This window comes from Melospiza melodia, unplaced genomic scaffold (assembly GCF_035770615.1).
Source record: "Melospiza melodia melodia isolate bMelMel2 unplaced genomic scaffold, bMelMel2.pri scaffold_37, whole genome shotgun sequence".
Lineage (NCBI taxonomy): Eukaryota > Metazoa > Chordata > Aves > Passeriformes > Passerellidae > Melospiza > Melospiza melodia.
Window position 1 is genome coordinate 1664725 of NW_026948690.1, and position 70078 is coordinate 1734802.

At 52.5% G+C, this 70078-nt stretch overlaps 2 protein-coding genes across 2 annotated transcripts; one reads left to right on the forward strand and one right to left on the reverse strand.

Annotated features, from left to right (window-relative positions):
• Positions 1 to 14003: 14003 nt before the first annotated feature.
• Positions 14004 to 44697, reverse strand: LOC134434449 (serine/threonine-protein kinase pim-1-like). Its single transcript, XM_063183105.1, has 7 exons — positions 44693 to 44697; positions 34490 to 34643; positions 16212 to 16769; positions 16038 to 16088; positions 15467 to 15833; positions 14677 to 14853; positions 14004 to 14442 (listed from the first exon to the last, which is right to left on the reverse strand). The coding sequence occupies exons 1-7, from the start codon at positions 44695 to 44697 to the stop codon at positions 14336 to 14338; spliced, it is 1419 nt and encodes a 472-aa protein (XP_063039175.1). The 3' UTR covers positions 14004 to 14335.
• Positions 44698 to 50583: 5886 nt separating this feature from the next.
• LOC134434450 (olfactory receptor 14J1-like) lies at positions 50584 to 60673 on the forward strand (the record flags this gene model as incomplete). The annotated part of the gene is made up of 2 exons (XM_063183106.1): positions 50584 to 51045; positions 60632 to 60673. Coding segments are annotated over 2 exons (504 nt in total), but the record flags the coding sequence as incomplete, so codon positions are not given.
• Between the last annotated feature and the right edge of the window lie 9405 nt (positions 60674 to 70078).

Here is a 70078-nt window from a genome sequence, read left to right on the forward strand (position 1 = left end):
ACTTCATGGCTGACAATCAATCAGACTCTGTCCCTACCCCCACCCCACCATTTCCCCCATCCCAGCCCTGGCACTCAGAGCAGCCTTGTGCCAATCTGAGCTCCCTCCAGCCCAGGCTGCACCTGCAGCTTTCAGCTCCTTGGCTCCAACTCCCACCTGCTTTCCTTGGAGAAGGAGCTGCCCGAGACACAGAGGGATGTTCATTTCTTGTCAGCCAACAAAGCCAAGGGAAGGCACAGCTCCATCACATGCCAAAATCATTCCTCTGCAAGGTATTAAATCCACTTTGCACAGCAGACATCTCAGAGCAATGGAAAACACCTTCTGTGCCCAGCACAGATCCCAACAGATCCTCCCGTGCAAATCCTCCCTGCCCCAATTCTGCCCAGATTCGCTGTTTGCACACACGGAGTCACACACTGAAGTCAGGAGCTCCCTCAATACCCAGAGGGTGGAAAAGTGAGAAAAGAGATGAAGAGCTCTCCTGCACAGAGCCAAGGTCCAAGTGCCCCTGCACTGGGAGCCACAGCTCATCAGGTTCATGTCCTTTGGGCTCAGGGACTGGTGACTCTCAGAGGCACAGAAAGGTTTCGTGCCAACAAACACAAATTGAATATTTGAACAGTTTAATAACCATCACAGCTCTTACCTCAGCTCTCTGGAATGTCCCAGCAGCATCTGACATGTCCACCATCCCCATCAGATTTTAATGAGGAACAGTTTTAGACATAGATATAAGAAAAGGTAATTCTGTGATAGATATAAAGACAATTACGATGTCGCCTTACGTGATATTTATTTAAATTTCAGAAAGTTAGGGCAACTCCCTGAAGCTCAAAGCATGAAACCAGTCAGTTATGAGGCACTTGAATGACCACAGAGCATCAGGTGGAGGAAATCTGGGACCAGTGGCAAGAAGAAATATCCAGTTGGTCTGGTGAAGAGATGTCCTTAGACATGGCCATTTAACCAAGAGAGATGGAAGCACTTGATGAAAAAGAGATGGATTAAATAATAGACTAATTATTGGTGACACAAGTAGATGGGAAGATCAGTATTTCTTCTCCTGCCATCAGTACACTTCCAGGAAATCCCCGTTTCTGGTGGGAAAAGGTTGCCATTCCTTAAGAGTATTCAAATTGCACAGATAATCAATATTTGTTTGTATATTATGGAACTAACAGGTATTAAAACCTGAGCCCCTTTCCAGGCAGACATCAGTTGTGTGCCCGTGAAAAGGCAGGGCCACTTGTGCCCTGAGGTGCCCAGCTTCGATAGGATCACTCCGAGAGCACCTGAGGGAGAGCAGAGCACCTTGCAAGCTACAGGTCCCTGACAGCCCCGCAGGGCTCCTATCCCATCAACATCTGCTCTGCTCCAGTCTGAAACAGGGCCCAGCATGGTGCCGGGATCATCAGAGAGCTGAGGTGTGTGCTGGAAATCAATGTCCTCTCCATCCCGCAGCAGCCCTGCATTTCCCTCCTGCAGCCTTGGTCTCCAGCACAGCCATGGAGACTCTTTGGGCTCTGGACGGTTGCTGCAGCCCCCAGGGCAGCTGAGCTCTGCCTTTGGCACAGTCAGGCCTGGCCAGCACAGGCCATGCTCAGCAATTGCTTGTGTGTGCCTGGCCTTGCTGTCAGCCCCGGCAGCGGCTGCGTGGCCCCTTTGTGGCCCTGTGCTGGCCCAGCCATGGTGGCCCAGCCCCTGTGCAGGCCCAGCCCAAGCCAGGAGCATTGCGGCTGGGAACAGCCCCTGTGCCGTGGTGCCCACAGCAGCCTTGGGGCTCTGTGCCCCATGGCCTCCCTGCTGGGCAGCCTCTGCCAGCTCCTGCAGAGCCCGTGGCACCTGTGGGGCTGCACAGACAGCCCTGCCCCAGGCTCTGCTGGCCTCTGGGCCAGCAGAGAGGCAGCCAGGGCTGGCCATGGCTGGGAACAGGCCCTGAGCCCCGCAGAAGGATGGAGCTGGGCCACAGCCAAACTCAGCCCAGGCCAAAGCTGGGCTCAGCAGCCAAGGCTGCCAATGCATGGGCACAGAGGCTGGTGCTGGCAAATGTCCTGCGCCCCCTCCCTGCTCTGTTCATGCCACCAAGAGCACAGAGCAGCCTCCTCTCTGGGCCACTTGCCTGTTTGCAATGCCTTGCACAGGTGCTGGCCCTGCCGCACAAGGCCTGGCCTGAGTCCTGCCCCTGCACGCTCAGCCAGGCTGAGATGGACACTGATGGTTTCTGGGCCAGGCTCTCTGAGCCCAGCCCAGCTCCCTGCAAGCTCTGCCAGCTGCCCTGAGCTCTGGGCAGCACCAAGGGCCTCTCCCCAGCCCAGCCCTGCCGGCTCTGGTCCCACAGCTCTGCTCAGGCCAGGCTGCTCTGGGCACTGCCCCATGGCCTCAGCCCCTGGCAAGGGCACAGCAGCAGCTGCAGCTGCCACAGGACTCAGCCCCAGCCATGGGGAAGGTGCTTGGCCAAGGCCAAAGGAGGCTCCCTGGCTGCCCTGCTCCCCTTGGGCTGAGGTGCTGAGGGCTCTGCAGCCCCTGCTGCCATCCCATCTGCCCAGGGCAGAACACGAGCCACTGCCTTGGGGCCCTCAAGAGCTGCTCCTGCCGCAGGCCCAGGGCCCATGCCAAAGCTGGGCCTGCCAAAAAGCTGTTCCCATTTCTGTTCATTTCTGCCCTGATGGGGATGGATTCTCAGCCACTTGGAGGTTGATGATGAATTTTATTTCTCCAGAGGCCTCTTTTTTCTTGAGGTCTTCCGTTCAGAAATTCAATGTAAAAGGCTAATAAATATTTGTTCCTAACACACCTGAACAAGAAAAGCCCTTGGGAATAATCTAAGTTTTCATGTGTTCTTTGGTTAATTAGACAGATTTCAGAAGTCTATTTAATGTGAATATACTGTATTTAAAGCAATGCAGAGAGAATTGTTTTTTCCTGTTTTCTTATTTTGTTCATAGATTGATATCAGCAATGTCCAATTGATATTAATCCCCAGCACCTCTTCATGCAGTCTGAACAGATATGAAAATCCAGACCCTTCATGGCTGACAATCCGTCACACTTTGTCTCTATCTCCTCCTCACCATTTCCCTCATCCAACCCCTGGCACTCAGAGCAGCTGAGGAATGGAGTCACATCCAGGGGTGTCCCCAGGGCTCAGAACTGGGGCTAGGTCAGTTCAATCTCTTTATTGCTGATCTGGATGAGGCCATCAAGGGCACCCTCAGTCAGTTCCAAGGTGAGCCCAAGCTGGGTGGGAGTGTGGCTGCGCTGGAGGGCAGGAAGCTCTGCAGAGGGATCTGGACAGGATGGAGCCATGGGCCCAGGACAATGGGATGAGGTTCACCACAGCCAAGGGCCGGGTCCTACCCTGGGCTTACAACCGCCCCAAATCCCTGGCCCTACCCTGCCCCTGATCCCCACAGCCTGTCCTGTTTCCTTCATCCCTGCATTGCCAGGGACTTTGTGGGATAAGGGAGCTCTGCTCTGGCTATGGAGGGAGGTCCAAGTGCTACCACTAGAGTGGGAACCACAACTCATCATGTTTGTGTCTTTTGGGGGCTGTGGAACTGGTGACACTCAGAGGCACAGAAAATTTCTCTTCATGGCAAACAGGCCCCAGTTGAACAGGACACCATTTCAAACCAATCACAATCCTCCCTGAGATATGTGCAACGTCCCAGCAGCATCTGATGAGTCCACCATTCGCAGGTGATTTCCATACTAAAATTAATTTCTGACAAAAGAACAATTAAGTTTTTGTATCAGCATGCTCATCCTGGAGTGGGTGCAAAACAGCTCCAAAAATTCCTGATTTGCCAAGCTGTCAGTGGTGGATGGAGATGGGAGGTAAGGCTGCTTTTGGTGTTGAGGAAATGCTGAAAAAAGCTGACTCATTTCATCTCCTCATGCCCTGGCTCATCTCTCCTCTTTCCCCTTCCACCCATTGGCTTTTGTCTCCCACCAGGCTCCCCAGTGAAGAGCCTGGCTCTGTGTTCTCCATCCCCTCCTCGCTGGCACTGCCAGGCTGGGATGAGGAGCCCCTCAGCCTTCCCTGCTCTGGGCTGGACAAGCCCATCTCCCACAGCCTCTGCTCACAGCCCAAGGGCTCCAGCCCCACCTTGGAGGCCCTTCCCAGACCCTGCTCCAGCTGCCAGACATCTTTCCTAGCTTGGGGAACCCAACCCAGGCCACAGTGACCTGGATAATCCCTGTCCTTGATGTCCTGGTCACACAGCCCTGGTCCCTTGTCCCCTGTCAGGCTCTGGGGTGGATCCTGTGGAACATCCTTTGGTGGAGGCTGTGGCTCCAGGTGGGCCGGGGGGATCCCGGGGGACAGGGACCCTGCTGGGCATGGACAGAATTGGACTTGTTGGGAGAAATTGTGAGGGGGAGCTGGGGTGGAGTGACCAACCCAGTGACCTGACACAGCCCTGCTGGGATGTCACACAGCCCCTCTGGGATGTCACAGCCTGCTCTGTGATGTCACAGCCCATTCTCCAATGTCACACAGCTGATCTCTGATGGCTGGTCAAAGCTGGTCACAGCCAACTCTGTGATGTCACAGTCTGCTCTGTGATGTCAGACCTCTGCCCTCTGATGTGACAGATGGCTCTGTGATGTCACAGAGGCAGTATATGATGTCATAGCTGCTCAAACACCTCAAATAACCCGCTCTGTGATGTCAAAGCCCACTCTGTGACCTCATGTTACCAGATGATAAATTGTCTCCACCAGGTGAGCTGACACCTGGAACTTGTTCTCCAAAACCCCAGGCCTGTGGAAACCACACAATGCCCATTGTGTGAGAAGGGGAACTGGAAGTTCAGCAGCCTCAGTGTCCTGCCAGCTCAGCCAGGCCCGCTGGAACATTGGGGTCCATGACCACCAGGGACCACCAGAGAGCCCCAGGACAGAAGAACACATGGGGAAGGGGAGGGGAAATATGTGAATGAATTTGGGGAAACCATTATCATATTTATGTTTAGTCAGGGAAAATCAATGAATATGTGTGCAATATAAAGACTGTAAACAGAAACTTTCCTTTACTCAGCCTGAAGGGCTTTGGGAGGAGCTGTCCCCCGTGCATCCCCCTGAATAAATAATGCTGCTTTTTAATGCTGCATTGGTGTTAAGGAGTTTTCTATTTTACTAAGTTTTTGGTAACACTCCCACTGCCAAGGAAAGTTCTGTCTGCTACTGTTCATAAACAGAGAAGGGCTGGTGGCAGATGTGGTGCTCAGAGGTTGCCTGGGGCACAGTGACCATGAAATAATTAAGTTTTCAATGTCTTGGGAAAGAAGGAGGGGCAGCAACAAAATTTCTACAGGGGAATTAGGAAGGGAAGACTTTGGCCTGTTTAGGATGCTGATTTTGGGAGTACCAAATTAGGTCCTGATTTTTTGAAGGAAAATATCCCTTAAAAACAAAGGGGTCCAGGAAGGATGGACACATTTCAAGGAAGTAATCTTAAGGGGAAGGAGCAGCCTGTCCCAGTGTGGCAAAAGATGAGCTAGTGAGGAAAATGACTGGCCTGGCTGGCCATGGAGATTTTGTGGGAGCTCAAGGGTAAGAAGAGGTGCATCAACTTTGGACAGAAGGTCAAGCAGCTTAGGAAATGTTTAAGGATGTTGTGAAGTCGTGCAGAAAAAAAGTCAAGAGGTGAAAGCTCAAATAGAGTTTAACCTGACCACTTCTGTGAAAAAAAAATAGACAATGTTTCCACAATTAAATTAATAGCAAAACATGGGGTAAGGAAAACCTCTACTCTTTATTGGATTCAGTAGGGTATATAGACACTAAAGATAAGGAGAAGGCAGAGCTACTTAACATCTTGTTTCTCTCAATTTTCGATATTAGGGCAGGCTGTCCTCAGGACAAGTGCTCTGATGAGCTGGTAGATGGGCACAGGGAGCAGAACAGCCCCTGTAATCCAGGAGGAAGCAGTTGATGACCTGCTGAGCCACTCAGATGCTCACAGGTGTCTCTGGGTGCAGATGGGATCCATCCCAGGGAGATGAGGGAGCTGTGGATGAGCTCCCCAAGCTGCTCTCCATCATTTACCATCAGTGCTGGCTCAGCAGGGAGGGCCCAGGGGACTGGAGGTGCCAGTGTGAGCCCATCGCCAAGAAGGGCTGGAAGGAGGATCTGGGGAACTCCAGGCCTGTCAGCCTGACCTGGGTGCCTGGCAAGGTTATGGAACAGATCACCCTGAGTGCCTTCACAGGGCACTCACAGGATGGCCGAGGGGTCAGAGCCAGCCAGCGTGGATTTCAATGTCTGCACTGATGATCTGCATGAGGGGACTGAGTCCAGCATCAGCAAATTTGCAGATGACACCAAGCTGGGTGTGAGTGTGGATCTGCTGGAGGGTAGGAGGGCTCTGCACAGGGCCCTGGGCAGGCTGGATCCAGGAACCAAATCCAACAAGGTGAGGTTTAACAAGTCCAAGTGCTTGGTCCTGCACTTTGGCCACAACAACCCCTGCAGTGCTACAGGCTGGGGACAGAGTGGCTGGACAGCAGCCAGGCAGAAAGGGACCTGCAGGGACTGATGGACAGCAGGCTGGACATGAGGCAGCAGTGTGCCCAGGGGGCCAAGAAGGCCAAAGGCTCCTGGCCTGGATCAGGAATGGTGTGGCCAGCAGGAGCAGGGCAGTGATTGTTCCCCTGTGCTCAGCACTGCTTGGGCAGCATCTCGAGTGCTGTGTCCAGTCGTGGGCCACCCAATTTAGGAAGGACATGGAGGGGCTGGAGCGTGTCCAGAGAAGGGCAAAAAGGCTGGGGAGGGGTCTGGAACACAAGCTACCAACCCCTGTGAAGAGCAGCTGAGGGACCTGCAGTTGTTTATCCTGGAGAAGAGGAGGCTCAGGGGAGACAAGGCGGTGTCAGGGCACAGGTTGGACTTGATGATCTCCAAGGTGTTTCCCAACCTTTGCTGATTCTGGGATTCTCTGAAACCACCCTTGGAGCAGTTGCAGGAGGAGCCCTGGGCCTCCTCTTCAGAAGCTCCAGCAGCCCAGGTCCCTCAGCTTCTCCTGCCAGCCCCAAAGCCCATCCTGTCTGTCCTGCAGAGCCTCTGCAGCTCCTCCTCACTGCCCAGAACAGGGAGCCCCAGAGCCAGACACAGCAGCCCAGATGTGCCCCCCTGGCTTGGGGTGCTGCTGGCAAGGGAGCAGCACCAGACACTGCAGGAGCCTGCAGACAATTCCTGCAGCACTTGCAGGATGATCCTGCTGCCCAAGGGACGTTCCCATGGTGCCAAGTCAGGCACTTCAATAGGGAGTGGGGCCAGAGAGGAAAGGGCAAACAGGGATGGGCTGTTTGCAGGGCAGGGAACAGGGTGGAAAATAAGAAGAAATGTGTAGCAGGAAGCGTAAAGAAAGCAAAGAGTAAAGAAAGTAAAGGAAAGTGAAGCCAAGGAAATGCTCAGGGCAGTTTGGAGGTGGCTGCCAGGCAGCCCTGGCTCTGAGCAACAGCGTCTGCAGTGGGACAGGAAACTCCCAGCTGATGGGAACAAACTTTCTGGCTGACTGCAGAGGCCAGGACAAAGCTGAGTGGTTTCCCTAGTGTCCCCCAGCCCTTGCTGGCCCCAGGGGCTGATGGCATTTGTGCTCCCTCAGCTTCATGTCCCAACAGCAACAGCATGGGGGTGCTCCCCCTGCTCTGTGCAATGCAAACAGGGGCTGCTGAGGCAGTGCTGCCGTGTCTGCGCCTGCAAGGATGGGGCACCTGTGTGAGCTGGGGGAGAGGCCAGGGCTGCAGAGGGGGGATGTTGTTGGCAGCTCCATCAGGATGCTCTGGGACACTGCCCTGGGCTGTGCAGCACACTGGGGATGGATCAGCCCCTCTCTGCTGCTCCTTCCTGACTGCCCCAGGGCCCTTGCAGAGCACCAGCTGTTGCTGTCCTCAGCTGCCACGGCAACCCTCAGGAAAATGCGGTGCCAGGGCTGTTCCAGGTACAGTTGCAGTGACACTCGTTGGTGCCACCAGGTGCCATGGCAACGTCCACGGGGACCCATTCCTTGGTTTGGTGCCCTGGCAACCAATGCCCGGAGCCGTTGTGATGGTTGGTGGCCATGGAAAGCTGCCCTGGCCCCGTGCTCAGGGCTGGTGTCAGTGCCCAGAGCCAGAGGGGATCCCTTGCTGGGGGCTGTGCCATTGCCACCTGCCCTGTGCCGCGCTGGCCGCTCTGGCACCAGGAACCAGCAGCCACCGGCACTGCCAGGGCCAAAGGCCAGGTCAGCCAGACAGAAAGGGGCAGGGCTGGGCACTGTTTCCATGGCAACCGGCACTGGGGGGACACCTGGGTCACCTGGCCTGGCAGTTGCCATGGAAACCCCTGGCAGGGACTGAGGGCACAGCCCCTGGCACTGAGACACTGCTGGGCCGGGTGCTGAGCACAGGGCTGGGCACGCAGAGATGGTTTTGTTCTTGCTGAGCTGCAGCACAGCCAAGGCCTGTCCTGCCCCTCGTCCAGCCACGCTGGGGAGGGGCTGGGGCTGCGGGGGAGCTGGGCAGGGGACACAGCCAGGACAGGGGACCCCAACTGAGCCCGGGCATAGCCCAGACCACAGCACATCATGCTCAGGGTGTGAAGGGGGGAACAAGGAGGAAGGGGGGAATTTTGGAGGGAGGGCTTTTGCCTTCCCAGGGAACACTTAGGCAAGAGGGGGCCCTGTTTCACCAGTGGGCAGGGTCACTACCAAAGACACAGACACCAACTTAAGGAATTGTGTCATTTATATCATGCATAGCTGCAGAGATTTACAAAAGGATAAGCTCAGCAAAGCACATCATCATTAGCAAAGAATTACAAAAGAAGCTCAGCAATCCATCATAATCATCATTACATTTTCATGACCAATTCCTTGGTGAAACACTAGAGGTGTTTGTGGAGACAAAGATTGTGGCTGACAATCAAGGTACACCTTACAGATACCAGTAGTACTTTAGTGACACTGTTCTTCATTCTTTTTTTTCAATCTCATTCCAGTTAGGAACAAGAATTCTGTTGTCCATGGAGCTGGCACCTTTTTAATTCCAGAATAATGCCCCCAGGCCCTTTGCTGTTCAGCTTTCCCATGCTGTCTGTGGCTAACAAGGCTTGGGGGGCCCTTTCCCCTGTGGCTGGAAGGGGCTGGGTCCCAGTCCCTGAGGGGCACCCAGGCTCCTGGATGGAATTCCTGTGCAAGTCCCTCAGTGTCACAGCAGCCTTCACATGGAGCCCCGTGGATCAGAGCATGTTCCAAAGGGGCCCTTGGGGCAAACAGGGAGATCTTGTCTGGCAGGATGTGTAAAACCATATCCTGGCAGATCTACTTGTTCTCACACAGAATCCTTGGCTGCAGGGACACATTCCCATTGTTCCTGCCCAGGGTTAAGGACTCAGTGTTGTCTTTCCCAGGAGCTGCTCCTTCAGCTGCCTCGGGAGGGCAATTTGGCCTCCGGACCCACACTCTGGCTCCATTATTGGGACTGCTGCATCCAAACCCTTTATCTCCACAAACGGTGGTGACTGGAGGTGGATCTCCTGTTTTCACAATTGTTCTTAAAATTGCAAAATCAATAATTGTGCTACCCTGTCATGGGGTTGAACAATCCAATCTTGTTTATTATTGTTTACAGAATTACTGTAATTTCTCCTGCATATTCTGCATCATTTTCTCCTGCCAAGTCAGGAACACTTTGCAAGGCCAAGCTCCAAGGGAGCAGTTATCAAAGCAAAGTGTCCTGGAGGAATCTGAATTCCTGTTTCAGTACTGATAGCTCTCATTTGCTTTGAATTTCTCCTCATTAATTCCAATGCATGAAGGCCCAGCCCTGCAGCCTCTGGGCTGGCCCTGTCAGGGGCCATCACAGCCAGAACAATTTCCCAGGCAGCCCAAGTCTCACTGCCCATGGCTGGATTTGCAAACTGGGGGCAGCCGTGCACAGCCAGGGGGTTCCATTTCCCCAGTGGGCCATTGTGAAGGACATGGAGCACATCTGGGAGATGAGTTCTCCATGGACAAAGGTTCTCATCTCCTCATTTTTCCAACTGCTCTTTTAACAACCCCTTCACCCTTTCAACCAATCCTGCAGCTTGTGCATAATCTGGTACATTAAAAACCCTGCAGGCTTAATCACTGTATTTTTCACAGGAACAGACAAAGCACTCTGCATCACAGTATCAGCACACCCTGTAAAAATAGCCAATTTCATCTCTTTCTCCTTTTTCCGTTGTATACAATCTCAGAAAGTTGACCACTGACATTAGGTTCCTGGCCAATTCTGTTCTGTAGGGTATTTAGTGTTACATCCCTCAACAGCCAAAGATACCAAATTAGTATTGTCAGCATTTCACATTATTATTGTCAATATTTCACATTATTCTTATTTTACATGTACATATTGATATAGAAATGTAGATATAGATATCTAGATATAGAAATATATATCTATAAAAATCTATAAATATAAACATGAAGGTCTTATTATCCTATAAATACGTATATACTTATTTATTATATTGATATTTCACTTGCACAAGAGCATCTCAGCTCAAGATTAAAACTTTCTTCTGTTGCTCCATGTGGGAGCATTCCAACAATAATTGCTCCTCCTGAAGGTGCTGTTTCCTATGTGCTCTCAGCAAATTCAGCTTTGTCTGCCCAAACCCACAAGGTCTTTTCCTTTTCCATGTGCAATTTTTGGATGCATTTGAAGCCATCCAGGGGTGCAGCTTCTTTTACCCAACTGCCCCACTGCTCCCACAGGGCTCCGACCTCAGCCCACTCCTGAGCCAGGGAACTCCAGGGAAGGGCTTCCCAGCTGGGAATTTCTGATGGCACTGATTCCTCACATTGACACTGAACAAGTGACATTTTGTTGGGATCTGGCCAGACTGTGCCAGTTTTGTTTTACCAGTGGGCAGGGTCAGCACCAAAGACACAGACTCCAACTGAAGGAATCAGTGTCATTTCCTGCAGCTCAGAGCAGCAAAGAATCACAAAAGGAGCAGCTCTGCAATGCACCCAACCATCCCCACCACAGATTGCAGCAGTGATTAAGAAAGATCCAGCAGCATTTACCCTCAGCCTTTACCATTCCCCAGACCCACACAGCAGCTGGGGAAGCTGTCACAGCCAAGGGCTGCAGAGCCACTCCTGGGCACTGGGAATTCCTGCAGGTGCCTCCAGCCCCAGGTGAGGCTCCAACCCGGCTGGGAGAGGGCCCAGCTCTGACAGTGCTGAATGAACAAACTGACAGCACTGCTAGGGTGGCAGCATCTGCTTTCATCCTCCTCTTGGGTCCCTCCCAAAGCCTGGCCAGGGCTCAAGGAGGAACCAAGGGAGCTGACTTAGACCATACAGCCTCAAATAAGGCCAGATGTCAGATTTCATGGCCTTGACTGGCTTATAAATACACAAAGGTCAAGACATGTTTCACTAATGAGTGGCTACATCTATCACAGTGCTAATAACCATGCATATTTCATCAGGGAGCAGATACAAAGATAACCTTGGTTGGAAGGTTCATCCAGAGGCCACCTTTGGCTCAGGGCCTGCTGTCCAGGCCTCACTCAGGGCTGGTGTCCAGGCCTTGGCACTTCAGGGACGCGGTTTAGTGCTGGGCTTGGCACTGCTGGGTGAGTGTTTGCACTGGCTGAGCTCAGAGGGCTTTTCCAACAGAAAGGATTCTGTGATTCCATGATTCTATCTACTGCATTCAGCAGGGGCTATTTTAGCAACATTACTTTGCTCCAAAAGTTCCCTCTTGCCCAGCTCCTGTGGCCTGAGGCTTCAGCTCCTTCAGCTCCTGGTGCTGAGCTGCTCATTCTGAACGAGTTGACTCGGAGAGAAGAACACAGTCCATGCAATTCCTTCTGGAACATGAAGAGGGGAGGCTGTGGAAACAGGAGCATTGTTTGCTGTGGCCTCCTCTCTGCCCTTCACGCCTTTCACTGCTTTGAACCAGCCAATAGCTTTCTCCAAGAGTGCAATGGAGCAGCTGTTCCTGCTCCCAGGCCTGGCTCTCTCCAGTCTCTGCCCTTGCCTGGTTCTGTCCCTCGTGCTGTGCCCTCTGTTCCCCCAGGGCTCGCTGGCTGCTGCCCAGGACTGTGGCACTGGCACAGATCCAGTGCTCCAGAGCCTCCTTTCTGTGCCCTTGCAGCTGCCTGGGCACAGCAGCCTTTTCCATCTGGAAGCTCCCCATGGACAGGGAGTGCCCAGCTCCGTTCCTTGCACAGCCTCCAGGAGCCCAGGGCTGCCATCTCCAGTCCCTGCTGGCACTGGGGGCTCCCAGGTGCCTCAGGCTGCTGTGACACCGCTGCACACGGGAGGCAAGAGGGGCAGGGGCTGTGCTCAAAGTCAGCTCCATCTGCTGCTGCTGCTGCTGCTCCTGCGGGGTCATTTGTGCAGCCCTGGCCCAGAGTCAGGGATCAGATCCTGCCAGTCTCTTCCAGCCCTGGCTGCTCAGAGTTTTGGCCTTGGAGCCTCAGGTGGCCAAAGGCAGCTGCTGCTGGTGCCTCTGTGTGCCCGTGTTCAGCAGTGCTGCTCCATCAGTCTGTGCCCAGCAACGGGGAAAAGCCTCAGCCCTGCAGGGCCAGGAGCTGCCGGGCTCTGCCTGAGCAGCTCAGCCAGCAGGAAGGGAGCTGCTGCTCCACACGGGAACCAGGAGCAAAGGACATTCCTTTGATAGGACATGTTTTCTATTGAAAGGAAGAAAAGGAAAAAGTAAGAAAAAACTGTATAAAATGTGAAAGATAAAAACAAAACCCAAGTGTGCAGTGAAAAATCTTCTCTAACTCTGAATTAAGAGGCAACTGATCTTTTGAAAGAGAACTCAGTTATTTACTTTGTAAATGTGCTGATGGCATGGATCCATCTTACTGACTTCAGCAGTCTTTTCAAAAAGTTTTTGGGGATTGTTTCCAATATTGTTACTTTAAATTGTGGTCGAGGCAACAGGAAATTGCTTTGTGCCCTTCCAGCTCCAAGCAGGACTGGGAATGGAAACTCTGTCAAAGCCCAAATCCTTTAGAAGATGACCTTCCTTCTCACCCTGAGAATGAGCTGCACATTCCTTTTGAAACTGTCAGGGATTTCTTAGAGTCACTAAGTCCCACTGACAGCTTTTTGCTCTGGTGTGGAAGTGCAGAAGGGCAATTCTCCATCCACCAGCTCCAGACTGCACTGCCTCAGGAGCACGGCCCACTCGCCAGCCTTGGCCCACTCGTGGCACTTCTAGAGGAGGAAGAAAGTGCAGTTGCACAATTCCAACCAAAAAGGAATGAAGAGTGGGACAGACAAAACATCCTGTACAGATCCAGGCATTCAGCTGGGACTGTGGAGAGTTTGGGTCCTTGCCAATTGGATGTGTGTCCCCAGCTGCAATCTCTGGGCCTGCAGCAGAGTCTCACTCACTGGCCAAAGCAGAAAGCTCAGGCGCTGTGCTCACAATGGGCTCGTCTGATGCAGAGCTGTGAGAGCAATGTGAGAGCAGAGCCAGCCCAGCTGGGCCCAGGGCTGAGCCCAGCAGAGCCCTGGCAGAGCCCAGAGCAGCCTCAGCACCCGCAGAGCCCAGCTGCAAGGAGAGAAAGCAGAAACCGCCCGTCAGCTGAGGGCTCCTGTGCCCTTGTGCCAAGGCCTGCGGTGCCCAGGCCATGCTGGCCGTGCCCAGAGCTGTGCCCAGAGCTGCCCATCCCTGCTGCCTTTGGCAGCAGAGCAGGAGGGCAGCACATGTGCCCAGCCTGCAGCCAGCCACGGCACATCCAGCCCTCAGCAGCTGCCCAGAGCCAAAAAGCACCTGGTCAGCTGACTGAAGAATTCATTGCGTCTGCCCCAGCAAAGGGGGAACCTTTGGTGCCCAGCTGTGCCATGCCCAGATCTGGGAGCAAGCCCCTGCCTGTAGACTCACCTGCAAATTGGACCTGGAGCCTGGCTTTGAAGAAGGTGCCAGAATCCAAGACCATCATCTTCAGCTGGCCAGGCCAAGAAGAGATTGTCATCCTTGAGGTTTTCCTTGGTGTCTCCAGCAGCAGCCCTGCTTGGAACAGCTTCTCCAGGGGCTCCTTTCCCTTCCCTGGGGTCAGACCAGGCTGTCAGGGCTCTGCCCAGGGCCCCAGCCATCCATGAACCATACAAACAAAACCAGGGGATGGTGGCCACCAGTGCTTGTCACACCGGGTCTCCAGCTCAGCTCCAGCCCAAGCGCTGCATGTTCCCTTCTGCTGACCCCTGCTCGGAGCTACAGGCAGGACAAAACCAGCCTGGTTTGCTTTGCCACTGATTGCCAAGAGATGCATGGAGCTGGTACCTGCTAGGCCCCTGGATCCAACTGTGCACGTGGATTTCTTCAGTCTTCTAGGGCAGGGAAACACCCTTCACCCAAGGATGACAGAAAAGTTCTTCTAAGGATGGCCTGTCCGAGGGTTGCATGGACAAACACCTCTTAATAACATCTTGGCACACTGGGGAGAGAAACCAGAAATCGCCAGTCAGTTGGAGAAGTTGCCCCCCTGTTTCCATGCCCAGGTCATGCTGGTTGTGCCCAGAGCTGGGCCTAAACTTCCCCATGGATGCTCTGTTTGGAGGAGAGCAGGACATGTGCCACCTCCTCAGCAGCTGCCAGAGTGGGATGCCCATGAGCCCACTGCTGTCTCCCAGCACTGGTATTTCCCCCGTGCCCAGAGATGAGGATCCACCTTGAGAGAGCCGTTGTGGGAACAAGATTCGCCCCCGGATGATCTCCTGGCCCCTCCTGAACGGGTGCTTCCCCATGACCAGGTGGCACAGCAGGAGGCCCAGGGACCAGATCGTGGCTGCCTCGCCGTGGTAGCGTTGGTGCTGGATCCACTCTGGTGGGCTGTAGGACAGGGTTCCTGTGGAACACAGACACAGCTCAGCAGGGGGATGCTGCTGCTCCCAGAGCCCGGCCCCAGCATCCCTGGGCATGTGGGAGCTGCCCCAGAGGCACACGGGGTGAGCGCTGCCCTCTCGCCAGCACCTGGGACTTGTGCACAAACTCGCGGCTGGAAAAGAAGCCACTGGACTGAAAGAGGGCAGCAGAATCCCTGGGAAAGCCCAACCATGACACACAAACGAAAAACCCACCCAGTAGTGGAGAAAACCCACTCTCCTCCCCACCTGCATGGCCCCCAAAAATGTTAATAAGCCAAGGCGAACAAGGAGAGCGGAGCAGTCCAGCCCTTCCTTGCCTGCACACCAAACCATCCGGGGAATGGGGTCAGACCCCCCTCTCTGCTGCCCCCATGGGGGTTTGTGTTGGGCTGGCTGCCCCAGCTCCAGCCCCAGCCCAGGGCACAGTGGGTGCTGAAGGCTGTCAGCAGGGCTGGGAGCTGGCCGCCCTCACACCCCACCCAAATCAACTCGGCTCCAGCATCAATCCCATCCCGGCTGCAATAGGGGGAAGCCCCAGTGCTGCACCCAGGCTGGGCCACGAGATGCCCAGGAGCACCCCCTGCGAGGGCTCACCTGCAAATTGGGTGTAGGCTGTGTCTTGGAGGAAGGCGCCACAGCCAAAGTCAATCAGTTTCAGCTGCCCGCTGGCCAGGTCGAGCAGGACATTCTCGGGCTTAATGTCCCGGTGCAGGACCCCGCAGCTGGTGCAGTGCCGCACGGCCTCCAGCACTTGGCGGAACAGCCCCCGCGCCTCCTCCTCCGGCAGGAACCCCCGCTCTGCCAGGAAACCCGAGAGCTCCTGGCACCGCTCCGGACGCTCCAGCACCAGCAGGAAGCTGTCGGGGAGCTCAAGCCACTCCAGGAGCTGAATGACACCGCCACAGCCACAGGACACCTTGGCCAGCAGCACGATCTCCAGGGGTGCGCTGGTGCCGTCGGGCTGCAGGAGGAGCACGACGCCGTCAGTGGGGCCGAGGCCGTGCCGGGGCTCTGGGAGCCCTCAGACAGCTCGGGATGCTCTGCATGCCCCGCTCAACCCACGCCCGCTCTCCCCGCAGGGCTCACGGCGTCTCCCACCCTGCCGGGCCCCGGCTCCTCGCCGCCCGGCACGGCCCGGCTGCTGCCGCTGGCTCCGCTCACTCACCAGCTCGCCCCAGTGCCGGATGCGATCCCTCGGCACGCGTTTGATGGCCACCTGCGAGCGAGGGAGAGCAGCGGGCTGAGCTCGCCGCCCGTCCCGCCGCGCCCCGACCTTCTCCTCCTCCTCCCTCCTCCTCCGCCCCCTCCGCCTGCGCCCGCCGCCGGCCCCGCCGCTCACCGGGGCGCCGTCCGAGAGCCGCGTGGCTGCGAAGACGCTGCCGAAGCCGCCGCGCCCCAGCAGCGATCCCAGCCGGTACCGCTCCTGCAGGGCCTCCTGCGCCGTCCCTGCGGGCGGGACGCGGCTGTCAGCGCTCGGCCCGGGGCCAGCAACGGCCCCCGAGCGCCCCTCACCCGCCCCGGGCCCGGCATCCCCACCCGCCCCGGGCCCCGGCGGCTCGGGGCCGGAGGCCGCGCTGCCGAGCGCCGGAGCTCGGGCCGGGGAAGCCGCAGCGGAAGCGGCGGGAGCGGCCGCGCCGCGTGTGTGCTCCGCGGACCCCGGGAGAAGCCGGGGCCGGGGCCGGGACTGGACCCTGCGTCGGGTCCGGGGCCGGGCTCGGGCCAGGCGGAGCCGAAGGGCGGCGATGCCGCCCCCGCACCAGGCACTGATGCCTGCCCAGCAGCGCCACCGCCAGTACGGCCAGAGCCGGGCGGAGGCGAGACCGCGGCGGGACGGCCGGGGCCGGGCACGGGGCAGCCCCGCCCGGGGCCGGGGGCGGGCCGGGGGCATGGCCCGGCCCTGCAGGGGAGAGGGAGGCGGGGAGAGGAGAGGGACGCCGGGCAAGGGACCCCGAGAGAATGGTGCCCGACAGCGGGAAAGGGAGAGAAAGAGAAATAATAGGACAAAGAGAAAGAGAAAGAAAAATAGGGGAAAGCGTGTTTTAAATTATCTGTTTTGCTGCTCTCGCCGCTGCTGCTGCCGCTGCTGCTGCCGCTGCTGCAACTGAAGCACCGGGGCCGTTCGTCCCCGTGTCCGTTCCCCGCTCGCCCCACGAGCCCCACGTTCGAGCCCCGCGCGCCCGGGGACAGCCCCTCCGTCTGCCCAAACACGGGAACTTTGCAGTGCTGAGCCCAGATGCAGAGCCCTGACTCCTGCACTCCTCGATCCCCTCGCTCGCTGCTGTGCATTGTCCTTGCTGAGGGTCAAACACTGTCGGGACACTTCCCTTGGGGTAGGATTCCTACCCGACCCGAGCACTGCACTTACATCTCCAGTGTTGCTTTCCAGTAAAAACAGGGGAAGGAAAATTGTGTGTGGCTCATGGTATTTTAGTGTGTCTAAAAATCACTAAGTCATCGATCCTAGAGGTGAGGTGCATCTGGAATTACTGGGATGCAACATAGAAAAGGGGAGCATAGAAATAAATAGAGGAAAACACCTTGGATTGTTTCTTTTATTTCACATCTGGAAAGCTTTTTCAGTTTTCCAGGAGTCTTCTCCTGTCTGCTCTTCCCAAAAATCTCTCATGGAGAACAAGGTCAAGCTTCTGTCACAAGATTTGCCACCAGGAAATTATGCCACTGGTGAAATTTTCATTGTGACTGTTTGTGCTGGCTTAGGGCAAATTTGGGGAGGAAACCTCCTGAAGGGGTCTGTCTAGAAAGCAAGTTCAAGCGGCCCCTCCCCCTACTAGTTTAGGAAAAGACTTCCCTTGAGAAAAGTGAAAAAAAACCCAGTTTTTTTAACGAGTAAAGTATTCACAAGCATGAAAAATGAATAATATTAAATAAAACCTTGGACAGTGCTGAAGAGATGGCAAATTCAGAAAGTCCTTTTTGTGGGTTCCAGTTGGCTCACTCGGTCTCTTCTAAGTCCCTCTGGTTCTGGAATGCAGCGTCCCAGAGCTCGGGGGGCCACAGGTGTGAGCTGCTGCCAGTGTTTGTCTGGGTTTTCAGTCCAGAGCAGGTTTAAACAGTTCCAAGAAAAAGGAAAGTCACAATCCGAGGAACTTCTCTTCCTAAGCTACCTAAAATCAAATTGCTGGACCTTGGCTGTGAAGGCATCGGGAAATTTCCAAATCTGGGCACTGGCGGTCCCAGCAAACACCAGAGCTGGATGGTGCTGGAGCCAGAACCTGAAGATTTCCAAACTTTGGCTTTCTGTGCCAGCAAATCACTGGGCTTGGGCTGTGCCAGCACCCGGAAGTTTTCAGATCTGGGCGCTGGCAATGCCAGCAAACACCTGTTCTGTGTGGTGTCGTTGCCAGTGACAGAAATCTGCCGGATTTGGGCTCTGCTGGCATCGGGAAATTTCCAAATCTGGGTTCCTGTGCAGGAAACACAACATGTGGGCAGTGCCAGGCCCAGTAGCAGAAAGGTGAAAGGTTTTAGATTTCTGTGCCAGCAAATTGCTGCACTTGGGCTGTGTCAGAATAGGGAAATTTCCAGATCTGGGCACTGGCAGTGCCAGCAAACACCAGTGAAACCTTCTGGTCCCCTCGTCTGCACTGTTGACCAGTGGTTTCCCTGAGAACCAGCTCTGGCAACTTTACAGACAGAGACTGCTTTCATGTCGTTGTCTGGAAACAGAACTTTACTGAAGGCAAACACGACAAACAGGACGGCGTACACAGTACAGAGAGAGAAGCAGAAAAAGGCCTGGGTCCAGGGTCTAGCAGGAATATTTATACATTTTTTTATGGGGAGGGGTTAAGGTGGGATCTGAGGGAAGGATCCAAGAGGAAGGAAGGATTAAGAATATTACAGTTTTTGCAGTATAAAGTAACAAATGGTAGCAAAGAGAACTCAGAACTTTCTAGTAACAATTGCATATGAGTAAGAGGATCATGGGCGGGTGCTCCTGCTGACCCCAACTAAAGAGGGTTTTCCCAGGGCCTTAAGCCGAGGTCTCCCTCTTCTTTTAAACCAACCCCAACACACCAGATCTGGGCAGTGCCGGGTTTTGGCTTTCTTTGCCAGACAATTGCTGCATTTGGGTTGTGCCAGCACCAGGAAATTGCCAGATCTGGACACTGGCGGTGCCAGCAAACCGCAGGTCTGGGTGCTTCCAGTGCTATCACCAGAAAATTGCAAGGTTTTGTCTTTCTGTGCCAGCAAACTGCTGGACTTGGGCTGTGCTGCCACTGGGAAACTGCTGGATCTGAGCACTGGCAGTGCCAGCAAACACCAGATCTGGGTGGGGCCAGCACCAGGTATTTGCAAGGTTTTGGCTTTCTTTGCCAAAAAATTGCTGGACTTGGCTCTGCCAGAACAGGGAAATATCCAGATCTGAGCACTGGCAGTGGCAGCTAACACCAGGTCTGGGCACCTGTATTGGCATCAGGAAATTGCCAGATTCTGGCTTTCTGTGCCAGCAAATTGCTGGACTTGGGCTGTGCCAGCCCTGGGAAAGTTCCAGATCTGGGCGCTTGGGCAGCAAACACCAGATCTGGGTGGTGTCTCGTAGTGTGTTTTTATACTTTGTAATACTTTGCAATAGTTTTGTTTTTGAATCCCCGTCTTTTTCCCAAATGGTTCATCCCAGATGGTACCCCCCTCCCTTTACCTGTGTAATCCCTTTCCCTTGCTGAGGGAATCCCCAAATCCCCACCCTGGCTCTCTGTCAATCACTCAGCATCCCATCCTCTCCATCTAGAAGCTTTGCTCCAGGATGTCGAGTGATTAGCCAGCAGCCGGGGGTCAGCACCCCAAGCCTTGCCCCATATGCTGTCCTAAATGTCTGTCCCCCAGTCCCCATGCCTTAGGGTGACTTATTGGTTAGTATTGGCAGGGACAGTGTGTGTGCCAGGGACCAGCAGGGAGTGGAGCTCACTGGGCACAGGCCTGGCCAGGGTGGGGTCACCCTGACATCAGGGACTGAATGTCTGCTGTGAGCCAGGAGAGCTCTGCAGCCCAGGGACACAGCAGGCACAGGGAAAGGGGTCTGGGCACTGACTCCTCTGACCCTCAGGGAGCTCCCCCAGGAGGATCCAGGGCAGCCCCGAGCCCCTCTGGCAGCCCTGGAACAAGGCAGGCACCTCTGAGCCCCTCCATGGCCGCGCAGAGCCTGTCTGGGAGAGGGTCAGTGCAGGGAGCACCATCAGCTGCCTCTGTGTGCCAGGCTGAGCAGCAGAGCCCAGCAGAGGCACCCAGGGCCCCAGGCAGCACAGCCCCCGTGCTCTGCGGAGCAGCAGCCCCAGCTCAGGCTCTGGGGAGCAGGGCAGGGGCTGCAGCAGTGGCTGCTCGGGCCAGCGCAGACGTGTTCCCCTGGGAAGGGCTCTGGGGGCAGCTGGCATGGGCCAGGAGCAGAGCAGGATCCCGTGGGGGTGCAGAGGAGCCCTGGCAAGAGGCTGCCCTGTCCCTGGGCCAGCAGGAGCTGCCTGAGGAGCCCTGGGGCCAACTCTGCGCTGTGCTGGGCAGCAGGGCTGGCCCTGGAGCTGCAGGAGCTGCCCGAGCTGAGCATCTGCTGAGCACTCCAGACACAGAGTGGCTGTCCCTGACCTCCAGGGCCTCCAGTTCCTGCTGCCAGGCCAGACCTGACTCTGCTGCTCTGTTGGGCTGGGGCTGGGGCAGGGAAAGGCTGAACTGGGCAGTGCCAGGGAGAGGAAAACAATGGAGCCTGTCCCCACAAGTCCCCACAGTGTCAGAATGGTCTCCATGGATCCATGAGGGCTCACAGTGTCACAATGGCCCCTTGGTTCTATGGAGCCCCACAGGGTCACCATGGTCCCCTGGTTACACAAGGCACAGCAGTGTCACAAGGGCCCCTTGGTTCTGTGGAGCCCCACAGGGTCAGTTTTGCCAGTGGGCAGAGTCAGAACCAAAGACACAGACTCCAGCTGAAGAAATTGTGTAATTTATATGATGTATGTCTGCAAAAAATTACAAAAGCAGAAGCTCAGCAATGCACCCAACCATCCCCACCAAAGACTGCCTGCAGTGATTAAGAAAGATCCAGCAGCATTTACCCTCAGCCTTTACCATCCCCCAGACCCACACAGCAGGAAGCTGGGGAAGCTGTCACAGCCTAGGGCTGCAGAGCCACTCCTGGGCACTGGGAATTCCTGCAGGTGCCTCCAGCCCCAGGTGAGGCTCCAACCCCACTGGGAGAGGGCCCAGCTCTGACAGTGCTGAAGGAACAAACTGACAGCACTGCTAGTGTGGCAACATCTGCTTTCATCCTCCTCTTGGGTCCCTCCCAAAGCCTGGCCAGAGCCCAGGAGGAACCAAGGGAGGTGACTTTGATCCTTCAGCCCCAAACAAAGCCAGATGGGGCCTTGTCTGATTTTTAAATACAGAAAGATAAATCCACATTTCACCCATGAACACATACTGAGATCACATTGCTAATAATATTAGCAATATAAATATAAATTCATTAAGATAAATTCATTAATGAGCAGATACAAATATAACCTTTGCATGGAAGGTTCATCTGGAGCTCAGCTTTGCCTCAGGGCCCGTTGTTCAGGCCTCAGTCAGGGCCTGGTGAGGCCTCAGTGCTTCAATCAGTGCTTTGACCTACAGATGAAGTGCAACCTTCAGAACAATTTCAATAACACACTTTAGATTTAGGTATTAGGTATAAAGGCATTGCCTCTTGTTCTTCAATTAAGTGCTGTTCAAGTTCATTACTCAGAGCTATAATTTGCATTCCTTTTAAAACATGCCTAATTCGTTGCTATTCTCTGTTGTTTATCAAATGCCTCTGTTTTTTCTTGAGACTGTATCTCTCTTTAGACAAGTCTCAGTACTCCATTTCCAGCACAAGGTGTCACAACAACTCTAACATTAAATCATAACACACCAAGTGCTCACACTGCATTGATCACAGTGACTGCCGCAAATTTATTTCACAGCAGCCTCTAATTTGGGAGCCAATCCCACCAGGAAGAATTTTCTTCCTTCTGCCACTGTTCTCCTGATCTTTCTGTCGAGGTGATTCCTGGTTGCTGGACCTCAAACCCAGCACTGATAGACATTCCTGCCACATTCCTGTCCTGGAATAGCCCAGGTTCCTCCCTGGCCAGCAAGCAGATAATCCAAGGCCCTGAGGTTCTGCAGAGCCCCATTTGTGTTTGTTGGAGCTCACAGCATGTGGTACTGGATATCTTAACAGCATCACTTATTATTTCTTCTAATAATTGATTTAGCTCATTAGTGTAAATTGGGTGCAGCCATGCAGGGGGTTTCCATTTCCCCATGGGCCATTGTTAAGGGCATGGAGCAAATCTGGGACAGGTTCCCATCTCCTCATTTTTTCAACTACTTTTTTAACAACCCCTTCACCTGTTCAACCAGTCCTGCAGCTTGTGGATTGTCTGGGATATGAAAAACCCAGCAGTCTTAATCACTGCATTTTTCACAGTAACAGACAAAGCATTCCACATCACAGCATCAGCAAATCCTATAAAAATAGCCAATTTCATCACTTCCTCCTTTATTCCTTGCATACAATCTCACAAAGCTTACCACTGCCATTTGGGTCTTGGCCAGACCTTTTCTGTGGGGTATTCAGTGTCACAGTGAGCAGCTAGAGCTGACATATTATAATTGTCAGCCATATTTCACTGGGTCAATTTTAATTACATAGATAAAAATATAAATTACTGTCTAATATATAACTATTAAAATCAATTATTGTTATTATTATTATTATTATTATTATTAATATTAATATTATTATTATTATTATTATTATTATTATTATTATTATTATTATTATTATTATTACTAATATTATTATTACTATTATATTATTGCTATTATTATTTAACTTACACAAATGAACCTGAGCTCAAGATTTGAACCTTTTGTCACTCTGTGTGGGAGTATTTCAACAACAGTTTTTCCTTCTGTTGGTGCTGTTAATAAAATTCACCCTCATCTGCCCAAACCCACAAGGTCTTTTCCTTTTCCATGTGCAATTTTTGGATGCATTTGAAGACATCCAGGGGTGCAGCTTCTTTTACCCGACTGCCCCACTGCTCACACGGGGCTCCGACCTCAGCCCACTCCAGAGCCAGGGAACTCCAGGGAAGGGCTTCCCAGCTGGGAATTTCTGATGGCACTGATTCCTCACATTGACACTGAACAAGTGACATTTTGTTGGCATCTGGCCAGACTGGGCCAGTTTTGTTTTACCAGTGGGCAGGGTCAGCACCAAAGACACAGACTCCAACTGAAGGAATCACTGTCATTTCCTGCAGCTCAGAGCAGCAAAGAATCACAACAGGAGCAGCTCAGCAATGCACCCAACCATCCCCACCAAAGATTGCCTGCAGTGATTAAGAAAGATCCAGCAGCATTTACCCTCAGCCTTTACCATCCCCCAGACCCACACAGCAGCTGGGGAAGCTGTCACAGCCAAGGGCTGCAGAGCCACTCCTGGGCACTGGGAATTCCTGCAGGTGCCTCCAGCCCCAGGTGAGGCTCCAACCCCGCTGGGAGAGGGCCCAGCTCTGACAGTGCTGAATGAACAAACTGACAGCACTGCTAGTGTGGCAACATCTGCTTTCACCCTCCTCTTGGGTCCCTCCCAAAGCCTGGCCAGGGCTCAAGGAGGAACCAAGGGAGCTGACTTAGACCATACAGCCCCAAACAAGGTCAGATGTCAGATTTCATGGCCTTGACTGGCTTCTAAATACAAAAAGGTCAAGACATGTTTCACTAATGAGTGGGTACATCTATCACAGGGCTAATGACCATGCATATTTCATTAGGGAGCAGATACAAAGATAACCTTTGCTTGGAAGGTTCATCCAGAGGCCATCTTTGGTTCTCGCCCCCACCTCTCTGCTATCCCCACCCACGGGGGTTTTGGTTGGGCTGGCTGCTCCAGTCCTGGGCAGAGTGGCTGGCAAAGGCTGCCAGCAGGGCTGGAAGATGGCTGCCCACCCAGCCCCGCTCTAAAGCAACTCAGCTGAAGACTCAGTGCCCTGACTGGCAGCAAAAGGGAGAATCCCCGCTGCCACAGCCAGCTTGGGCTGGGAGATGTTGGGCCATGAGATGTCAGCAGCGGGAGCACAGCCCTGCGTGGGCTCACCTGCAAAGTGAGTGTAAACTGTGTCTTACAGGTAGGTGCCACAGCCAAAGTCAATCAGTTTGGCCTGCCCGGTGTCCAGGTCAACCAGGATATTCCCTGGTTTGATGTCGCGGTGCAGGACCCCGCAGCTGGTGCAGTGCCGCACGGCCTCCAGCACCTGGCGGAACAGCTCCCGCGCCTCCTCCTCGGGCAGGAACTGCCGTGCCCGAATGAAACGCTGCAGGTCATGACACTGCTCTGGCCACTCCATGACGACGTAGTTGGGGAGCCTGAGCCACTTCAGCAGCTAGACCACACCGGAGAAGCCAGTGGACACCTTGGCCAGCAGCACTATCTCCAGGGGTGCGCTGGTGCCGTCGGGCTGCGGGAGGAGCACGATGCCGTCAGTGGAGCTGATGCCGTGCCAGGCCTGGGGAAGCCCTCAGCCAGCCCGGGATGCCCTGCGCCCTGTGCTGGCCCCACGCCCGCTCTCCCTCGGGGCGTCCTGGCGTCTCCCACCGTGCCGGGCCTCGGCTCATCCCCGGCCGGCAGCCCCGGCTGCTGACCCCGCTCACTCACCAGCTCGCCCCAGTGCCGGACGCGGTTCCGTGGCACCCTTTTGATGCCCATCTGCAAGCCAAGGGCAGCAGCGGGGTGAGCTCGCCGCCCGCACTGCGAGCCGCATCCTCCGCCCTCCTCCTCCTCCGCCTGCAACCCCTCCGCCCTCCTCCTCCTGCATCCCCTCCTCCTCCATCCCCTCCTCCTGCGTCCGCCGCCGGCCCTGCCGCTCACCAGGGCGCCGTCCGATAGCCGCGTGGCCGCAAAGACTCTGCCGAAGCCGCCGCGCCCCAGCAGCGAGCCCAGCCGGTACCGCTCCTGCAAGGCCTCGTGCGCCGTCCCTGCGGGCGGGACGCGGCTGTCAGCGCTCGGCCCGGGCCAGCAACGGCCCCCGAGCGCCCCTCACCCGCCCCGGGCCGGCCATGCCCAGGCCTTCGCTCCCGGAACGCGGCACGGGAGGCTCGGGGCCGGCGGCCGCGCTGCCGAGCGGCGGAGCTCGGGCCGGGGAAGCCGCAGCGGAGGCGGCGGGAGCGGCCGCGCCGCGTGTGTGCTCCGCTGGCCCCGGGAGGAGCCCGGAACCGGGCCGGGGTCGGGACTGGACCCTGCGTCGGGTCCGGGGCCGGGCTCGGGCCAGGCGGAGCCGAAGGGCGGCGATGCTGCCCCCGCACCAGGCACTGATGCCCGCCCAGCCGCGCCACCGCCAGCACGGCCAGAGCCGGGCGGAGGCGAGACCGCGGTGGGACGGCCGGGGCCGGGCTCGGGACAGCCCCGCCCGGGGCCGGGGGCGGGCCGGGGGCATGGCCCGGCCCTGCAGGGGAGAGGGAGGCGGGGAGAGGAGAGGGACGTCGGGCAAGGGACCGCGGGAGAAGGGTGCCCGACAGTGGCAAAGGGAGAGAAAATTAAAGAAAAAGAGAAAGAGGAAGAAAGAGAGAAAGAGTATTCAAAACGATCTGTTTGCTAGTGCCGCCGCTGCTGCTGCTGATGACGCCGCTGCCGCCGCTGCAACTGAGGCACCGGGGCCGTTCGTCCCCGTGTCCGTTCCCCGCTCACCCCACGAGCCCCACGTTCGAGCCCCGCGCGCCCCGGGGACAGCCCCTCTGTCTGCCCAAACACGGGAACTCTGCAGCGCTGAGCCCGGATGCAGAGCCCTGACTCCTGCGCACTGGCACAGCGATCCCCTCGCTTGCTGCTGTGCATTGTCCTTGCTGAGGGTCAGAAACTGCCAGCCCACCTTCCCTTGGGGCAGGATTCCTACCTGAGCCCAGCACTGCACTTACATCTCCAGTGTTGCTTTCCAGTAAAAACAGGGGAAGGTAAACTGTGTGTGGCTCATGGTATTTTAGAGTGTCTAAAAATCCCTAACTCAGCGATCTTAGAGGTGAGGTACATCTGGAATTACTGGGTTGCAACATGGAAAAGGGAAGCACAGAAATAAATAAAGAGAAACATCTTGGATTGTTTCTTTCATTTTCATTTTGCTTCTGGAAAGCTGTTTCAGTTTTCCAGGAATCTTCTCCTGTCTGCTCTTCCCAAGAACCTCTCATTGAGAACAAGGTCGAGCTTCTGTCACAAGATTTTCCATCAGGAAATTATGCCACTGGTGCAATTTTCATTGTGACTGTTTGTGCTGGTTTAGGGCAAATTTTGGGAGGAAATCTCCAAAAGGGGTCCGTCTAGAAAGCAAGTTCAAGCGGCCCCTCCTCCTACTAGTTCAGGAAAAGACTTGAGAAAAGTGGGAAAAAACCAGTTTATTTAACAAGTAAAGTATTCACAAGCACGAAAAATGAATAATATTAAATAAAACCTCTGACAGTGCTGAAGAGATGGCGAATTCAGAAAGTTCTTTTTTTGGGTTGTAGTTGGCTCACTCGGTCTCTCCTGAGTCCCTCTGCTGCTGGAATGCAGCGTCCCAGAGCTCGGGGGGGCGACAGGTGTGAGCTGCTGCCGGTGCTTGTCTGGGTTTTCAGTCCAGAGCAGGTTTAAACAGTTCCAAGAAAAAGAAAAGTCACAGTCCAAAGAAACTTCTCTGCCTAAGCTAGCTAAAACCAAATTGCTAGACCTAGGCTGTGAAGGCACCGGGAAATTTCCAAATCTGGGCACTGGCAGTCCAGCAAACACTAGATCTGGATGGTGCTGGAGTCAGAACCTGAAAATTTCCAAAATTTTAGATTTCTGTGCCAGCAAATCACTGGACTTGGGCTGTGCAGGCACCAGGAAATTTCCAAATCTGGGAACTGGGGCAGCAAACACAAGATGTGGGAGGTGCCAGACCCAGTAGCAGGAAGTTGCCAGGTTTTGGATTTCTGTGCCAGCAAATTGCTGCACTTGGGCTGTGCCAGAATAGGGAAATTTTTGAATCAAGGCACTGGCAGTGCCAGCAAACCCCACATTTCAGGAAGGATTGGATCTGGACACTTCCCTTCCCTTCCCTTCCCTTCCCTTCCCTTCCCTTCCCTTCCCTTCCCTTCCCTTCCCTTCCCTTCCCTTCCCTTCCCTTCCCTTCCCTTCCCTTCCCTTCCCTTCCCTTCCCTTCCCTTCCCTTCCCTTCCCTTCCCTTCCCTTCCCTTCCCTTCCCTTCCCTTCCCTTCCCTCCCTCAACAAGGTGCCAGAGGGGCTGGACAGCAGCCAGGCAGAAAGGGACCTGCAGGGACTGATGGACAGCAGGCTGGGCATGAGCCAGCAGTGTGCCCAGGTGGGCAAGCAGGCCAATGGCTCCTGGCCTGGATCAGGAATGGTGTGGCCAGCAGGAGCAGGGCAGGGATTGTTCCCCTGTGATCGGCACTGCTTGGGCAGCACCTCGAGTGCTGTTTGCAGTTCTGGTGCCCCCAATTTAGGAAGGACATGGAGGAGCTGGAGCGTGTCCAGAGAAGGGCAACAAGGCTGGTGATGGCTCTGGAGCACAAGTCCTGTGAGGAGTGGCTGAGGGAGCTGAGGTTGTTTATCCTGGAGAAGAGGAGGCTCAGGGGAGACAAGGCAGTTTCAGGGCACAGGTTGGACTTGATGATCTCCATGGCCTGTTCCAGCCTTGCTGATTCTGGGATTCTCTGAAACCACCCTTGGAGCAGTTGCAGGATGAGCCCTGGGCCTCCTCTTCAGAAGCTCCAGCAGCCCAAGTCCCTCAGCTTCTCCTGGCAGACCCAAAGCCCATCCTGTCAGTCCTGCAGTGCCTCTGCAGCTCCTTCTCACTGCCCAGAACAGGGAGCCCCAGAGCCAGACAGAGCAGCCCAGATGTGCCCCCCTGGCCTGGGGTGCCTCTGGCAAGGGAGCAGCACCAGGCACTGCAGGAGCCTGCAGACAATTCCTGCAGCACTTGCAGGATGATCCTGCTGCCCATGGTGCCAAGTCAGGAACTGCAATGGGGAGTGGGGCCAGAGAGGAAAGGGCAAGAAAGAATGGGCTGTTTGCAGAGGAGGGAACAGGGGTGGGCAATCGGAAGACATTTGTACAGGAAGAGGAAAGAAAGCAAAGGTGAAGCCAAGGAAATGCTGAGGAGAGTTTGGGGGTGGCTGCCAAGCAGCCCTGGCTCTGAGCAACAGCGTCTGCAGTGGGACAGGAAAGTCCCAGCTGATGGGAACAAACTTTCTGGCTGACTGCAGAAGCCAGGACAAAGCTGAGTGGTTTCCCTGGTGTCCCCCAGCCCTTGCTGGCCCCAGGGGCTGATGCCATTTGTGCTCCCTCAGGTTCATGTCCCCACATCAACAGCATGGGGGTGCTCCCCCTGCTGTGTGCAATGCAAACAGGGGCTGCTGAGCCAGTGCTGCCCTGTGTGTGCCTGCAAGGATGGGGCACCAGTGTGAGCTGGGGGAGAGGCCAGGACTGCAGAGGGGGGATGTTGTTGGAAGCTCCATCAGGATGCTCTGGGACGCTGCCCTGGGCTGTCCAGCGCACTGGGGATGGATCAGCCCCTGCTCTGCTGCTCCTTCCCATCTCCCTGAGGGCCCTTGCAGAGCCCCAGCCATGCTGTTTGCCCCCAGCCTGCCCACAGCCAGCCTGGGCTGCTCACAGGGGTTTTCTGTGCTGAGCATTGGCCTGGGTGGGTTCTTGAGAGAGCCTGGGCAAGGAGCCTGGAGCCCCCAGGGCCTGGGCTGAGGCGTCAGTACTGCCCCAGCAGTGCCCATGGCCTGTCCCTGCTGCAGCCCCAGCACTGGCACCCCCAGGGCTGTGCCCAGCCCTGAGAGCACTCAGGCCCGACAGCAACACCAGGGCCACCAGGGCAGCCAAGGGAATCTAGATAGCCCTGGCAGCTTTTGTCTGGGAGGTACCATTGGAAAACCATAGAAAGAATTTTGGAGGCGGATTCTCAATTTTGGCCATGGATGGCTGGACTTGAAAGTGTTTTTTTCAATGGGAAGAAAAGAACGGGTCCCCAGTGTTTTGAAGGCACATGAGGGGTGGCCCCTAAGAGGCCAAGGCCAGCCAGAGCAGTCTGTCCTGTCAGGTTTCATATGGGAATAATCCTCGGATATAATCAGATTTGGGGGAGGAATCTCAATTTCAGCCTTGAACCCCTGGAGGACAAGGACAGTTCTTTCCCACAGGAAGGAATGCACAGAACTCCAGGGTTTCAGGGGATGATAAGAAGCAACTCTCAACATGCCAAGGCCAGCGGGACCAGTCAAGCAGCCCCCAGGAGGCCCAGCTACCCAGACCTGTTCCATGTTCCTGGATCCTTGGGGCCCTGCAGCATCAAAATTGCCCCTTGGTTCCATAAGGCCCTGTAGGATCACCACAGATCTTTGTTTCCATGAGGCCCAGTGATATAACAATGGTCTCCTTGGCTCTGCAGTGGCACAATGGCCCCTTGCTTTCCATGAGGCCTTGCAGTGTCCAAATGGTTTCCTTCTTGCCATGGGACTGTACAAGGCCACAATGGCCCCTTGCTTCCATGAGGTCACAGTGTCTCCAAACGGCCCCTTGGTTCTATTGAGTTCCCTGGGATCACAGTGGCCCCTTGGCTCCAGCAGGCCTGGATGTGTTACACTGGCCCCTTGTTTCCATGGGGACCCACAGTGTCCCAATGGCCCCCTGCTCCCATGAGGCCCTGGGATGTCACAATGGTCTCATCGCTTCCACGAGGCCCTGCTGTTCCACAATGGCCCTTGAAGTGTCACAATAGTCCCAGTGGATTCCCCTGCTGGTTCACAATGGCCTCCTTTGTTCTGTAGTGTAACAATGGTATCCTTGATTCCACCGTCAGAATGGCCCTGTGGTCTCATGGAGCCCCCACAGCCCCTTATGGAGCTCCACAGCCCTTTATGGAGCCCCACAGTGTCACTTTAATCCCCTTGAGTCCATGAGGCCCTGCCATGCTACAAGGACCCCTTGGTTATACAAGGCCCTGCAGTGTCACAATGGCCCCTCGATTCCAGTGGTCCTGAAGTGTCCTAATGGTCTCCATGGTTCAATGAGGCCCCACAATGTCACAATGGACTTTTGGTTCCATGAGCTTTCGTACTGCCAACAACAGTCTCCTTGGTTCCACAGTGTCACAATGGACCCTTTGCTCCATGAGGTTCATTGGTGTAACGTGGACGCCTTGATTCTGTGAGTTTGTGTTAGTGTCACAATGATCTCCTTGGTTCTGTGGCCCTGCTGTGGCTGCTGTGTAACAATGGATCTGTGGTACCATGAGGTTCCATAGTGTCACCATGGTCCCTTTGGTTCCACAAGGCCTTGCTATGCCACAATGGCCCCTTGGTTCCATGAGGTTCTGTACTGTCAACAATGATCTCCTTGGTTCCACAGTGTCACAATGGATCCTTGGTTCCATGAGGAGCCTGGCCTCCCACAGCCCCTCACAGCTCCCCATGGCCCCTCATGGCTCCTCACAGCCCCTCATGGCTCCCTCACAGCTCCCCATGGCCCCGCACAGCCCCTCATGGCTCACTCACAGCTCCCCGTGGCCCCTCACAGACTCTTAGAGACCCTCTCAGCTCCTTGCAGCCCCTCATGGCCCTTCACAGCCCCTCATGACTCCCTCACAGTTCCCCATGGCCCCTCACAGCTCCCCATGGCCCCTCATGGCCCCTCACAGCCTCCCACAGCTCATGGCTCCCTCACAGTTCCCCAAGACCCCTCACAGCCCCTCACTGTGGATGCTCTGGAAGAGAGAGAGAGAAACAGCAAGTGTTTCTCACAGCAGCATGTGAGAATTTTTAGGGTGTTGTAGGGATGTGATAACTTGTTAAGTATAAACAATCTGCAGGTGGTATTCTTCTACTTTGTCTTTCTGTTCTTCTCAAGCACAGTGTAATGTATTTTTGTTAACCAGCCAATCAAACAGAATAAATCATCTCACGCTATAGAAACCACAAGGTTCTCTTGAATAAAACCTTATTTCACTCTCTCTACAAACTGCCTCCCGCCTGTTCCTGTGTCATTCTCGACTCAAGAGTGACACCTCACAGCCCCTCATGACCCCTCACAGTTCCTCACAGCCCCTCACAACCCCTCACAGTTCCTCACAGTTCCTCACAGCCCCTCACGGCCCCTCACAACCCCTCACAGCCCCAGACGCGGGGCGCCTCCCAGAGAAGGAGGAGTCGGGCCCTGCTTGTTTTCCTTTCATTTCAGTCCCTTCATTACAGCGACAAGTAAAGAAAGGCTGAAATGGAGCCTTTCCCCAGCGTTTCCCTCGGGGTTAACTGTGGCCTGAAGCTCTGTGCTGGCGCTGGCCCCAGCACCACCATCCCTGCAGCCGCCAGGCCTTTGCTGTCCCCCGTGTCCATTCCCTGTCCCTGAGTCCCGCCCGGCTCTGGCAGCAGCAGCAGCCGCAGCGCAGGGGGCGCCGGCCCGGCCCAGCCGGGGCTCCCGGCCAGGAGCAGCAGCAGCACCGGCCCCTTCCCGCCTGCTCCTGCCTCGGCTCCCAAGGGCTTTTTCCAGCTCAATTCTGGAGCAGAGCAGCCAGCACCCACACACAGCCCTGACTGCTCAGGGCCCGCCTGTGCTGCCCTGAGCCAGGCCTCAGAGGAAGAAAGGATCGGATTCCAGAGCTGTTTACAGCACTGTTTTACTCACCCTGAGGTGGCAGCAGGAGGCTGCTGGTGCCTTTGCCTTGGGAATTGGGGATCATGGCTGCTCTTGGCCCTCTTCTGCTTGCCACCTGAATTTTATCCATGAAACTGCAAGTGCTGCTTTCAGTTGGTGCTACCCACGGTGCTTTCATGACAGTGAAGTCAGTATTTTTGTCGAAGGCATAAAGATCAACAGATACTGGAATGCTCACCAACCTCAGGCTCTAAGGTGAGGGGAATTAAAGCCTCGCAGGCCACATTTGCAGTGCTCATACACAGCCCTGTTGCTGGCACTGATGAAATAGAATAAGCTGACAGAGGCCATCACAAAAATTGCCTCTGCAGTGTGGAATTAAACTAAAAAATCCACCAGGAGAAACAGAAACCAGAACTTCTCGACTCGCTTCATGGCTCCTTCCCAGCAGCAGGAAACAGAGATGCCCAGAGGTGTTTTGCAGTGCTGCTGCCCCCAGTTTACAGCCAGGCTTGCATTCCCTAACAATTCCTGGTACCACCTCCTGTTTTCTTAGCCTGGAACAGTAACAATGAAAACCTCACCAATGGCACAACTCCCCAATCCACCAGCAAAAGAAAAGACAAGTTGTCAAGTTCTCCAAACCTTTGTCCTGCTTTGCTGCAAGAGTCCTGCTGCAGGCACAGTGTGGAAAGCCAAGAGAAGCCACAGGTGATGGCACATCTTGTGACAGGAGCTCGACCTCATTCTCCAGGAAATGTTTTTGAAAAGAGCAGACAGGATTACAGAGAAGATTCCTGGGAAACTGAATCAGCTTTCTAGAAGTGAAATGAAAATGGAAAGAAATAATGTGAAATGTTTTCCTCAATTTATTTCTGTGCTCCCCTTGCCCATCTTACACTACTTCTCCATGCCATTAATTCCAAATGCATCTCACCTCTAAGATCAATGACTTAGCAAGTTTTAGACACTCTAAAATACCATGAGCTGCACAGTTTGCATTCCCCTGTTTTTGTTGGAAAGGAACGCTGGAGACACAAGTGCAGCGCTTGGAAGCCTGCAGGCAGGGAATGTGCCCCGGCAGTGTGTGACCCTCAGCAGGGACAATGCTCAGCAATCCTGCAGGCAGGGAATGTGCCTCGGCAGAGTGTGACTCTCAGCAGGGACAATGCTCAGCAGCGCTGCTGTGCTCAATCCCCATGGAACCATGCCAGGAGAAGCTGCTGAGCTCAGAAGCCATCGCAGCCCCCGCCCTGCTCCAGAGCCCCTTGGCAGGGTGGGCTCCTGCCCTGGCTCTGTGTGCCAGGAGCCAGCAGCGCTGGGTGCAGGGAGCCCAGGGAGGGCACAGAAACGCTGGGTGAGAAATGCTGGGGCACAGCGAGATGGGCGAGTGCAGCCGGCCAGGGCAGAGGAGCAGCATGCACAGGGGGCACAGCCTGCAGGACAGATGGCCAGGGGGAGAAAACAGCAAACTTCTCAGGAGGGTGGAGAACAAACTTTTAGTTGCAAACTTCAGAGAATGAGGTATTTGGGAGATCTGAAACAGCATTGAATTACAGTAAATCACTTGACAAATCACTGACTGAGCAAACTCTAACTTGTCCAACTTCAAGTTATCCAGATTTCGATAAAAGGAAGTCAGGAAAAGAGAGAGAGGGAGAGAGAGATCCACAGTCAGTCTTGGATCTCAGCTGCTGTGAGCTCCAGGGCCGTGGGATGTGTCAGTGTCACACCCGTGTCACAGCCTGACCTGCTCTGGTCCCTCTCTCAGGTGGGTGACTCCTGAGGGTGACTTTTGGGGTGCCAGGGGCTTGGCAGACAGCTTGGGGCTGGGCCACAGTCTGCAGTGGCTGGGGTGGGACAGTGACCACCCCACCTATGCAGAATTCTCCCTGCCCCAAACACACACTGGAGATGTCTGGGGCCGTTCATCATTTCTCTGCTTTCCAGCACTGAGGCAACGGACTCTGGCTACAGCTCTGAGCTCGTGCCCAAGGCAACCACCCCTGGCAATGGGGCTCCATGGAGCTGCTCTCAGGAAACCCCCAAGAGCTGGGGAGTGCCCCAAAACCACCTCAGAAATGTGAGATACCTCAAAATCTCTTCAGGAATGTGGATTATTCAAAAACTCACTCAGTAACAGGTTCGCCCTCCCTTCATCATCCCCAGACTCTGGCTGTCTCATTCCAGACCCCAGCCCACCTCCCCAATCCTAATCCCAACCCCAACCCATCCCACTCCTCCTGGACATCAAGACCCTCTTCTCAAGCTGTACTTCCCCCATTTCCCACCTCCCAAACCCCATCCCACCCATCCTGCCCCACCTAATGCCCATCTCACCCCTCCTGATTTGAAGCCCACTTCACCCAATCCTCTTCCAACGCCATTCCACCCTGAGGGGCTGTGGAATCGAGGAATTCTAGGATGGGATTGAGTAGTTTTCAGTGGCATTGAGCAGTTTTGAGCTGACAGATCAATCCCTCTTGTCTTTTGGAGTGCCAAGAAATAAAGACAATTAAACCAAATACCCCAAACCCCCCTGCCATATCCTCCCAGATGTCTCCCAGAATCCAATATTTCCCCAAAACACAAGTAAAATGTGAGGCTTTAAATGCCTTTGATGAATTTGTTGACTTTTACTCCAACTTTCTGTGTTTTGAAGGGAGGAAGATAAATCAAAGATAGTTAAAGGCAAAATAAAAGGAACACCAGCCACTTCTGACTGTATAAAAGGGAATGTGGGTCACCAGGGCTCTGACCATTGTGGGTCCTCTGATGAGGATGGAGTTGGAGCAGTGCATGAATCTCTTCCTGCAGTCGGGGCATTTGCAGGACTTCCCTTACCAGTGCTTCCATTGGTGTCGGGTAAATAATGACCGGTCTGAGAAGCTCTTCCCACACTGGGGACACTTGTAGGACCTCTCCCCCGTGTGGATGTGCTGGTGGGTGACGAGGGTGGAGGTGTGCCTGAAGGCCATCCCGCAGTTGGGGCAGCAGAAGGGCCTCTCCGCTGTGTGAATTCGTTTATGTACAAGGAGGTGGGTGCTGGTGTGAAACCTGTTCTGAGACTGGGGACACTCGTAGGGCCTCTCCCTGGTGTGGAACCTGTGGTGGACAACCACATCGGACCTGTGGCTGAAACTCATCCCACATTCCAAGCACTCGTAGGGCTGTTCGCCAGTGTGGATCCTCTGGTGGCTGATCAGGTTGAATCTCTTCCTGAAGCTCTTCCCACACTCCAAGCACTTGTAGGGCTTCTCCCCATCATGAAGCTGCTCTGGGGCAACCAGCTCTGAGCTCTGGCTGAAGCTCTGTCCACCTTCATGGCACAGGGTGGGTCTTTCCTCCTTGGAGCACCCTGGGCTGGCTTTGGAGCCCATCCTCATAGAGGATTTCTGGGGATTTTCCTCCCCAGTGGAATTCTGCACTGTGGAGTCACTCAAAACAGCCTCTTCCACGAGGTTCTGCTGTGGGGATTTGTCTTCTCTGGTCTCCATCCTCAGCTTCTTCTCTGGGGGAGTGTCAGGATCCGTCCTAGTGGACAGATACCCTGATGGTTTGTAGGAATGATCTCAGGGTGCAAAAACCAACATGGTACAAAGGGGTTTGCAGTGATAATCAAAACAAATGCAATTTTATTAAAATAATCACAGCAAAAATGCAATAGAGGGATTAAGGGAGAGAAAAAGATAGAGAAAGAAAGAGAGAGAGAGAGAGAGAGAGAGAGAGAGATCGGGGATATAGCTACCAACGCAGAGACAAAGTCTTTGGGTCCTTTGGTCCAGTCCAGTCGAGGTCCGCCTGCTACGCTGGGGAGATCTCAAAGGCTCTAGCTAACTCAGAGGTTTTTATTACTGAAAATTGCGAGGGGAGGGAAACAGATACAATAGGGAACAGATGTAACAGGTAGTCTATGTTCTCAGCAGTAAATTAGAGGCATTGTTTTCTTGCTCCAGTGGTCAAAATCTGCAGGCAAACATCTTGTTTCGGTCAGCTTGCCTCCCCCACACACCTCCCCGGGTTGGGGGTTTCAGTACCAGTCCTTGGAAGGAGCAGAGGGGCCTGTTAGGAGTTTCATGTCTCAGTCCTTGGTGGAGAAGCTTCGCACATCTCCGTCTGTCTGTCATGGTGGTTGTAAAACAGGTGAGGGTCCACCCAAAACTCAGGAGAAGTCCAGCCAGGCCGAGAGGTTGGACAGCTTCCAAAGCTGCTATTGTTGCAAATGGAGCATGGTGCCCTCTTCTTAGCATACAGCAAACACACTTGTGAAAACAATATCTTAACACTGAGGTTTCAGGTCTCAGGGCCTATGGCATGTGACTTTTCTCCTTCAGAGCCAGATATAGACAGGGGGGGTCTTCTCTTCAGTGGTCTCTCAAGGACGATCGTGAGGCAGATGAGGGAAAATTCTGACAGACTCTCACACGACCCCGTGACTCACGATTGTCTTGAAGGGATCTTCATCAGCAGAGCTCTAGAATGTCGCTGATCAGTCTTGCCGTACTGTCTCTGCTTTTCCAGCAGAGACAGTATGTCAGAGAGAAAAGAGAAAAGGAGGAAAAGAAAGGATAGGAAAAAGAAGGGGAAAAAGGGAGACAATAAACAAACATAATTAATATTGATTATCATAACAATTTTCACAAAGGATTAATTAATTAAAACAATATTCTTTTTATAACAATTTCAAAGAAATGGTTAAAACAATCACAAATAATCAAAAGCAAAGCAATAAAAAAATCACCATATAAGCATTAACCTTCAAATAATTTTCTAAAACAATTCACTAAAAATCAAAAGCAATTTTCACAAAATCATAAAAGAAAATCTGGATTACTCTAACACACATATGCTTAATTCATAATTGCTTTGTGTCAAATGTCTTGGGGATTTCCACGGTGCAGGGGACATCAGCCAAATTGTGTGCAGCAACTATAGATATCATCCATCTTGTCAGCTGTTTCACCATCTTCTAATTCGTAACTACTAGGATTGCTGAGAAAAATAAAACCAAACAGAATTAAAATCAAAAGGATTAAAAGGATAACAATGGGATGACACACACTGTTAGGACACTCATAACAGTAGGAGACCACCCAAAAAGAGTATCCTACCACCTGTGCTCAGCATCTTTCTTCACTCTTTCCATGACACGGTGTATCTGTCTCATGGTATGGTGAACAGTCACCAGGGTCTCCTGTCCGCTTTCCTTGATCTTCTCCAGGATTTCAACCAAGTTCTTAGGGAGCAGCAGTTGTCTTACCAAAGTGAGATTCAGCTCAATAGGAGTAGGCATCAGTTTGTGAATCAGTGTGTAGTTAGATTGCCATAGGTAGTGAGAAGTGACTGGAGCTTCACAAGAAAAAATCACATCCTGAAATCCTAGTAAAGTTACAAGCACAAAATTTTGAATGATTTTTAGTATCTAATATAACATTTTATATGAGCACAAAATCACAAATAATTCTAAAACATGCACATCTACTGTCTACGTATATAAGAACTGTTTCAGAAGTCTCATTAGGACAAATCTCAAAGTGACAGATATTTTGCTCTATGTCTTAACAAATGTCTTGAGCTATGATTGGATTGCTTTCACAGATGAACTCTTATTGTTCTCAGGCAATACAAGATTCCAAATTACCAGTTTGCCATTTCTTATTAATTTGATGGGCCTATTCCCTATGTTCAGAAAGATGGCTCAGTCGTAATTCAGTTCTAATGCTTTAACAGGGAAAATTAAATGCACTAAGGTATTGCATATGGTTAACACGAAAACTGTGGCTGTATTTAAAATGGGGTCACAGGTAAAAATTCAGTAGGTTTCACCAGGATTGGAATTCTCTTTCAAAGTCAGTGGCACTGTCCCAAATTATTTTCTAAATTTGTGTGGGAAAAGTGCCTTGTTCACCTTCTCTTATAATTGAAGCAAAAACTGTCTGCATCTACAATTGTGTCTGGATACAGCTGAGAGCCAAAGAAACATTGTTTTGTGTAGCACAAAGTGCATCAATTATCAATTTGTGATCATTTAGATTTACCTTCTCCCAATTTGGTAATATGTTTGATAGCAACCACTGGTGCGTTCACAAAAGCCAGTAAGAATGACTGCAGTGGTTGCTGTAATTTGATCAAATCTCTAATTGTGACAGCCAATTGATTCAAGTTGAAGTAATTTACATGTTATGTATAATATCATCACCTGGTGTTACCGTAAAGGGAAGGGAAAACATTATTTCCATCACTAGTGTTATCATGGTTTATCAGGTCTTCTTGTCCCTCGGAGTTCTTCTGAAAAAGTAAACACAACAGACTGCCACGAAGAGGCAGAAAAAGTTAGAACAATGGAATTGTCAGAGAGGTTTTGAACAGCAGTGGTACTTCCCCTACAGCAGCAGAGGGTCCACCAAAAACAGGTTGTCCAGGGTAATGTGCTGGGTTCTTGAAATCATCTGGTCCCTGTAGTGAGGGAATTATGCTTGGAGCTGTCAGGCAAAAAGCAGTGATTTTGGAACACTCATTTACCCCCCATCTATAGTAAGAGGTGTGAGAAGTCCATTCAATCTTTTCACCTTCTGCCCAATCCTGCACACTTTTGACAGTAGAGTGAGAAACGTTGTCAGATTGAATTTCCTGTGGGTTTAGGAAAATCCCAAACCATCCTTGCATTGCTTTAACAGTATTATCTCCTGTATCTCTTTTAAAAGCATTAGCCTGGAGCAACCCAAGTATAAACATACCAAGTATAGCATAGGACTTGGTGTTAGTACAGACAAGAAAGCAATTCTGTCCCTCGCTTTGGAAAATACTCCAAACAGTTAACAGTTCCCCAACCTGGGCATTGTCCTGTTCCTCTCTGTTAGCAGAAGTGGGGGAGAGAGGAGGGGTTGCTTTAGTCACAGAGGCAGGTTTATTTTGTCTGCTACCCAAGCTCCCAGTTTCTTGGATTGCGCAGTTCTCCTCCACCTCCCTGGGAGCCAAGCCAACCACAAACACCCCTTCCCAGGTAGTGTACCTATTCTCAGCATCTTTGAAACCACAGGAATAAAACCCAACAGGCTTTGTCAGACCCTCAGGACCCTGCTGCCAAATGTGTACTGAAAGCTGTGAGGAGGGAAATCCCCACTCCACCTGAAAGGGGTCTATAGGATTGATAGGGTCCAGTGCCTGATGAGCTGTCACTTCAAGAATCAGCAATTGCAATGTTTCCTTTTGAGAAGAAGTTCAATCCCATTTTATTCTTTTTCTCAGCAAGTCGTAAAGGGGAATAAAAGGGTCATTCTGGTTACTAAGAAGTTTATCTGGTCTTTCTATAGGAGACAGAGCTACTATGGTTTTCTGAAGGAGAATTGCTGTAGGTTTAAGTGTTCCTGGAAGCCTTTGAGTTAAAGAGGTCATAATTTCAGGCTTTACAGGTGATTGGATTGGAGATTCAAAACCAGGAATTAATTTCTTTTCATGAATCAATTGCAGGCAGCCGGATTTGTGAATGTTTTCCAGGAGTTGGTCAAGGGTACCAACCAAAGGGTCTCTCCTTTCCAAGGGGTTAAGCCCCCCTGCCCAATGAGCTGTGTGCTGAGTTAGGGACCATGGGATGCGTCTGTCTGCTGTGGTTAGAAGCACCCCGTGTCCCCAACACCCACTGGCTTTTTGATCTGACAAAAGAATCTGATCTCCCCCAATGAGAGACATTTGACAAATCTGTTCTGTTTCAGATTTTTGAGGGAGAAGCCTGTACTGCTTTGCAAGTTTCGTTAATTCAGTAGTAGTGTACGGGATTTCTTTAGTGGTTTTGTGCGGGTTACAATCTTCATTATTGATATAGTTGCATTCTGTTTTAATTAGAGGTTTTATGTTATTACAGCAGTGCTTCCCGCAATTTTTCATCAGGGCTAATTCTTTTTGAGAGAAATTGTGATTAATGTGAGGAGTTTCTTTATCTTCTGTTTCTTTTGAGGAATCAGAGTTCTGTGAATTTTTAACATGTTCCTCTCTCAGGGCAGCCCACAACAACTTATTTACATTTCTTTCTTCATCCAATTGTTTTTGCAAAACTTCAACTAGGTTTTGGAGGGAGCCTAGGATAGCATTGTCCTCACTTTTTCACTTAAAGCAAGTTTCTATGGCTGCTGTGAGACAGGCACCCAAGACTGAGCAGAGGATGGTTTTATTTGTGCCCAGTTTGAATTTTGTTTCATGTTGCAAAAAAGATATTCTATCAATAACATTTTCTAAGTTAAACCAATTGCAGCTTGCCCATTCTTCTCCCCCCGGAGAAGGTGTGGCATTGTATTTAGCAAGCAGAGCATAAAATTCAGCTTTACCTTTTGCACTGAAGTTCTTAGTCATTTTGTGAGGGGACCAAAGCTACACCAGGGAGTTAACTTAAGTTACACAAATCACACAGCCTTTCCACTGTCCCCTTGCTTCCCTGGGTAGTTGAAGAGACAGAATCAGTCTGGGAGGCCCTGTGAGGTTGCTTCAAATTTGTCTCTTCCTTCCCAGACAGTACAGATACGCACTCACATGAACACACACACACAAGTGTTTTCTTTGTGAGGGGACCAGAAACCTAGAACAGGGGGAAAGCCATGCAGCCTTTGCTGGGCCACCCCTCACTCCCCTGTGTAGGTGAAGGGACAATATCTGTCTAAAAGGCACAGCTTAATTTCTTCAGGTCTGTCCCTTCCGTTTTAGACAGTCCAGGCACACAAAAATACAACAGTAAAAACAGTAACAGTTTCAAATTCAGCTCAAATACAACAGTAACAGGTTCAGATTCAACTCAAATACAACAACAACGGTATCAATATCAGTAACAGCATCAATATCAGGATCAGGAGAAGTATCAGTGTCGGCATCAGGGCCGGTATCAGAGTCAGCAACAGTAGTGACAGTGACAGTTACCCCTGTTTTGCACTGAGAGATCTTTTGTGCCAATTCCGGAGTCAGAGCACTCAATTTAGCATGGGATTTGCCTGCAAATCCCTCTGTCTACTGGAAAACTGTCCGTGACGCCAATTTAAGGTCAGGGTCCATCCTAATGGACAGATGACCTGATGGTTCATAGGAATGATCTCAGAGTGCAAAACACCAACATGGTACAAGGGGGTTTGCAGTGATAATCAAAACAAATGCAGTTTTATTGAAATAACTACAGCAAAAATGTGATAGAGGGATTAAGAGAGAGAAAAAGAGAGAGAACGAGAGAGAGAGAGAGGGAGAGAGAGAGGGGATATAGCTACCAACTCAGAGACGAAGTCCTTTGGTGCAGTCCAGCCGAGGGTCCGCTTGCTACGCTGGGGAGATCTGAAAGGCTCTAGCTAACTCAGAGGTTTTTATTACTGAAAATTGTGAGGGGCGGGGAAACAGATACAATAGGGAACAGATGTAACAGGTAGTCTATGTTCTTAGCAGTAAATGAGCTTGATAGATGTAACAGGTAGTCTAGGTTCTTAGCAGTAAGCGAGAGCCATTGTATTCTCGGTCCAGTGATCACAACCTGCAGGCAAACATCTCGCTTTGGTCAGCTTGCCTCCCCACACACCTCCCTGGGCTGGGGGTTTCAGTCCCAGTCCTTGGAAGGAGCAGAGGGGCCTTTTAGGAGTTTCATGTCTCAGTCCTTGATGGAAAAGCTTCTCACATCTCCGTCTGTCTGTCATGGTGGTTGTAAAACAGGTGAGGGTCTTTGGTGGGAGACCACCTGGAACTCAGGAGAAGTCCAGCCAGGCTGAGGGGTGGGACAGCTTCCAAAGCTGCTATTGTTGCAAACAGGGCATGGTGCCCTCTTCTTAGCATACAGCAAACACTCCTGTGAAAACAATAGCTCAAAACTGAGCTTTCAGGTCTCAGGGCTCGTGGCGTGTGAATTTCTCCTCCAGAGCCAGATATAGACGGGGGGGGGGGGTTGTGTCTTCTCTTCAGTGGTCTCCCAAGGACGATCGTGAGGGCAGATGAGGGAAAATTCTGATGGACTCTCACACCCAGTGTCCCCAGTCTTCTCAGATTGGCCCCAGTGTCCCCTGTATGTCCCAGTATCCCCCAGTGTCACTCCCAGTATGCCCCAGTGTCTCCCACAGCGTTCCCAGTGTTCCCCAGTATGTCCCAGTTCCTCCCCAGTGTTTCCAAGGACAGTTTCATTTCTCACAGTGGCCGCAGCAACCAAACCCAGCAGTGGGGTCAGTGCAGTGCCCATGGCCACAGCCCCTTGCAGTGCCCAGTGCAGCTTGGGCTGATGATCCACCCTCACAGCTGGCCCAGGGCAGCTCTACAGTGCCTTTGGTGGCACCTGGGGCTGGCACACACCATTTTGTCTGTTTGCAGTGGGGAAACTCAGCAGTGTGAGATTGCTGCAAAAAGTACAAAAAGGGAAAACCCCTCTCAGGCTGGGTGCAGCCAGCTCTGCAAGCACAGCAGGGCCCAGGACAGTGAGGACAGACAGGATGGGGCTGGGCAGTGTGGAGCAAGATTGTCCACACTGGGTCAGAGCTCCAGGCACAGCTTCTGTGAGCAGGCCAGAGCTGCTGAGGAGAGACCCTGGGTCAATATCAAGCACAGAATGCTGCAATCACCTCTGCTCTAAAGAGAAATTTAATAAAAGACACCCTTTAAAATAGGAATGTGTATTTTATTACTGCTCTTTGAAATCTTTCTGCATAACTGGACTAGGAAAACTTTAATGACCCTCTCAGGGCTTTCCTGTTGTTTACATCAGACTCAGTCCTTGAGAGTGTCTTGAAATAACTTCTCAATAGCCCAGAGTTAAATTTAAACTCCAAATATTCTTGAAGTTTTAATAGGTCACACAGAGGGGACGCCACTGGGAAAGTGTCCCCAGGTTCCAGGGTCAGCAGAACACTGGAGGCAGTGATGACAGCTGGGGACAAAGAAGGCAAAGGTGTCTCTGGTGCTGAGAAAACCTGGATGTGTTTGAGGAATGCCAAGGGCAAAGGCCTGAGCCCCAGTCCCTGGCCAGGCAGATCCTGTCCCTCCCTCCTTGCTCAGGGCTCTTCCCGGGATGGGCACTGGCATGTGGGGATGTGCAATGGCAAGGGCAGGAGCATGGGGCGGCCCCTGCCAGGCTGCTGAGCAGGGACAAGGAGGCCATGAGGCCCCAGGCCTGCAAGGGTCACTTGTCCCCTCGTGGCCTCAGGCCCAGGCCCAGCAGCCATGGCCAAAGTGCTGCCCAAGTTGGCTCTGGCAGGGCTGTCTCGCAGCTGCTGCCCATCCCTGTGCCCTGTGCAGCCCAGGCTGTCCCACGGTGTCCCTGCCCTGCGCCTCTGTCCCTGCAGGCTGTCGGCATTCCCCGACTGCCCCACCTGGCTGGCCCCTTCCTGTGCTGACAGCTCTGCCTCCTGCCTGCCTCTGCCTGCCCACACAGAGCCTTGGCCTGATACCAAAAGTGTTTTTTCCATGTTTACCCTGCCCGTGATCTTTCAGCACAGGAACAAGACATGCAGGGGCTGCTGTCCCTGCAAGGATGGTTGGAAGAGAAGAAGAAAACATCTGGCTCAAGGGTGCAGGGATAGAGAAAACAAAAAGTGAATCTGGGAACTTGGGGTGGGTTTTACGGAAATGGGTAAATTGTAATTCACATTTTGCAACTGCATATGTGCAACACACTGGTAGAATTACACGTTCATGTAAGGTTGGGCGATATTCCATGTTGGATCTCTCTCCTGAATAAATGATACCCTCTGAAATAGCAAATTAATGTTCAGGAGCCTTATTCTGATATTTCAGAGATTTGGTGACAGTGGTTCCTCACAGAACCAAGGACTCAGCTGTGACACTGTGCAACCTCATGGAACAAAGGGTCCATGGTGACACAACAGAACCCCATGGAACCAAAATCCATTTTGGCACATTGGGGCCACATTGAACCAATGCTCCATTGTGATACTGCAGATTCAAGGAGACCATTGTGACCCTGAGAAACCTCTTGGAACCAAGGGGCCATTGTGACACAGCAAGGCCTGATGGAACCATGGCTCCATTTTGACACTACAGAACCTCACGGAACCAAGGTGACCATGTTCTACCGCGAAACCTCATGGAACAAAGGGACCTTGGTGACACTGTGTCATGGTTTAAGCCTGGCACAGAGCCAGTGCCCCCATGAGAATACCCTCTCCCTGGTGTCTGCTCTGAGATGTGACCAGGAATAAGCAAAGCAGGCTCCAGCTTGGAAATAAAGAAAACTTTATTAACTAAACTACAAGAAAAGAAGGGAAAAACTATAAGGGGAAAATTGAAAACCTTACAAAAAGCACTTTCCTCCTCCTCCCCACCAAATTTCTCGATGTAATATATTCCCCCAAATCATCAAATCTCAGTCCAGCATCCTTTAGAATACTAAAACTTCAGTCCATGAAGAGGAGAGGAGTCCTTCTTGCACCATAGACTTCCCCTGGAAACATGCTGAAACCTCGTGTGCTTCCATGTCACTCAGCACTGCCCGGAAAGTCCTTTGCCATTATGACATTTTTCCTTCCATGCCCAGTGCTCTCACCACTGTGCATGGACCAGAGCTTCTTTTAGGGTTGTCTTTTAAGGATGCCTTGTCTCACTCCAAAAGATGCACAGTCTCTCCTTCGGGACATCTGTCCCCCCCATTTTTTCACTCCCTGGGGCCGAGGCGTGCCCACAATGAACCCTCCTGGTTCTGAGGCACTGCCTCCCCCTAAATGCAGTCTCTGTGTCACAGGAATAAAAAATGGTTCAGTCTATGGCCACATAAGGAAAGTCCAGCCAAAAGGCCACTCCATCTCTTCCCCCACTCAGCCAATCTTCTCCACTTTCCTCGGGCCTAGTCCTCGTTATCTCATCTCTTATCTCTCTTCTTATTCAGCTCCGAGGAGGATCAGCATTTTTGCAAGGTCCCAATCATGTAAGAAAAGGGTTAAAAATTTCAGTCTCTGCCTGTCCTAGAGCTCCGGCACTCCCACGCTGCTCTGGCCCCTGCTCTGGCCGGGCACTTTCTTGCCGCACTCCCCCCTTCTCCTCCTCGGCCAGCTGCTATCACATTCTGTCGCCGGCTCTCCCTCTCTCTCTCTTGGGGGAGGGGGATGGGGTGGCTCGATGTCTCTTGGGGCTCCTCCACCCTTCCATCCTCAAGAGCCTCCTCACCCCGCACCTCTGTCCAGGCCCAAGCCTACCGCATGGCTGCCCCTCTCCCGCCCAGCAGCAGCAGCGGGACGGGGGAGGGAGATCCGACCTCTTTGCCTCAAAGTCCCAAGAGAGAACTCCCAGGGCCGAAGCTCTGGTTTTTAACCCCTGCGTGATCTCAGGGGTGTGTCCAAACCCCACTGGTCACATCAGGTGCCAGTATCAAAATCTGAGCACCCATTGGTTTGACCACAACATCCCAGAATTCCCACTTCTTCCTGGTCAAACCAGCACACACTGCAGAACCGAGGAGACTGCCTGGCAGCGTGAGAGCTCATGGAACCAGAAGTCCATTGTGACACAGGATGTACACCAAGGGTCCTTGGGCCTGATGTACGCCAAGGGTCCCTTGTTAAACTGTGTGGCCTCATGGAACCATGAGACATTGTGACACAGCAGGGCCTCATAGAACCTGGAGGCCATTATTAAAATTGGTGGCCTTGAGAAAACAAAGGGCCTTTGTGGCACTTCAGAGCCTTGTGGAGCCAAGGGAACACTGTGACACTGTGAGGCTCCATGAAACCAATGGCCTGTTGTGACACTGCAAGGCCTTATGGGATCATGGAGACCATTGTGACACTGCAGGGCCCCATGGAACTAAGGATCCAAGAACAGTACAGGACCCCATGGAACCAAAGGTCCATTGTGACATTGCGGGGCCTCGTGGAATCCTGGAGGCCATGATGACACTTGGAGGCCTTGTTGGATCAAGGGGCTCTGCAGGGCCTCATGGAGCCAAGGAGACCCTTCTGACACTGTGAGTCCCCATGGAACCAAACGTCCATTGTGACACTGCAGCACCAAGGAGACCCCTGTGACACCACCAGGCCTCATGGAAGCAAGGGACCATGTGACACTGAAGCCCCATGGAAACAAGAGGCCAGTGTGAGACATCTGGGCCTGATGAAACCAAGGATCCAATATGACACCACCACTGTGACCCTGCAGGGCCCCATGGATCCCAGGGAACAGGGAACAGGCCTGCTTGGCTTGGCCTGACTGGTCCAACTGCCCTTGGCATGTTGAGGGTCTCTTCTTATGTACCCCTGAAACCCTGGGGTCTGGGCTTTCCTTCAATTGGAAAAGAGCTGCCTTTCTCATTCAAGCATCTATGGCCAAAATGGGATTCCCCCTCCAAATTTCCCAATATCCAGGGATTTCTCCCACATAAAAGCTTCCATTACCAACACGTCTGGCTGACCTTGTCTTCCTGAGGGCTGGCTCTCACCTGCCTTCAAACAGTGAGGCTGTGTGCTTTCCTTCCTATGGAAAAGAACTGTCCCTCCTGCACAGGCACCCATGGCCAAAACTGGTACTTGTCCTCCAAAATTCCTACATTCAAGGGTTTTTTCTTCCAGACAAGATCTCCCAGTACAGACAGGTCGTGCTGGCCTTGGCTTCTGGTTGTTGCCTGAATTCTGCCCTGAAACACTGGGGCTCTGCCCTTTCCATCCTAAGGGAAAAGAACCATCCTTCTTCTCCAGGTGCCCGTGGTCGAAATTGGGATTCCACCTTCAAAAGTCCTATATCAAATGATTGCTCCTACACAAAAGCTGCCATTACAGAAAGGTCTGGCTGGCCTTGGTCTCTGGTGCCTGCAGTTCATCAGCCCCTGAAGCACTGGGGTTCTGTGCTTTCCTTCCTATGGAAAAGAATCTTCTTATTCCTCAACGGCCAAAATTGCTACTCCTCCTAAAATATTCACGATATGAAGGGTTTCTCCCAGACAAAACCTGCCAGCTCTCTCTGGCACTGTGGGCTCGGATGGCCACCTGTCATCTACTCCGGAAACACTGGGGCTCTCTGCCTTCCTTGTGATGGAAATAGAACAGTCTCCTTGTCCAGGGGCCAGGGCCAAATTTGAGATTTGGCCCCTAAATTTCATATATCCAAGGATAGGTCCCAATCAAAAGCTGCCAGGAGAGATGAGTTTGGCTGGCTTGGCCTCCCAGCGGCTGCTTCTCATCTACCATCAAACCCTGGGGCTCTCTGCTTTCCTTCAGATGGAAAAGAAATGGCCTTTTCATCAAGGGACCAGTGGCCAAAACTGGTATTCTACCTCCCAAATTATGTGTATCCAAGGATTTCTCTCAGGCACAAGCTGCAATTCCAGCAAGGTCTGGCTCACCTTGGCCCTTGGTGGCTGCTGCTCATCTGCCCCTGAAACACTGGGCCTCAGCTTTCTTTCCAATGGAAGAGAATCGTTGTTCACATCAAAGTGCCCATGGGCAAAACTGAAATTCGGCCTGAAAAATTCTATTTATCCAAGGATTGCTCCAAGGCAAAAGTAGCCAGGACACACAGGTCTGACTGGTGTTGTCCTGAGGTGATTTTCTTAGACTATGAGCAGAATGTTTTCATTTGCCAATACCTTGGACAGGGCCCAGATATCTCCCAAGGTGGGGTTTGGAGGCCTCAAGCACATGAGCACTTTACAGGGACAGAGGAGCTCTGTGCTCAGTTGGGTGGGGACTGAGGACAGCAGAGGTGAGCCCTGGAAGGGACTGAATGGTGGTTTCAGAGGTGGTGGATCTTTTTTACATAGTAGAGAACAGACAGAGAAAGAAAGAATTAATGCAAAGGAGAGATAGGGAGGGCCAGACAGGACCCAAAGAGAAAGGAATTTCCCTCTCAGAGCAGGACTGTGGTGCAACATGGCCCCCAGAAGGAGTCTGGGTCATCCCTAGGCTTTGTGTGGGCAGGCAGGGGCAGGCAGGAGGCAGAGCTGTCAGCTAAGGAAGGACCCAGCCAGGTGGGGCAGCCGGGGAATGCCGACAGCCTGCAGGGACAGAGGCGCAGGGCAGGGACACCGTGGGACAGCCTGGGCTGCACAGGGCACAGGGATGGGCAGCAGCTGCAAGACAGCCCTGCCAGAGCCAACTTGGGCAGCACTTTGGCCATGGCTGCTGGGCCTGGGCCTGGGGCCAGGAGGGGACAAGTGACCCTTGCAGGGCTGGGGCCTCATTGCCTCCTTGTCCCTGCTCAGCAGCCTGGCAGGGGCCGCCCCATGCTCCTGCCCTTGCCATTGCACATGCCCACATGCCAGTGCCCATCCCGGCAAGAGCCCTGAGCAAGGAGGGAGGGACAGGATCTGCCTGGCCAGGGACTGGGGCTCAGGCCTTTGCCCTTGGCATTCCTCAAAGACATCCAGCTTTGCTCAGCACCAGAGACACCTTTGCCTTCTTTGTCCCCAGCTGTCATCACTGCCTCCAGTGTTCTGCTCTAACTGGAACTAACCAGGGACACTTTCTCAGTCATGTCCCTCAGTGGGAACCATAACAACTTCAAGAAACTTCAGACTTTCAATTTAAGTTTGAGTTCTTGAGAAGTTTTTTGAACACTCTCTCAGGGACTGAGTTTGATGTAAACAACACCAAAGCCCCAAGAGGGTCATTAAAGTCCTTGTGCTCTGTGCTGCTGAGTTGGGCTGGGCTCCTGGCACAGACGCAGCTCCTGGCAAACCAAGAAGACCTTCAAAAAGACATTTCTCCTGAGGAGCAGCTCCTCTCCCAGCCCAGCAGGGCTGGGGCACTGCCGGTAGCCACCCTGGGCACAGCACAGAGGCACAGAGAGCTTCAATCCGTCAGGGCTGGGAAGTGCTGAGAAGTGCCTGGGGCAGAATCACTGCCAGCATTTGCCGCAGGAACCTCTGGCTGCAGGACAATGAAGCTGCAGCTCCTGGAGTGATCTCCTAAAGCTGGAACATCCCAAAACCTACAGACTCTGTGAGTAAAACTCTGAATATTTCTGGTGCAGGGGAGGTGAAATGCTCATGAAGCTTTGACATGCTGAGGAATGCTGGTCAGTCATAAAATATTTCCAATACAAGGATTTCATTAAAAATTAGGACATTTCCAAAGACTTCAGATTCCTAATATTGGAGAATGGCAGGGAGTGGGGGGATTAATATTCAAGATTGATTATGAATTATTAATTAAAAAATTTTAAAAGTTCCTGAGACATTGGAACTGTTATTTTTGTGTTCTGTAGATTCACAGGAGATCCCTAATGTACTTTCAGCCACTCTGCCCATGAACAGCACCAGCATCCCATTTGCTGAACCCATCAGGCTCAGTCTGAGCTGTCCTTTGTCCCATCTGCAAACAGAACCTGGCCCCAGGCAGTGCCCTGAAAACAAGCAGGGTTCTGTAGGGCCAAGGAGAGTGCACAGAGATTTGGGGTCTGTGAGTGCTGGCAGGGAGAGATCAGGCACTGGGAAACACCTGCTGGAGGGAAATCTGCAGGAAGCAGAGAGAAGATCGGGCAATGAGAGAAAACAATACCCAGAGATGCTGCGGCAGGGAGAGTTTAGAGATGCCCACAGGATCCCCTGCAGTGCAGCCCCTCCCTCTGAACAAGCCCCCTCCCTCCTGTGCCCCAGCCAAGCCTCTGCCCTCAGGGCCGGGGCTCCAAGGCATGCAGCCCCTCCTGTGCAGGCAGAGCTGCAGCAGAGCTGTGGGGCAGCTCTGCAGCCCTGGGCCCAGTTCCCTCTGCCGAGCACAGGGCTGGGAGCAGCTGCCCGGCCCTGGGGGCTCTGGAGGGGGCACAGCTGGCTCAGGGTGACGCTGTCCCCACTGCCCAGCTCTGGGCAATGCTGTCAGTGCAGCCAGGGAAGGAGCTGCATCTCCCTTCATCCAATGCCATCATAGGGACACCTGGAATCTCCCTGAGATTTCAGTCCAAGCTTTGAGCTTCCCTCCAGGATACAAACCTGTCTGTAGCATCTCTGTGTTATCTAAAAGCCCCACAGTGAGACACAGAAGGTCTATGATGAGAAAATACTTTTGGGTTGGTGAAATGAGCCCTGTCCTGGGTACAAATGTGGGGCTGAGACCTTGAGAAGGGGATGGACATTTGGTGGACTGTGGGGATCCATCTGCTGTCAGCAATGTCAGGATGGTTTTTAAGGGAAACATGGGAGGGTGATCATCCTCTGTCTGGGAAAGGTGAAAGCTTAGAGAATCCTGAAACAGGACAGGGTGACAGACATCCTCCCCTTCTTCTCCACTCACCACCTTGCCTCAGAGAACTCACTGTTCTCCCTGAGGGCAGCAGAAATGCAAAGAGTTTCTGACATCCAAAAATAATCAGCAGGGGAGATGAAGAAAAGCTGTAAATAACACTAGTACATTTTAAGAGACTTTACCATTCCTGTTCACTGGCAGTGAGAGGGCAGATGCTGACAGGGCTGTCTGTGTTAACAGAGATTCAAAGAAGAACAAAAGGACAGGTCCCTGTGCCCCTCCTATGTCTGCACAGCAAGGCTGAACTATAAAAACCTCTGTGTGTACCTACCCTAAACCTGAAGTCCCACTCAGGCAGCACCAGCCAGGGCTCCAAACTTGGAGCTGAAGAAAAATCTTCTGGAAATTGAAAAGGGTGTCAGAGTGTTACAGGAGAAGGGTCTGTGGAAAAAGGCTTTGATTTGGCTGGAAGAAGTTTCTCCCAACCGGTCACTAACTTTTCTCCATGAACAGCTCCCAATAGCCAGAGAAATCAAATGTCCAACAGCAGCTCCATCAGGCACTTCCTCCTGCTGGCATTGGCAGACACGCGGCAGCTGCAGCTCCTGCACTTCTGCCTCTTGCTGGGCATCTCCCTGGCTGCCCTCCTGGGCAACGGCCTCATCATCAGCGCCGTAGCCTGCGGCCACCACCTGCACATGCCCATGTTCTTCTTCCTGCTCAACCTGGCCCTCAGCGACCTGGGCTCCATCTGCACCACTGTCCCCAAAGCCATGCACAATTCCATCTGGGACACCAGGAACATCTCCTACTCAGGATGTGCTGCTCAGCTCTTCTTCTTTATGTTCTTTATCTCAGCAGAGCTTTCCCTCCTGACCATCATGTGCTATGACCGCTACGTGTCCATCTGCAAACCCCTGCACTACGGGACCCTCCTGGGCAGCAGAGCTTGTGCCCACATGGCAGCAGCTGCCTGGGCCAGTGCCTTTCTCTACTCACTGCTGCACACAGCCAATACATTTTCCCTGCCTCTGTGCCATGGCAATGCCCTGGACCAGTTCTTCTGTGAAATCCCACAGATCCTCAAGCTCTCCTGCTCCAAATCCTACCTCAGGGAACTTGGGCTTCTTGCTCTAAGTGCCTGTGTAGCCTCAAGCTGCTTTGTGTTCATTGTTTTCTCCTATGTGCAGATCTTCAGGGCTGTGCTGAGGATCCCCTCTGAGCAGGGACGGTACAAAGCCTTTTCCACCTGCCTCCCTCACCTGGCTGTTGTCTCCCTGTTTCTCAGCACTGGCGTTTTTGCCTACCTGAAGCCCCCCTCCATCTCCTCCCCATCCCTTGATCTGGCCCTGTCAGTTCTGTATTCGGTGGTGCCTCCAGCCCTGAATCCCCTCATCTACAGCCTGAGAAACCAGGAGCTCAAGGCTGCAGTGTGGAGATTGGTGACTGGACTATATCAGAAACATTAAACTGCTTGCCAATTTCTGCAAATCACTTGAAATCAATGTAATCTTTCATTGTTCTTCTTGCGTATGGTGGTTGGTTTATTATTCTCATTCTTTTTATTTTTTTTAGTATTGTCCAAATGAAGTGCTACTGGTTTTGCCATTTCTCATTTCATTTCTCTCCACCTTTGCTGTGGCCCCAGACTGTGTCAATGAGGAGCTGTGCTCTCAGTGGCTCTAAAGGAAGTAAAGGATCTCCAAGCAAAGTTTTAACCAGAGTTCCCCCTCTTGTTGCCTTCGCTGGAGCTGCAGCAGCAATGTCTGTGTGCAGAGCTGGGGGCAGATCAGTGCTGGCACAGCAGCTGTGCCCAGCAGCAGCAGCACTTGGTGTTGCCAGTGCTGCTGCCGTGGCCCTGCCCCGCTGCCCTGGTGGCCCTGGTGTTGCTGCAGGGCCTGAGTGCTCTCAGGGCCGGGCACAGCCCTGGGGGTGGCAGTGCCGGGGCTGCAGCAGGGACAGGCCATGGGCACTGCTGGGGCAGCGCTGACGCCTCAGGCCAGGCCCTGGGGGCTCCAGACTCCTTGCCCAGGCTCTCTCAAGAACACACCCAGGCCAATGGTCAGCACAGAAAAGCCCCGTGAGCAGCCCCAGGCTGGCCGTGGGCAGGCTGGGGGCAAACAGCATGGCTGGGGCTCTACAAGGTCCCTGGGGCAGAGGGGAAGGAGTAGCAGAGCAGGGGCTGATCCATCCCCAGTGTGCTGCACAGCCCAGGGCAGCGTCCCAGAGCGTCCTGATGGAGCTGCCAACAACATCCCCCTCTGCAGCCCTGGCCTCTCCCCCAGCTCACACAGGTGCCCCATCCTTGCAGGCACAGACACAGCAGCACTGCCTCAGCAGCCCCTGTTTGCATTGCACACAGCAGGGGGAGCACCCCCATGCTGTTGCTGTGGGGACATGAACCTGAGGGAGCACAAATGCCATCAGCCCCTGGGGCCAGCAAGGGCTGGGGGACAGCAGGGAAACCACTCAGCTTTGTCCTGGCCTCTGCAGTCAGCCAGAAAGTTTGTTCCCATCAGCTGGGAGTTTCCTGTCCCACTGCAGATATTGTTGGTCAGAGCCAGGGCTGCCTGGCAGCCACTCCCAAACTGCCCCGAGCATTTCCCTGCCTTCACCTTTGCTTTCCTTCCTCTTTCCTGATCCAGATTGCTTCCTATTGCCCATCCCTGTTCCTTCCCCTCCAAGGAGCCCATCCCTGTTTGCCCTTTCCTCTCTGGCCCCACTCCCCATTGCAGTTCCTGACTTGGCACCATGGGAACATCCCTTGGGGAGCAGGATCATCCTACAAGTGCTGCAGGAATTGTCTGCAGGCTCCTGCAGTGCCTGGTGCTGCTTCCTTGCCAGAGGCACCCCAGGCCAGGGGGCACATCTGGGCTGCTCTGTCTGGCTCTGGGGCTCCCTGTTCTGGGCAATGAGGAGGAGCTGCAGAGGCTCTACAGGACTGACAGGATGGGCTTTGGGGCTGCCAGGAAAAGCTGAGGCACCTGGGCTGCTGGAGCTCCTGAAAAGGAGTCCCTGGGCTCATGCTGCAACTTCTCCAAGGGTGTTTCCAGAGGATCCCAGAATCAGCAATGTTGGAAAAGACCTCGGAGATCATCAATCCAATCTTTCCCCTGCCACTGCCTTGTGTCTTCTGAACCTCCTCTTCTCCAGGAAAGACAACCCCAGCTCCCTCAGCTGTACTCCAGACCCCTCCCAGCATTGTGTCCCTTCTCTGGACACGCTCCAGCCCCTCCATGTCCTTCCTAAATTGGGGGCACCAGAACTGCAAACAGCACTTGAGGTGCTGCCCAAGCAGTGCTGAGCACAGGGGAACAATCCCTGCCCTGCTCCTGCTGGCCACACCATTCCTGATCCAGGCCAGGAGCCATTGGCCTTCTTGGCCACCTGGGCACACTGCTGGCTCCTGTCCAGCCTGCTGTCCATCAGTCCCTGCAGGTCCCTTTCTGCCTGGCTGCTGTCCAGCCACTCTGTCCCCAGCCTGTATTGCTGCAGGGGTTGTTGTGGCCAAAGTGCAGGACTCAGCACTTGGACTTGTTAAACCTCACCTTGTTGGGTTTGGCCCCTGCATCTATCCTGTCCAGGAGCCCTGCTCCCAGCATGAGCCCAGTTGCCCCCCCCCGTGTCCTTCCAGTTTCCTTGTCAGTCCGAGGATGATCCTGGTCACTTCCCCTCACTCCTGGCAGGATCCCTCCTCTTCCCAGTATGAGCCCAGGCACTCACAGTCATTCCCCGTTATGCAATTTGTCCCCAACCTGGTCCCAGTTGCTCCCACTTTCATCCAGTGTGTTCCCAGTTCTACCAGTTGCCCATAGTATAGTCCCAGTACCTCCAAGTATGATGTCAGTCTCTCCCAGCAGGGCCCCAGTCACTCACACTTGCCCCCAGTTGCCCCCTGCATGGTCCCAGTTCCCCCAGCACATTCCCAGTGGCTCCCTGTCGGTTTCTCGGCTGTTTAGGTGGCCTGGAAAGGCCCAGGGTGGCCTTGGACAGCCCGGCGCTTCAAAGGACGAGGAGAGACTTCTGATCTTGTTTCGGTCTCAGTGTTTATTAATTGTTTATCTAAAAGATTTTCTTTCAGCCCGACAGAGGTCTGCACAGCAGTCAGCCATGGGCACACTGCGAGCCCCCGGGGCGGTCACTTATCTTTATACCCAAAGTTACGTGTACAATATTTATGATTTTTCCCCAATACCTTCTATTCTTATTAACCGGTGCACCTTTAGTAAAGACCAATCCCAAAGTGCCACCATCACCACAGAAGATGGAGGCCAAGAAGAAGAAGAAGAAGGACAGGACACGCCCCAATTCCTCCATCTTACTTCTCTAGACCCCCCTGTACAGAAATCCTAAACCCTGTGTATTATACTCTAACTAACTTATCCCTTCACCATTCACCCCAGTGAAATCCTCCCAGTCCTCATACAGATGTTATCTCCTGTGTAGGATCAAAGTCCAGCCACCAGACACTTCTGGCAACATTCCAGGACTCCCGAGCCCCCCAAGGGTGGTCTTGGTTGCTCTGCACCCTCATCCTGAGGTGCTGAGATCCCACATCTCCCCCTTCTGTTTGCACTAGGAAAACTTCTTTCGCTATCCGATTCATAGCGTGTTTTAAACATGCAAATATGCATGGGATAACAAGTATGAGGACTAGGAGAACTATTAAAACATAGAACCCTATTCTTAAAATTCCTCTCCAAATGGGAGAGATGTCAAAGAAGTCTACCAGCTGATCGATCCATGATCCTGTGATCTCACCAAGCTTATTTATGCTGTCTTTTATATTTTTGATACTTTCATGAATTGACCTTGAATGATCTGAGAGATTCATGCAGCACATCCCTTCAAACTCTTCACAACCATGTCCATGAGCGAGCAATAGATAATCGATCGCCGCTCTGTTTTGAAGAGCCGCCTGCCTTACACCACTGATGTCTTTTAGCATGTCATCCAATGCGACAGACACAGACCGTGCATGTTTGCTTAACCAACAACCCATGCGGTCGACTTGAGTCAAGGCCACCCCTGATGCTGCTTGAGGTGAGAAGATTGCTGTAGCAATACTCGCTTTCTTGTCCCAAGAAAATATTTTATCATTGCAATCTGCCGCATACTGCTGTATTGATCTTTTTTCTCTGCGTTTTCTTTCCCTTAACATGTTCAAATCAGGTGATAGCATTGAAATTTCCCCAATGCTGCATGGACCTCCCGTGGCATTAGCAGGAATGCCGTGCCAAATTCTGTCACCGCAAATTAAAAACAAACCCCGTGGCAATTGCACTGGAACTTGGACCGATCCTTTGGTAGTTTTTTCTGTATATTTACACCATGCTGACGCATTTTTATAAAATTCATGAACGGGAGTCACATCGACAGTTTTCACCTTTGTGACATTTGGAGCCTCAAACTGCATGCAGAGTTCCATTGTCATGGACCCAAAAATCTCCAATTCCTGAGGTTCTGTAGAAGCCACAGGAAGTAGACGTGTCCAAGCACACCACTCTTTCACAGGATCTTTAATGACCTGTGAAATGTTAACTGCGGAGTGCCCTGGAACTGGCCATTCATCCACTGGCAATCCAACCATGCATGCTGAAAATGGTTTTCCTGGCCTTGAATGTGTCAGGCAAATGCTATCTAAATTTGCTGCCTGAGCTAAAGTCTCCCATACGTTTTGTCTTGGTTGAGTAATAGGTAAATTACCCCCATTGCTTACTGCAACAAATGAAAGAATGATGCACATAAGCATCATAAAACCCATAATTCCGCTTCTGCGTGAAATTATCATTCTATTTTTCATTCAAGGCTCTAGAGAAAAATTCCCCCAAAGTCTTTAGCCTCTTCTTATTTTTCTTTTGAATCGTTCTGTGCAGTCTGAGTCTCGACCTCCGTCTGAGTACTCGTCTCTTTGTTCCTTGGATCAACGTTCTCGTGTTCTCGCGTTCGGAATGGCTTCACGTGCCGCGCCGACACCCACTTTAAACCTCGATCTGTGGAGATACAAGCGAAACCCTTGCCCCAAGTGATTAGCTTGAAAGGACCTTCTATTTGTCCTGTCTCTGGGTTTCTGATCAAAACTAAAGGATTTTCCCTTAGCTTTGCCTGTGTGCTGTTTAAGAAATGTCTCATGATCGGTGGATTGGGTTCTGAGGATGAGCTATTTAGGAAATTCAGCACATACAATGCCTTATTTAATCTCATGTGAGGTGTTGCCTCTGGCTCACCCCTTCTTTGCCGGTCCAGAAGGGATTTCAGGGTGTGATGTGTTCTTTCAATGATCGCCTGACCTGTGGGCGAATGTGGAATACCAAACGTGTGTCTGACACCCCACCTTTTCAAGAATCTGTCAAGCACCCTGCCTGTATACGTTGGCCCATTATCTGTTTTTATCTCTTGAGGCACACCTAACGCTGCAAATGCTTGCAGGAAATGTCGGCAAGCATGGTCTGCTGTTTCCCCTGCATGTGCTGAAGCAAAGACTGCCCCTGAGAATGTATCCACAGAAACATGAACATTTTTGAGCCTCCCAAAAGATGGATATTTTGTGACATCAGCTTGCCACAGCTGAAGACTTTGCAGCCCCCGCGGATTGATGGCTCCGGTAGAGGAAGGTGGCTGCACAAGCTGACAGTCTGGACAGGCACTAATGATTTCCCTCGCCTGACTCTTTGTGAGACGAAAGGATTCCATTAGCCCTTGCGCGTTCTGATGAAAGAACGCATGACTCAATCTTGCCTGCTCAAAAATGTCCGGCAGTGTTTGTGAAATGGGCATCGTCAACCTGTCCGCCCGAGCATTCCCTTCCGCTAAAAACCCCGGAAGCGTTGTGTGCGCTCTAATGTGTGTGATGAAATACTTTCTCTCCCTGCTCTCTAGCAGTATTTTCAAGCTTGTCAGATATGAGTATAAAACCTCATTACTGACTTCTTTCAAGAGCGAACCTTCCAATCTCTTGACCACACCCGCAACATATGCGGAGTCTGTCACCAGATTGAGAGGTTGTTCGAACAACTGAAATGCCCGGACAACGGCTGCCAACTCCACAATCTGTGGAGAGCCCTGAACCATCCTCACGTCAGATTCCCAATCCCCTGTCGCTGAGTCTCTCCACGTGATCACTGACTTATGTGTCTTCCCTGAGCCATCCGTGAACACTGTGATCCCGTCTAATGGTTCTTCGCTTATTTTTGGTTTCGCCCTATAGCATATTTGCGATTGCAGTATTCTGTGTCTCGGAAAGTGGACTGTACAAGTTCCTGGGAACGCCAGCAACGCGATCAATAGGTCTTTCGATTGTTGCATCGCCCAATCGAAATAGTGTCGCTTTAAAGGTAATCTGATGACTGAGAATTCTCTTCCTGCCATTGTCAGCAACCTTGTTCTCGCCTTTATGATGATTTGTGCTGCCATCTCTAAATCTGTAAGAATCGTTTTTGCGGGCCTGTGTGGTAGAAAAATCCACTCTATAATTATTAAAGAATCCTTCTGTGATTCGTCCCATTGGAAGATCAGACCATGGAACTGTGTTTTCTTCCCCAGCACTGCCAACTGAAAAGGCAACGTTGGAACAAATCGATGTGCTTGCCTTTTCTGTATCGCGTCTGCGACTCTCTCCAACTCCTTTTTTGCTTCAGGCGTTAGCGTCCTGGGAGACCGAATGTCTGTGTCTCCTCTCAAAAGATCGAGCAGCGCTGGGATGTCGCTGTTCGTGATTCCCAAGATTGGCCTCATCCAGTTGATTTCTCCTAAAAGTTGTTGCAGATCATGCAAATTGCTGACCTCGGTGCTGATTTCCATTTTTTGAGGTTTTATGGTTCTTTCTGAAATCTTCCACCCTAGATATTTCCAAGGTGCAACCTCTTGAATCTTCGAAATGCTAATTTCCAGACCTGCCTTTTGCACCTCTGCAATCACACAGTCACGAGCTTCCTGCAGCTCCTGTCGAGTTGATGCTGCAATGAGCAAATCATCCATGTAATGAATGATCTTCACTTTCGGGAATTTCTTCCGCGCTGGTGCCAAAGCTCGCGCCACGTACCATTGACAGATCGTCGGAGAATTTTTCAGTCCTTGTGGAAGAACGACCCAATGGTACCGCTGCAGAGGCGTTTCCCTGTTGATACTCGGGACTGAAAAGGCAAATCTCGGAGCATCATCTGGATGGAGCGGGATACTAAAGAAACAGTCCTTGAGGTCAATGACCACAAGCTGCCAATCTCTGGGAATCATTGAGACAGATGGAAGTCCCAACTGAAGCGGTCCCATGTCTTCTATGACTTCGTTGATCTTCCTGAGATCGTGTAACAATCTCCATTTGCCCGACAGTTTTTTCTTGATGACAAACACCGGAGAATTCCAAGGGCTGTCTGTTGGCCTGATGTGTCCCTTCTGCAATTGTTCTTGGACCAGGTCTTTCAGAGCACTCAATTTTTTTCGTTCAAGGGGCCACTGATCCACCCAAACCGGATCATCTGTCTTCCATTTCAGCTTCAGCGTGGCGAGTGCTGCAGTGACCCCTATTAAAAATCCACTTCGATCTTCGCACCCCATTGTGCCAAAAGATCCCGACCCCAGACTGTGATCGGCTTTTGGACAACAAAAGGACGAATGATCGCCGTCTTGTCTCCTGGTCCCGTGACAACGACAGAATTCTCACTTTGCAGACACAGAGATGCTCCCCCTATGCCTGAGAGAGAACCCATGGGCGCGACTAAGCTCCAACTGCGTGGCCAGAAGATGTACGAGATTACCGTCACATCCGCCCCTGTGTCGAGCATACCTGTGATCGCTATTGTCCTGTCCCCACATGTCAATTGGCACGTGAGCGTGGGTCGGTCTCGACCTATGTGTTTCACCCATGTTGTATGCACTTCAACATGTTCTTTCATAGGGAAACCTTCTTCGTCGAAGATTGACATGACCTCTCCAACTGCGTGTGGCGGCAACGCGAAAGCTCTTGCAACCACAGTATTTTCTGGTACAGTCAATGGTGGACGAAGCGCTCTTGCCAAGACTGTTAATTCTGTATTTTTGTCCGCTGAGACGACTGTTGGGTATACAATGAGTCCAAGAATACTGCACTTATCTTGTCCGATTATCAGGAAATCTTGCTTCTTATAGGAGTCCCCGCGGATACCCGTTGGTATCTCCGCATGACTATCATCTAAGAAGCATACTAGTCTCGAAGCTGCCAGTGCACACTGTGCCCCTGGTGGGAGGAGGTCTGGGTCACTGTGGAACCGACTAAGGGTCTTGCTGAGGGCATCTGCATGTCGTTCGCTGACAACTGCCCTGTCTGCTCTTGTGACACCGCCAGTATTTGTGTCTGGGCGCGCTGGCTTACGGGCGCGCTCCGCTTCCCGTTTCCCGGATGCGGTAGCGGGTTTCCGTCCACGTCTGTTCGGGAAAAACATTCTTTCGCTGAATGTCTTCCCCTTCCGCACCGCGCACAAACTGGCCTCTCCGCCTTCTGTGCTGGCGCTGGCGTATGTGTCCGTGGACAGTTTCTCTTCACGTGGCCAAACTCCCCACATTTGTAGCATTGTCCTCTTGGGGGGTTGTTCTTTTTCTGCATCGTCGCAAGGACTTTGTTGATGTTCTCGTCCTGCTGTTGCAGTATTTTTTCGAGCATCTTTTCCAGTGTCTTGTTCTCTGTCTGCCTTTCTGAATGTCCCTTTAGCTGCTCTTCCCATTCCTCTCTTAGTTCACTCTTCACGATTGATGCAACATGCTGAGGTGTTCCCACCTTACTGCATGCCTCCACCATCTCTGCCAAGGATGGCCGTCCTGGCATGGCGCTAATCACCCGTTGGCAATCCGGGTTGGCATTGCCGAAAGCTAAGCTCTCTAAGAGAGGCCCCTTCGCTTCTTCCATCGCCAGCTGTCGATCCACGGCTTGCGTGAGTCGATCGATGAATGACATAAATGGCTCTGTGGGACCTTGCCTGATGCAAGAGAACGGGATTTCTGGCGCTCCTGTCGGTGTGATTTGTAAGATTGCCCTTCGCGCTGCTTCCTTGATGTCACTCAACACTCCTCGTGGAAGCCGCACTGCTTGTTCCCTTGGGTTGTCATCTGGAGGATCTCCTGCTAATTGCCCTTCTGTGAGGTTTGCATTTGGCCCGCCTTGATATCTGTTCCGTAATTCAGCAAGATATTTTCTCCATCTTTTTTCCCAGACAAGACTTTGCGTGTCAGTAAGAATCATTGCCACAATACCTCGAATGTCAAATGGTGTAAGGTCATATGTAGTGAATGTTCCTTTTAATAGCTGTTTGAAGTATTGTGAGCCTAGCCCAAAAGTTTGAGCCGCCTTCCCCAACTCTTTGAGTACTTCGTGACCCATCCTTTCCCACCTTGGGTTCTGCCCCTGGGCATCATATGCCACTGGCATTGTCAAATCTCCCGACCCTGGAAATAAATGTTTTTCCTTTGCTAATGCTTTTCTAATTTGTTTCCAGTCCATTGTTTTCACTGGCTCTTGAAGTTCTTCTTCTTCTTGAGGTTCCATTGGGATTTGCATGAATAATGGTGTCGTGGATGTTATTGGTGATTCATCATGTCTCATTCCTCGCCTTGAGGTTTTTGGCCTTGCTCCTAAATCCGAGAAGGAAACTCGAGGATCCCGTTGATATTTCTTTTTCGCTGTATCAACTGAATGCAAGAAGCTTTTTGCTGCTTCTGCTGCTGATAGCATCCATGTCGGAACACCTTCCGATGCTGTGATCCTTATGACATCCTCTCCTAGTAGTTGTTCTTCATCTGAGCTTTCATCACTTTCATGAAATCCCGAAGTCGATGGATAATCTCTTTGTTGTGCTAATATTGTTTCCTTTAACGTGTTTTTCTTTTTATATAATGTTGGAAAAAAACGCTGCATTGTTGCAGCCTCGCCACGAGATGGCGCTGTGCCTCCGCCGAACCGGTCCGGCATGCCGTGCACTTCTGCCCTCCTGCCACTAGGTGGCGCTGTCACCGGCCTCCCTGGCTCCGATGAGGGAATGAGCTCGGCTGCACTTCCTTTTCCGGTCGGCTGCCGTGTCGGCGATCTCACTTGAGACCGTGTTTGCTTGGCTTTTAACTCAGCTGAAAATGGAGCTTGGACATCAGAACGTCTCCCTTGAAGGGAAGGGACTGGGATTCCGAGGGTTTCATCCGAAGGTACTGGCTCTGGAGAGGGTGTGGTGCCGGGGGACGTAGAGTCCCGAGCACGGCCCCTCCTCGCCCGAGACGTCACAGGGGCCCGCCCCCGCCCGCGCTCTGCTCTCTGCGCATGCGTGCTCTCCGAGCCGCTCCCTGTCGCTCCCGAGCTGACGTCACTCTCTCCCTCTTGCTCCACCTCCGAAGTCTCCTCCCCTTGATCTGTCCCTGACTCTGTCTCCTCCCCCTCTGACGCTGTGTCCCTAGCACCTCCCGCCGGTGTGTACGACCCGCCCCCCGCCGGTCCCCGAGCGCGTTCCAAAATCCGAGCGGACCTCCGCACCGGGTCTAACGTCACAACCGCGCGCCTCCCGCGTCTCACTACGGTGGCCCTTTGGGGCTGCGCAGTTTCCCCCATTTCGCCGCCCGTGTTTGCCGCCTCCGCGCTGGTATGTGGCCCCTCCCCCCGGTTCTTGCGAGTTTTGCCCGCCACCCGCGTCTCGGCTATTCTACCGACCGAAGCGGCCGCCACCCCCGGCGCTGCGCTGACTAAAGCCGCGTCTGCATCCGTGTCTCCCTGTATCTCTTCATTCGCGCTTCCCGCCCGCTCCGTCGCAGTCGCGTCGCGTCCCCCGCGAGGAAGCGCCCCCCCCGATTCCTTCTCTCCCCCCTTCACCCCCCCCCTCCGATCCTGACTCCCCTGTACTCTCCGGAGTTTCAGGACGCTTTAGGAGTTTCCTGGGGTTTCTGGGTTTTGGGACCGGGGGCTTTAATATTATTTCTTGCTCTCTTTCTTCGAGAGCCCTTTCCCCCTGGCTTCTTAGGGCCAGTGATAATTTTTTTCCGGAGCTTTGCTCCTCCCCTTCCGATGAGGGCATCGCAACTTTTCGTTGCTCTCCTAGTCTTTTCGACTGTGCTGATATGCCTTCCAGCATTAATCTTGCCGGCGAGAGCAGCTTTAACGCCGTCTCGTCCTTTTGTGTCGCTAAGAAATATAAGTGCCTGTTAATTTCCTGCCAAAACCCCACTTCAAATAGCAGGCATGTTTCGGCAAGTGGGTAGTTAAGCCTTGCCCACAACAATAACTGTTTTAATTCTTTCTTTGGGATCCCTTCTGTATATGCTTGAGCCACGCCTTGTAAGGCGGACAAAATTTCCCGCTGTTCCTGGGAGAGTGTGCCCCCCATGTTCTTATTTTTTGACCTTCTCACCGAATCTGTCGTCAGAGCTGTCCGAAGTCTCCCAATCTCTGTCCAGCAGGTCACAGGAGAAGGATCCGGAGGCGCCTTCCGGTTCCGATCCGGGCTGCTCTGCTACGAACTGTCTTCGGTAGAAGCTGAGAGATGTAATTCTCAGTGACTGCTGTTTTTTGCAGATGCTTGTGGCTGTTTTTTTTTTTTTTTTCTTTTCTTCTTTTTCTTTTTTCTTCAGGCTTCTCTCCTCAGGAGCTATCAGTGCTCTCCTGAGAACTCGTCCTAAATTGGAGCTGCCCTCTTTGCTCTTCAGCTCTTGAGCTTCAGCTCTTCAGGGCTGACCCCCCCCCCGAAAGGGTTGGTGGGGAGTAGCCCACGCAGTGAACGCCACTTGTCGGTTTCTCGGCTGTTTAGGTGGCCTGGAAAGGCCCAGGGTGGCCTTGGACAGCCCGGCGCTTCAAAGGACGAGGAGAGACTTCTGATCTTGTTTCGGTCTCAGTGTTTATTAATTGTTTATCTAAAAGATTTTCTTTCAGCCCGACAGAGGTCTGCACAGCAGTCAGCCATGGGCACACTGCGAGCCCCCGGGGCGGTCACTTATCTTTATACCCAAAGTTACGTGTACAATATTTATGATTTTTCCCCAATACCTTCTATTCTTATTAACCGGTGCACCTTTAGTAAAGACCAATCCCAAAGTGCCACCATCACCACAGAAGATGGAGGCCAAGAAGAAGAAGAAGAAGGACAGGACACGCCCCAATTCCTCCATCTTACTTCTCTAGACCCCCCTGTACAGAAATCCTAAACCCTGTGTATTATACTCTAACTAACTTATCCCTTCACCATTCACCCCAGTGAAATCCTCCCAGTCCTCATACAGATGTTATCTCCTGTGTAGGATCAAAGTCCAGCCACCAGACACTTCTGGCAACATTCCAGGACTCCCGAGCCCCCCAAGGGTGGTCTTGGTTGCTCTGCACCCTCATCCTGAGGTGCTGAGATCCCACAGCTCCCAGTGTTGTCCCAGTCACCACCTGCATGGTCTCAGGCATTCCCAGCATATCCCAGTTGCCCTGAACATACTCGTACTCATTGCCAGGCACTCCCAGTTACCTCAGTGTGGTTCAGCTGCCCCCAGTTTTATCCCAGTCACTGCCAGGAAATCCCAGTTGTCACCAGCATGCATCCTGTCATTCCCAGTTGTTCCCAGTTCCTCCCAGTATGATCCCAGTTGTCCCTCGAATAGTCCCAGTCCCTCTCAGCATGGTCCCACTCACTCCCAGTTGCCCCCAGCATGGTCCCAGCTGTTTGCATTGTGGTTCCAGTGCCCTCAGTATGGTCACAGACACTCCCAGCATATCCCAGTTGCCCCAGTGAGGTTCTGGTTTCCTGAAAATGATCCCAGTCTTTCCCACTTACTCCCACTTGCCTCTAGCATGATCCCAGTTTCTGGCAGTTGCCCAAAGTGTGGTCCCAGTTACCCCAGTTGTGTCCTTAGTCCCCTTAACATGGTTGCAGTATCCTCCAGTTGATTCCAGTTGCTCCCAATGTGTCCACATTTTCCTGCCAGCATGGGCCCAGTAGCTCCCAGTAACCCCCAGTCAGGATCCATTCTCATCTCCTGTAACCCCAGTGGCTCCCAGGATGATCCCAGTTGCACCCAGTCACTCCCAGTATGGTTACAACCACCCCTCGTATGATCCCAGTCACTCGTAGATCCTCCCAATATGATTCCAGTCATGCTCAGAGTGACTCCCTGTCACTCCCAGTGTGGGCCCTGTTGCTCCCAGTCACTTCCAGTATAGTTCCAGTCACAGCCAGCACCTTTCCAGTCACTCCCAGTCTGGTTCCAGTAGGATCCCAGTCACTTTCAGATACTCCCAGTACTATTCCTGTCAATCCCAGTATGATGTCAACCAGTTCCAGTATGACCCCAGCATGGGCACAGCTGCTCCCATGACCATCCAGTGGGGTTTCAGTTGCTCCCATTTACCCCCACTGTGGTTTCAATCACTCCCAGCGTATTCCAGTTACTCCCAGCAGGTTCCCAGTTAGTCCCAATTGTCCTCAGTTGCTTCCAGCCTGATCCCAGTTGCTCACAGCCACTCCCAGTCACCCTCAGTGTAGTCCCAGTTTCTCCAAGTATGATCCAGTTTGATCCAAGTTGCCCCCAGCATTGTTCCAGTTGCTCCCTGTTCCTCCCAGTGTGATCCCAGTTGAACCCTGTTGTCCCTTCTATAGTCTCAGTCACTCCCCATGTGATCCCAGTCCCGGCCAGCATGATCCCAGTCATGCCCTATTGCCCCCAGTGTAGACCCAGTCACTCCCACTCACTCCCAGTTGCCCCTACCATGGTCCCAGTTCTCCCCAGCATGGTCGCTCTTGTTCCCAGTCATTCCCAGTATGATTACAAACACTCCCAGTACATCCCAGTTTCCCTCAGCATGTCCATGGTCCTTCCCAGACACTCACAGTGATCCCAGTAAGGTGCTTGTTATCCCAGTATGTTCTCAGTCATGCCCAGCATATCCCAGTTGCCTCCAGCCTGCATCCAGTCATTGCCAGTTCCTCCAGTTTGCTCGTAGCATGATCCCAGTTTCTCTCAGTTGCTCCCAGGGGCCCAAAGTGTGATCCCAGCTGCTCCCTTTCAATACTAATATGAGCCCAGTAAGCTCCAGTTTGATCCTTGTCACATGCCAGCACTCCCAGTATGGTCCCAGTAACTTCCAATCACTCCCAGTTTGGTCCCAGTTGCCTCCAGCCAGATCAATCCAGTCAGTCCCAGTATGATGCCATTTGCTCCCAGCTGTTCCCAGTCACCCCCAGTATGGGGGATGATGTGCATGGTGTGTTCCCAGTCACTCTCAGACGCTTCCAGTATTAGTCCAGTCCCTCCCAGTATGACCCAAAGATGAGCCCAGAGTGCTCCCAGTCCCTGCCAGTATGAACCAGTTGTGCCCCACATGGTTCCAGTTGCTCTCTTTCACCCTCACTTTTGTTCCAGTCACTCCCAGTCTCTCCCAGGGTAGCCCAGTTCCTTCCAGCACATTCCCAGTCACTCCCAGTCCCTTCCAGCATGATCCCATTTGCTCACAACCACTCCCAGTCAGCCTCAGTGCAGTGGCACTCACTGCCAGTATGATCCCAGTCACCTCCAGCATGACCCCAGTTCATCCCAGTGTAAGCCCAGTGGCTTCCAATCATGTCCATCATGTACCCAGTCACTACCAGTTCCTCCCAGTTGCTCCTTGCATGATCCCAGTTGCTCAGAGCTGCTCCTGGTCACCCTCAGAATGATCCCAGTCACTCCCAGTATATCCCATTTGTCCCCAGTATGGTCTCAATTGCCCCCTGCAGGCTCCTACTCCATCCCAGTGTGATCCCAGTATTATCCCAGTCTCCCTCAGTGTGATCGTAGTCTACCACGGCATGGGCTCAGCTCCTCCCAGTATGATCGCCGTAGTATCCCAGTATAATCCCAGTCATTGGAGATGTTGATCTTTGACATCCCTGAACGATCCCTTTTGGTCCTGAAACAGACTTGCAGAATCCTGAAACAAAGAACTGCTAAAGAAAAATCACTAATAACTATTTTAAAAAATCCATTGATAATTATCAAACAATATTGAGAAAATTTCTGGAATGCTCTGGCCACTGTCCTTAATTGAATCACTTGGGCTGAGTCTGACTTGTGGCTTTCCAGTACTTTGAGCTGGTAGCTCTGGCCACCATTTTTTTTTTTTTTTTTGCACCACTGGGTGGGACAGAGTCCCTGGCCCCAATCCAAGTGGGCAGACCAAGGACCCCAGACCAGGCCCACAGAACAGAGCCCCAGGCCTGAGTAGGGGGATCAAAGCCCCCAAACCTGGTGGTGGGCAGGCCAAACAGCCCAGACCTGGCCTGCAGGGCAGGGTCTTTGTTCTCACAGCCCACCCCCACCGTGCTGCCAGTGCCTCGGCAGCAGGAGTGACCGAACGCTTTTTCCCTCTCCCCCCAGAACCACCAGTGCACACTGGCAGCTGGGAAGGAGAAGCTTTCCCCAGGGATCTCCAACCCGGATCTGCAGGTCTTCTTTCCCCAGAAAAAGTCAGCAATGCTTGCTGTTCACCCCCCCACCGAACCCCACGATTCACATTCCAGTGTTCCTGTTTTCTGTTCCTCAACATCATCCCCATCCCCATCCCCTCCGGGCTTGTGGACAGAGGCAGCACCTCTGGGAGCCACATCCCCCACGCTGCTGGTGCACGTGAGGGGAGTCAGGCACCCCAAATCCCAGCGAAAAGCCCCTGACCAAACGTGAATCAGCCTGTGAAAAATGTTGTGTCCCAGAAAAACTCTGAGTTTGAAAGTTTTCAGCTGGGAGGCACGGGCAGTTAACAAATGAGCCATGCCTCCCCTGAGGGACAGGCCAGCGTCCCCTTCTTCTCTCCCAGCTCCCACCACAGGGGTGTTATAAATGAGAAGCTTGACTAGGCCAATATTCAAGCAGCAATCAAGTCATTAATTAATATGGTAAAGTACGAGCAATACAGCGCTGGGTACAGTGGGGGAAGTTTTCCCTCCAACTGCACACCGATAGTTGAGGCTTACAGGCATTTATAGGGGTACTCAGCTTTCTCAGCCTTTTCTATTCCCAAGTTTTCTATTCCCAATTCCACACCTATTGTGATCTAGTTTTTCTCAGGATGTATCCAGAAAGCAGTATCCCCAGACGGTGGTGGTTCGGTTTCTGAAAGAAGGAAGAAATATCCCAGATGGTGTGGTCCAGATTCCAGATGCGGGTCCACCTTTTAATTGCAGAGACTATAAATCTCATAACAGTGATGTCCAGCTCCCCTTGGTCGAAACTATTAATCCTTGAGTTGATGTTAATCTTCCTTTCTCAAGCTGCTTTTCACTGTTTTGTTAAGATGTGAGATAAGCATGTTTCCTTTCATGTGTTCTAAAGCTATAGTTTCAAAGACCCTTACTAAAACAAATATTCTAAAATTATACTCTAAAAGGTTATTACTGCAAAACTCTTTAAGGCTTAGCCACAAGCAGAAAGTTCCTGTCAAAAAGCAGCATCCTTAAGGCTTTAATTCAAATCCTCCTAAATCAACTTAAGACATATAAAGGTTAATTACGAACAAAAGATAGGCTCAAAGGCCTTCTTCCATGCTTTACTTTCCTCAGTAATTATTAGAATTCATCTTTATAACTGCCCCATGGTCGGTTTACACCCATATTACAATCACAAATACCATGTTGCCAGTATGTACCTGACACGAAACACAGCTTTATATTTCACAGGGGGCACAGGGACGGCTCCTGTGAGAAGCTGCTGGAAGCTTCCACCGTGTCTGGCACAGCCAATTCCTGGTGGCTTCAAAGATGGACCTGCTGCTGGCAAAGGCTGGGCCAGTTACAAATGGTGGCAATGCCTCTGTGATAACAGATTGAAAAAGAAATCAAAATGGAGATTGTGGCACAGTTTTAACTCCAGTCAGAGGAGAGCAGAGGGAGAACATGTGAAAAGAACAACTCTGCAGGCATCCAGGTCGGTGCAGAAGGAGGGGCAGGAGGTGCTCCAGGCACTGGAGACCCAGGCACCCTGCAGGAGAGCCATGGAGAGAGGGGCCCTGCTCCCAGGCTGGAGCAGCCTGTCCCTGGAGGAATGCACCCCCTGGAAGAGTGACCCATGCTGCAGCAGTTTGGGAAGGACTGTTGTCCCTGGCATGGACTCACACTGCAGCAGTTTGCAGAGGGCTGCTGCCCTTGAAATGGACTCACATGGGAGAAGCTCCTGCAGAACTGTCTCCCTTGGGAGGGACCCACGGTGCAGCAGGGGAACCACTCCTCTCCCTGAGCAGGGCCAGAAGCCATGGGTGATGAACTGACCATAACCCCCATTCCTTGTCTCCCTGCACTGCTGGGGTAGGAGGCAGAGCTGGAAGGAGGGAGGTGAGGGGCTTATTTTATTTCCCCTTTTCCTGCTCTGACTTTGTTAGTAATAAATGAATTTCACATCTCTAAGCTAGACCTGTTTTTCCAGGACAGTATTTGATGAATGATCTCGCCCAGTCCTTATCTCAACCCATGAACCCTTTATTAAATTTTCTTTGTCCAGCTGCAGAGGGGAGTGAGTGAGCAGCCCACATGGATGCCTGGCATTTGGCTTGGGTCAACCCACGACACCTTGGTACCACAGGGTCACAATGGACCCTTGGTTCTATGGGGTCTCATTGGTTCCATCAGGCCCTGCAGGGACACTTCATCATTCAACAAGGCCCCAAAGTTTCACAGTGGTCTCCAGGATTCCATGGGGCCCTGCAATGTCAAAATGGACCTTTGGATCCATGGGGGCCCACAGTGTCACAATGGGCTCTTTTGGTTCTACAGCATCACAATGGCCCCTCGGTTCCATGTGTCCTGCACTGTTCCATGAATTCTTAGTTCCATGGGGTCCTGTAGGGTTACAATGGTCTCCTTGGTTTCGTGGTGCCACAGTTGCCATAATTTCCATGGTATCCCAAGTGCCCTTGGATCCCAAGAGGCCCCAGAGTGTTACAATGGCCCCCTGCTTCCATGAGGCCCTGTAGTGTCACAATGGTGTCCATGATTCCATCAGGCCCTGCAGTGTCACCATGGGCAGTTGGTTCAGTGACACTCCACAATGTCACCACGGCCCCATGGTTCCATAGAGCCCCACTGTGTCACTGTGGTCTCTTTGGTTCCAAGGCTTAGAAGTGCCAGAAGGACCCTTTGGTTCCATCAGGCCTTGAAGTTTCAAAATGGTCTCCATGGTTTCATGAGTAACCCCTGTGTCACAAGAGACTCTTGGTTCCCTGAAGTTCTCCAGTGTCACAATGGGCCCTTAGTTCCATGAGGTTTGGTAGAATCCCAATTGACTCCTTGGTTCCATGAAGCCCTGCAGTGTCACAATGTCCATGGTGTCACCATGGTCTCCTAGGATCCCCAGTATCACCATGGTCTCCTTGGCACCATGCAGGCCTTGTAACAAGAGACAGTGAGCCATTTTGGGCCTTAGATGAAAGGCTGCAGAACCCATGCTTGTGAGGCTGTGTCACTGATAAGAAACAAAAACCACCTGAATCTGAACGCCAAATATCATCTCAAGTACCTTCAATCCCAGCCTCGACAGAGGTAGAAAATACAAACAAGGATTCTACAGTAAATCAAAAACAGGGACCATATTTGGAATGCAGGCAAAATGCATTCAAGTGCATTCAAATGCACTCTCTATGATGGGGAGGTGATAATCCCCTATTCCAAGAATGAGTTTAGGAAGGGCAGACTATTGAAGGAACTTCAGAGAACCACAATATAAGAAAGGCAGGTGGCACAGGTAATTCTGGGATAGGGAGACCAGAAAGCAAGAGCAGATGAACCAGTGCAGTCGCCACCAAGAAGATCACGTTCACACGCTGTGTGCAGCAACCCCATCAGGCCGTGTCACGATCCCCTGGTACAAGGGGGGTCACGATGGTTCGTTTCACTGATCTCAGGGTGCAAAGACACACAGCTGGGGACTTTCAGTATTGATCAAAACAAATGCACCTTTTAGTGATTGCCCACTAAATGCAACAGAAAGATTAGAAAGGATATAAAGGACAGAGAGACAGAGAAAAGAAGGGGGGGAATATCTGCCAACAGAGAGATTAAATCCACATGGTCTGGCCAATAGATCCATCTGGTCACGTCAGGGAGAGTCTCAAAGCCTTTGGTTAACTCAGGGCTCTTTTATAATCTACCGCCGGGTGGGGGAACAGGACGGCACATGGAGGGAACAGTGGAGAATAAATCCATTGGGAACAGGTACAGACAGTCCAGTTCTGAACAGCACAAACCAGTGCCAGCAGTGAGTGAGGCCCGTTGTTTCTGGACTGGTTCCTATAGGAAACCTCTCGCTTCCCATGGCAGACATCCCGCTCCAGTCAGGCCAACACCCCGGGGTTAGAATTTGAAGGGTCTCAGTCCTAGGGGGGCCTTCAATCTCCATCCTTGACTGTGGCTGTGAGGCAGATGAGGGATCTTGGACCGTCTCTTAAAGACTGACATCCCAAAACATAGT

Bases quoted from the DNA above. Each gene is read 5' to 3' on its own strand.
- LOC134434449 (XM_063183105.1), bottom strand. The intron at 16,089-16,211 runs GTGAGCGGCGGG...CCTCGCTCGCAG, and splicing joins GGCTCTCGGACGGCGCCCCG to GTGGCCATCAAACGCGTGCC. The intron at 15,834-16,037 runs GTGAGTGAGCGG...CTCCTCCTGCAG, and splicing joins TCCGGCACTGGGGCGAGCTG to CCCGACGGCACCAGCGCACC.